At 42.7% G+C, this 72,089-nt stretch overlaps 3 protein-coding genes and 1 long non-coding RNA gene across 7 annotated transcripts in view; 2 read left to right on the top strand and 2 right to left on the bottom strand.

Moving 5' to 3' along the window:
- The window catches only part of LOC143100476 (metallophosphoesterase MPPED2-like), a 20,942-nt gene extending 10,239 nt beyond the window's left edge, over positions 1–10,703 (top strand). For both annotated transcript variants that reach the window (XM_076263702.1, XM_076263695.1), the window contains exons 5-7: positions 6,867–6,982; positions 8,124–8,237; positions 9,575–10,703. In XM_076263702.1, the coding sequence (XP_076119817.1) occupies positions 6,867–6,982; positions 8,124–8,237; positions 9,575–9,693 (349 nt within the window). In that variant the 3' untranslated portion in view covers positions 9,694–10,703. The remainder of the gene's footprint in view (positions 1–6,866; positions 6,983–8,123; positions 8,238–9,574) is intronic.
- A 6,411-nt stretch (positions 10,704–17,114) lies between these two features.
- On the top strand, positions 17,115–35,944 carry LOC143100461 (metallophosphoesterase MPPED2-like). 3 transcript variants are annotated; one of them, XM_076263683.1, is made up of 7 exons: positions 17,115–17,365; positions 17,982–18,183; positions 21,600–21,781; positions 32,625–32,841; positions 33,436–33,551; positions 34,190–34,303; positions 34,729–35,944. In XM_076263683.1, the coding sequence occupies exons 2-7, from the start codon at positions 18,065–18,067 to the stop codon at positions 34,827–34,829; spliced, it is 849 nt and encodes a 282-aa protein (XP_076119798.1). In that variant the 5' UTR covers positions 17,115–17,365; positions 17,982–18,064; the 3' UTR covers positions 34,830–35,944. The 3 variants fall into 3 exon arrangements, with proteins under 3 accessions (XP_076119798.1, XP_076119780.1, XP_076119788.1); XM_076263665.1 differs by having other exon boundaries at positions 34,626–34,835; XM_076263673.1 differs by having other exon boundaries at positions 17,115–17,387; positions 34,626–34,835.
- Positions 35,945–36,328: 384 nt separating this feature from the next.
- On the bottom strand, positions 36,329–67,529 carry ptprbl (protein tyrosine phosphatase receptor type B, like). The gene is made up of 35 exons (XM_076263652.1): positions 67,408–67,529; positions 66,616–67,020; positions 64,701–65,908; positions 61,400–61,673; positions 59,164–59,439; positions 57,845–58,105; positions 57,405–57,665; positions 55,975–56,241; positions 55,395–55,658; positions 54,884–55,144; positions 54,312–54,578; positions 53,218–53,481; positions 52,740–53,003; positions 51,908–52,171; positions 50,611–50,874; positions 50,085–50,354; positions 49,434–49,697; positions 46,883–47,149; positions 46,250–46,534; positions 44,561–44,839; positions 44,216–44,365; positions 43,831–44,077; positions 42,125–42,219; positions 41,857–41,962; positions 41,059–41,136; positions 40,859–40,876; positions 40,017–40,098; positions 39,782–39,872; positions 39,502–39,578; positions 39,274–39,408; positions 39,053–39,175; positions 38,336–38,499; positions 38,087–38,222; positions 37,510–37,630; positions 36,329–37,252 (listed from the first exon to the last, which is right to left on the bottom strand). The coding sequence occupies exons 1-35, from the start codon at positions 67,457–67,459 to the stop codon at positions 37,224–37,226; spliced, it is 7,869 nt and encodes a 2,622-aa protein (XP_076119767.1). The 5' UTR covers positions 67,460–67,529; the 3' UTR covers positions 36,329–37,223.
- Positions 67,530–70,178: 2,649 nt separating this feature from the next.
- Positions 70,179–71,151, bottom strand: LOC143139605 (uncharacterized). The gene is made up of 2 exons (XR_012990441.1): positions 70,737–71,151; positions 70,179–70,571 (listed from the first exon to the last, which is right to left on the bottom strand). It is a non-coding gene; the product is annotated as an uncharacterized LOC143139605 (long non-coding RNA).
- Positions 71,152–72,089: the final 938 nt, after the last annotated feature.

The raw sequence follows: 72,089 nt of genomic DNA, 5'->3' as shown, positions 1-72,089 counted from the left end.
GTGGGGGGGGTGGGTGCGTGTGGGGAAGGCAGAAGGGCAGTTTGATTTGGCTAGATTTGAGTGAGTATCTCGCACGAAGAGCACTGGAGTTCCTCTTCCACTTGCTTATGCTGAGAGAGGGAGAGATAGACAGAAAGAAAGAGAGAGAGAAAGAAAGAAAGAGAGAGGGAGGAAGAGAGAGAGAGAGGAAGAGGTTCCCTGCGGCTGTACATGAGTTAGGAGGTGACCCACCACTGCCTCTGCAGAGAGGACCTTCAAACAGGAAGCGAAGCTTAAACAAATGTTTTCCCATCTCTCCACGGCCCCTGCTGGTTCCCTCTATTTGCATACACCGGGGGGTTGGGAGGTGAACTTACAACTGCTGCTGTGAGCTGTTCGTACCAGCTCTCCTCTTACTTTGTGTATGTGTGTGTGTGTTTGTGTGTGTGACTGTGTGTGTATCTGTCTTATGTGTGTGTGTGTGTGTGTGTGTCTGTCTGTCTGTGTGTGTGTTTGTTTGTTTCCCACTGCCATTAGCAGCCTTATAGCATAATGACATAAAATAAGTGCTTTATAATGAGCATCGGCCCAGCAACAACGACTCTAATGACCTATGAAGGAGCCAGTCACATGCCCTTTCGTAAACAAGTCGGCTGATTGATTTCACTGAGGGGGCTCCCAGTTAATGTGTGAGTGGGAGAGAAAGAGAGTGTGTGTGTGTGTGTGTGGGGAGGGGGGGTGGAGTGGATAATGTCATGCCCATGATGGAGAAACCAGAGAGGCTGAAGCCAGAAGGATGTAGCTGATTCTAGGCTATTAGAGCTAGGCGGCTAAGGGGATGGATGCTCCTGGACAGCTCAGGCTCCCCTTGCTAAGCGTATGTGACTGGGGGAGCGAGTGTGTTTCACAGGCGCGTGTGGTGTGGTGCTGTCCACAGTCCCAGAGGCGCACTGGAAGTGCTTGTATTGTCACTGTGCGTGCCGCGTCCTGTTCTGCCTCCCCCAGCACTCCTGTGCAGAACCTCTGTCCACTCGCCTGCCCCCACGGCTGTCGAGATATGTCCGTCTCTCTCTCACGTCCCCTGCTCCAAAGCCCTCTCTCTCATACGCACACTACTCACACACTCCACTCACACGTTCAGACACACACAGTCTCTCTTTCTCTCACACACACACATGCATACCATGCACAAAACACACACACACACACATATGCACAAACACACTTTCTCTTCCATTCTCTCTCTCTCATACATACACTTTCTTTCTCTTCTTCCCTCTCTCTCTCTCTCTCTCTCTCCGGCTGGCCCCTGTGTGTCAGGGCAGGATTAATATTTGAATGTTCCTCCGTGGCTGGGCGAGGACGGGAGGGAGGTGCAGGCCCCAGCATTTGCACCACGGGGGCTGCTTCATAAATAACCCTGAGGAGGCAGGCAGACAGGCAGGTCTCTCAGAGCTGGAACAGCTGGCTGCCCAATCCACCACGGCCACTGCCTGCCCCTGTGCAGGGGTTGACACAGACATAACACATGCAAAGGGAGCTCCACAGCTGTGACTCTGGTGGTTGAGAAGATGGAGAGGATTGCACACTGGCATCATATATCATATGGCGGTGCGTTTGTTTGAAAGCTGAGGTCTTGGCATTTGTCCATTTGCTTGGAATCCACTCCCATCTCACATGCTGCTGCTTTCGTCAGAAGATTTTGGTCCTTCGACTGTGTGTAACCGTGTCCAATGGGTGTGTGTATGTGTGTGTGTGTGCATCTGTGCACTGTTCAACCAAGTGCAGTGTTTCCTCTAGGATTTTTTTAAGCAGTGGGGGCAGGCCCCACAACAAACCCCCCCCCCCCCCCCCCCCCCCCCCACGACACATAGCCTACATAAAAAAATATTTTTTTTATAGCCTATAATTTAGTATGAAAAGTATTTCTTTTAAAATATGAATTGCTTAAAAATACTGCTAATTTTATGCTGTTTGACAAATGTATAAATTGTGCACTGTCGCTTTAATTCACGTTTATTTCTCAATGATCTTCTGCCTGCTCCGCTATGGCTAGTGCTGTACCTACGGCTGGGCCCTCTCACAGTTTTTAAATGGTCAGTAGTGGGAACTATACTGTTGCCTTCATGATTTCCTTTTAAAAGTTTCTTATAAGAAGGATATATCAATTATCAACAATGACAAGCAAGCTGGAACCTGCGGCTCTCTCTCCCTCTCGTGAGTGCAGACGCTTTCCCAATTAAATGGATCACATAATGTTCACGTTAGATCTGCTGCAAAGGAGTTAACTTAGTTTAACATGATGTTATCTCGATTTAACATGGTGTTTTGACATTGACATTGCAAACGTTCTCTAAGGAGAGTGAAAAGCAGTTTGCAGTAGTCGTCTCTATCGCAGGAAAAAAATAGCGAGCAGCCGGATAACCAAATGAAATGCTTGGCGGGCCGGATGAAAATGCTCGGCGGGCCGCAGTTTGCCCACCCCTGGCCTAGGCTAAGCATTCTGTAGCCTAATTCGTTAGACATTTTAAAAAATGGTTGCACTTCTTTTTGCTAATTTTCACATTTAGCAACAAGGGTAACAAACGTTTAGGTCGTGCGGCCTTTGTGCGTCTGTGTAGACCAAATTATTAAAAAATAAACTTTTCCGTGTCATACAACACAACTATTTATTTTAACATCATTACATCTATTACTACATCTATAGACTATTTCCCATTTGTATTATATTAGTGACTCACTTATCGTTTTAATGTTTCCAGATGTTTGATATCAGGACGTGAGCTGTCAGAACTGACAAGTTGAACGTTGTCTTATTAAAACGGACCCACCGCGGTGACGTTTTTGGTGGAGGTGTTGTTTAATAGTGACTCAGAAGAAAGCAAACCCACACACTATGTGGAGGTAAACTGGACAGCCCCAAACCTCTGAATAGTTCTGCTTGTTGTTAAATTGCAATGTTAGCGGCTGCCAACGGGGGGTGCATAATGTCGGCAGGATCATTTAAAAGGCAACTGCGACTATTGTGCGTCTGTCCCATTTCTGATACCATGGGGGAAGAAAATTAAACCGTGGCGGGCCGCCACTACCAAATCAACAAAGAGGAAACAATGAAGTGACAGACAGGTGACATTTCAGAGGACGCCCCCCTCTCTCATATTCTATAGCTGCCGGCTTCTGTGGGGTCGTCTGGTGGTGGGATGATAGATTGATAGATAGATAGATAGATAGATACTTTATTGAAATTCAAGGTCTCAGTAGCATACAGACATCACACACACATTCACTAACAGCAGAAAAAAGTAATTAAAAGTATATAATATAAAAAAACACAACTAAGCAATAAGGACGGTAGAAGATAAAAAATATACTAAATATACTAAAATACAAATTCTACTAAATAACACTTAATCTAAATCAATTCTTAAAACAGTATCCACAAAAAACACAAAAAACAAAAAATTGAAGATTGAGATGCGAGGTGGGGTTGGGTGGGGTGGGGCACGGGCGAGAAACAGACAGAGAGAGAGAGAGCAGGAGCGGAGGAGGCTGCCCCCGGCCCACGTGCCGTGCCAGCAGACCGCGTGCCTCTGAGCCTAACGGCCGGTGAAGGATTGGCCCCCTGAGAAAGAGCCGGCGCGCCAGCCTCTAAAGGAGCCACTCAGCTTTATTTACCCGGCCATCAATCACCGGGCCAGCAGCCTGTCCGCCAAGCCCACTCAAAGCCCCAGAGCTAGCCAGCCAGGGCACCCTCTCTCTCTCTTTTTCTCTCTCTCTCTCTGTCTGTCTGTCTGTTTCTGTCCTCAGGCCCATGGTCCTTATCACCCCTCACAGGAACCCTAACAGCCATGGCTCCTGATGGATCAACTAACACAGGATGGCTTTTACAGGGGATACAATGATAGTGGGCAGATATATCATCTCCGGATATTCCCCTGAGCTGATAGGATCTGTTAGGGTTTTTTTTTTTCCTGTCACTCCATTTGTTTTTTAATTGTGGTCATTTGATCCCCATGTTTCTGTTGGTATTCATAGTAAACACATTAACCATTGTGCATAAGCAGGAAGGTATTTTAGAGTGCATCCTCATGACAAGCCAGTGGACGGTTGCATTTCACTTAAACAACATGATGGACAGCCCAGGTCAACCCAAATCATAGTACTGAATGTTGGTTCTGTAGAGGTCCCCTTGGACAGGTTGTATCACTCTGCTGGTAGTCACCTCGCTTCTTATGCTGTCATGTTGCTATATTTACTCTTAAAATGAAAATAAAAGATCAAATGACTTTCCTCAGACTTCAGATACTTCTTGCTATTCAGAAAGACTCAGTGAGCAACTGAAGGTGAATTTGAGTCGTGAACATGCCAACCCAACGCTTGGACCAGGTCATGAATTTAACAACACAACTCAAGTTGAGCAAAGAACAAACCCCCTGTATGTTCCTAAAACTCCTGTCCCTTCAGCGCTGACATGCATCCCAAGTTCCCATTGTGGCTTAAAAGATAATTTTAGAGTATGCCTGCTTCAGACTCTTTTCTCGTCAGTCTTTTGTGTTTGTGGATGCCACCTGGAAGAGCTGGATGTTAAGTGTCCCAGTTTCCCCCGTCTTCATCTGTTCATGGCACCATGCCCAAACCTTTTGCTATGGCCCCATTGTGTGTGTTCTAGATGTCACTGAGCAAATTATGTAAAAAGGATTTTTACAAGGAAGCAGAGAGTTAAGCTGTCACTCAGACACCTTTTTTTGACTGGCATGAGAAGCGCCTCCTTGGTTTGTGGTCTGTTTTTATTTTCCTCAGAATGTTTTGTGTAAAGCATCCTTGTCCCTAGATTGTTTGCTCTCTCCCTTTCTCCCTCTCTCTCTCTCCCCCCCTTCTCCCTCTCTCACCCCCCCCCCCCCCCCCCTGTATCTTGTTGAGTGAGAGGCTGATGGGAGCCCTGAGGTCTGAGAGGGGCTGCTGAGAAAGGCACCCTACTCCCACCCCTCCCAACCTCTACTTCCTGCCTGAGTGAGCCCAGCCACCACCTACAGCCCATCTCTTATCTGTGTCCATGTTCATATCGCCTCGTGCACCAATGGGCTCACATCTGATCTGACAAAGAAAGTTGGTACAGCAACAAATTATGTCCAGTGTGATGTTGGTCACTTCATTAGGTATTGTATGTGATTGATTTTGTGAACTCAGGGATCTCAGACAACAGTGGTTATGCTGTAGAGATGTTTCAACTGTGGAGTGGATCTGAGGTGCGTCCAAATTCAGAAACATAGGCAAATGTTCGTGAACATTTGCAAACAGTTTTTTGTTTGCTTTGGGCTCTCCATAAACATAAACAAATTCCTCCACAAACATACAGGGAAGCTGGATGAAGGGTTATCGTGGAAATGGAATGTTTACATTAAATCGTTCAATCAAATTTAACAGAACATATTTGCCGCCCATATTGGCTTCTGTGCAGCGGCTGTGCGTCTCGAGCCCATCTCCTCCCTGTCGCAGCTCGAGTGCGCAGCTCGTGAGTGACTGTGATCAACACTGACTGCGCGTGTTTGTCTGTTGTCTTCTCCCAGCCACAACAACGTCTGCAGTAGAGATCCAGACACATGGCCACGGAGCTTAACACGCGCTCTCTCAGCCTGTGCCTGTCTGCTAGCCTTCTTCATTTGCTCTCATGCAGGCCCAAGCCTTCTGCCTTTACCTACCTCCACCACAATCAAATAAATGTGTATTACACACATCAGAATTTGAAATGTACTAATTATGCTCTTGTATTGTCTTTTTTTTTTTTTTTTTTTTTTTTTTTAAAGTATATTTTTTTGGGGCTTTTATGCCTTTATTGCAGATAGGACAGTGGAGAATGACAGGAAGTGAGTGGGAGAGAGAGTCTGGGTGGGATCGGGAAAGGACCACGGGGTGGGAATCGAACCCGGGTCGCCGGCGTACAGTGCAGGTGCCCCAGCCAGGCTGGGGCCGACTCTTGTATTGTCTTGTGTATATTTGTACATTTCAAGCTCCACACAAGCACAAGTACGCTCACAGACCTCTTCCCTCAGTGTAAGCTGTCCAGCTGTCCACTGTGCACAAGGCTCTCGTCCCCCCGCGTGCGCTGTAAATACATCAGCGAGTGCTCGGTCATGATTTCGGCCAGCTGCTGGCGAGCGCCTGCATCCCAGAGGGAGGAGTAAAACTCTGATTAACATGCCTGCGCTCATTGCCACCGACAGGCGTGATCAGTCTCCCCGCTCCTCCCTCTCCTCCTCCTCGTCCTCCTCTCGCTTCTGGCTATGCCCTGCCAAAGATGCCCAAAGCCAGTATCTGAAATGTAATACTCTGGCGGCGGTCAAATGTCCAGTGGCCTGTTTGCTACCGGCTCTAACCCCACTCACATTCTTCCATTTGTAATCAGTGTGTGGAGCAAGTAGCCTCAGTGATGTGAAGTTACAGGACTGCACCGTTGGCTGTTGTGTGAGTTAGAGTGTGCCTAACTCACACAACACAACAATGAGTAGCCTCAGTGATGTGAAGTTACAGGACTGCACCGTTGGCTGTTGTGTGAGTTAGAGTGTGTCTAACTCACACAACACAACAATGAGTAGCCTCAGTGATGTGAAGTTACAGGACTGCACTGTTGGCTGTTGTGTGAATCAGGGTGTGCCTGGCTGGAGGAGAAGCAGAGGTGGACATCCTAGCTTCAGAAAGTTCCAAAAATGTGTCCTTCCCAACCACTCCCTAAACCATCGGATCCTAATTAGTTAAACAACTCGATGTACTGTATTTCCTGATATTAGGTCTGTATTACGTGCATAGCCTCTCTGAAGCCAGGATATCCACCCGTGATGAGATGGGAGGTTGTTTTTGGTTTCATGAGTTTTTATCTGTGTTTCCCGCAGGACTCCCTGGTTTAACAACTGGGGCTTTAACCTGTCGCGTGGCCAGGCTCTACTGGACAAGTGGAACCAGATCCCCGAGGGCATCGACATCCTCATGACTCACGGACCCCCCCTTGGTAAGCTACCTCCCCCACCCCCACCCACCCCCGATGACTCACACAGCCGTCTGCGCGCCGAGCCAGTCTGCATCACTTTTCATGACAGAAAAAAAGAAAACTCACAGTCAATTCTGTACTCTGCAGACAAATCCACAGAGGGTTTTTTCAGACAGCCACTCTGTCTGCTGCTAATGCAGGATTATCCATTTGCAAATGCATTAGATTCAAATGGAAACCCTGTAAGAATCTGAACACATTATTCGCGAATTTTTGTGAGATGCTTTGTTTACGCAGTGACTCAAACGCAAATATAGCCTAGAAATCTAGACGCGCCCCTAGCGGCAGCAAATTAAATTTGCTGCCAGGGCTAGTCTAGCAACTCTCCGTTGGCTTGTGAGCTCCAGAAATCGAAACTTAATCAGGCCATTATAATCGTGTATAGAGTCGTTTGGTGGGCTTAACATAATGATTGATGGCAGAGTTGCAACGGTTTGGCTTGAATTCCCTGCTACTTGAAAACAAATATCCTATTGCGTCCTATTGCGTGCAGAGGGAATTTGAAAGACAACTGATTATTCCGCCCCTCGGACTGAGCACTGGGAACGGTGAGTGCCCAGACCCTACATTTTAATGTGGGTCTGGCTCGCTAGGCTAACGCAAATACTGTATAGCCTAAATTTGGTTGGTAAACCAAGCCTTGATAATGTGAGGCTTTAAAACCCCATATATATTACTCAAATGTTTTGCACCATTTTTTTAAAGAAAGTGCTGCATTTTTCGGTCTATATAACTATTTAACCAAATCCTGCCAAAATATTAGCTAGCTATCCTCAAATATCGCCTTTTCAAATTGTAATCACATCTCCTGTTTCCTCTCACCACCCAGGCTATTTGCAGAAGTCACTGGCATCTGGTTCAGCAGTCATTAAACAGCTCCCCAGTATTCATATGTGGCTTGAACACAGTCTATAGACCCTTTCAACAATAAAAACAAAAACAATGCTTGAACGTTCTATTTGGGCCCCAATCTACTTCATCTGCATTAAGATAACATATGGAATGTTAAAAAGGAAGTCTTGTGGGGCCAACTATGATGCTGATAATGGAACTCTCTTGAAAGGGTCCATAGATATATTTTTTGCCATGTTTATGTTCTCAGGTTTCCGGGACTGGGTCCCCAGGGATCTACAGAGGGTAGGCTGTGTAGAACTCCTGAACACGGTACAGAGGAGAGTTCGTCCCAAGCTACATGCGTTTGGCCACATCCACGAGGGTGAGCAACTGATCAAATCACACCACTATCATATCTGATACTAGTGATACCTGAGATACCTCCGTCATTCTGTCTCTGTCTCACTGTTTTTCTGACTTTGTTCTCCTTACCAAAAATAAGTTTATGGAAGTATACTTGGCTTATACTTATACTTATTTATAATTAAGTATACTTGGCTTATACTTATCTCGTCGGTGATTGGCTGGAACAGTTTATGTTTTTATGGTCAAGGCTGGACCAGGGGGGTATTCCAAGTACGTAGTTTAGTGACAAACCTGGGTAAGTTAACTCGGAGTAAATGGTAAACCTCCTACAGTAATAGAAGAGCTGCATGGCTTCATTCTCCAAACAAAACAATGCCGTAGGGCTCTGCCGTAGAGGTTTACCACTTACTCTGAGCTAACTTACCCAGGTTTGTCACTAAACTACGTACTTGGAATACCCCCCAGGTTGTTTTTGTTGCCGTTTTTGGAGCCTGGGATGTCCACAGAGACCGCATTTTTTTACAGTGTATTCAGGGTACAGACAGCTAGCGGATGGTGAGGTGATGTTTGCTGTATGTGACAAAAAATGTTTTAGCTTAGAAACCGTATAACATGGGGGCAGCCGTGGCCTACTGGTTAGCGCTTCGGACTCGTAACCGGAGGGTTGCCGGTTCGAACCCCGACCAGTAGGCACGGCTGAAGTGCCCTTGAGCAAGGCACCTAACCCCTCACTGCTCCCCGAGCGCCGCTGTTGTTTCAGGCAGCCCACTGCGCCGGGATTAATGTGTGCTTCACCTCACTGTGTGCTGAGTGTGTTTCACTAATTCACAAATTGGGATAAATGCAGAGACCAAATTTCCCTCACAGGATCAAAAGAGTATATATACTTATACTTATACTAACATTTCACCTTTAAACTTGTGCAAACAGAGCACCTTTAAACTTTTAGTTTGCTGAGGATATGTTTTAAGTATAATAACATAAACCAAAAAGTGGACTAGAAGTGTATATTGGCAGTATGTGGCAGTGGCTCCGGAGGTAGAGAGGTTGTTCATGAACCGGAATGTTTGCAGGTTCAAGCCCGTAGTTTTCAGTACAGTTGCAGTACAAAATAAAGTATACTTACTAGTGTACTATTATAAACTGAAAAGTGGGCCAATTTAGTCCTAAGACATATTAACATAGTACATTTACAAGTACACCACAAGTACATTTATACTAGTAAACTTACTACATAAAGTAAACTTGGGAATTACACTTCAAGTTTACTTAATAAGATGAACTTTTAGTATATTTTTTTTGGTAAGGGTCATTTTTAACTCCATCTCTGTTTCGCTCTTTCCCTCCCACCAGGATATGGTATCATGACAGATGGCTACACAACATTCATCAACTCCTCCACCTGCACAGCCAGCTACCAGCCGACCAACCCCCCAATCGTCTTCGACTTAGCCAACCCTCAGAGCTCCTGAGAGAGCACTGCTTAGTACCTGACTTTACCATATTGTTGGTCTACTTCTCACACAAGGAACACCTAGGAGGGGCAAAAGGACTGACTGCATCTTGAACAGGTCTGAGACCTGTTGCCAGTCACCCATTGGAGCTCCTTTCAAGAATGAACTCTTGGACCCAGCCATATTGATACCATGTTGTATGAACCTCCGTTTAGAGAACTTTTGGGACTACCAGTGGCATTTGCTTGTGTACCAGAACACATAAGCTTCTAATTTGAAAGACGCGTCTGAAAAGTGCATTTAATGATACTGCAATTTGTCAGCAATACTGTATTTGACCTACGTTTCTAATTTAAGAGTGGCTCTGTTGATGTATATTTGCTTATTTATTTAAGGCCTTTGCATTAACGAGGTGCGATTTTAGTGTGGAATCCCCTTGTGCAAACTCCACCATGCCGGCTTCTGCTCGCCATCACCATAAAACTCACCATGCACAGGTCATTTGTTACGATTTAGCAGGTATATGTGCTCGAGAACAGCTTCAATCTGGTTACCCCCTCTGTAAAATGAAACTGAAATTAAATTTCAAATGGATGGTGACTTGGCAGTTTAGAATTGTATTGACTGTAAATGTTAAGGATGCGTGTCTGTATGTGTGTGTGTTGTACATTACATATATAGTATGAACTCAACAATTTCATTTGATCGTTTTTTTCTTTTCTTTTTATTATTTAATGGAATCCAGGACATTTGATACAATGTGAAGATGAAACAAAAGCTTGTAAACTTTCTGTAACCAAACCACCACTGTTGGTGAGCTTCGCTGTCCTTTGTGGTGTATTGTTTTCTTTGCACTGTGTTGAAATGCAATCTTGCTCGCACAAATTTTTTTTTTATAGTCTATATTGCTGGTGAGTCACTTCAGTTGCTGTAAATGCTTTGTACCCTATGTTTATGAGACATTTTTTATTCATCATGGTATCTAGCTGACTTTATATGCAAATAAAATTGCAAAATTTTTACCTCAATCCAGTTTTACCCTCATGAACACATAGATAAGCAGTTAGTGACCAAACTGTGTCAAGTGTAATTGTTGGCCTTACTCACATTGCACTAGCACTGCCCTGTGCTCTATACCTGATTGATCAAGTCTATTAATTATCCTGCTACTGTCAACACTGTGAGCAAGCAGACTTTGTTGACAAGCATGACTGTGGTCTTGCGTTGCCCCTGACAGCTGCTATTGATTGTGGATATTTGTCATGGCAGCCTTGGCCCGATCCCTGATGGATGTCAGGGGAGTCTTGGCGGAGGGCACCCCCTATCCCTGACCCCCTCTGTCTGGGGTGACAGCAGAGCGGTGGCTGCCGAGGCTCAATCACTGCCAGGGCAGCGGCCTCAGCCACGCTGTCCGCAGAACCATTTCTTCTCGGCTGCAGCGCAACCAAATGACCAAACATGAAGGCTGTGATAGTGTCACAAATATGTTACATTCAACCCTGCCAAGAACCGGCAGTGTATCAGAAAGGCAGCAAACAGGACCCAGAAGTCAGATGTATGAAGCTTATCTGACAATGTGAAAAGCATCACATTTGATATGCCCTCCTTATCCCTGTCCTCTTTTTCGTTGGTTCTAGGTAATTGTGCAGCAGGAATATTACTGAAAGCTGTTTCTGCCGCAACTTTGTTATCTTTTTATGATGTCCCCTCACATCTCTCGCTTGAAACTTTGGACTCTGTGACTCAAAGATCTGATTCCATGTCACATTGAGCCATTCCTGTACTCCTTCAAGTGGCAAATGGGCAGTACATGTGGATGCCCGCATCATGGGCTTGCAGTGTGACTGGTTATGTTGCTGACTGGATCATAAATGACCACAGCAATGAATAGGAATGACCGGAGAATTTGTCTGCATTTGTTGGCAGAGAACCCATCCTGTGGAGGGGGGTGGGTCTGGGACACTAGATACCACTGCTGAGCCTTCTGGAGGTGTCTTGGTCCTAATTCAGTGAAACACAGGTGAAGGAAGGTACTCGCTTGATAACCCCAGTGAAATGCTATGGAAGGCTGTTCTGTTGGTGATGTTTTTTGCCAAAAAATTATGACTTGTTGGTGATTTTGTCTTTGATGGTAAATAGGCTTGGTTGTAGATTGGCCACTGTATGAAATACACTACCTGTAACACTGGGAATTTAACACCTCACCTGTGTATATTTGAAATTACAAAAGCAGTCTGCACTTCCCATGTTACAACTGGTTACAAATATGTAGTTCCACAGCATTGCAGCATCGCTCTCATGCTTCCACACACTCCTCCTGCTGTTCTCTTCATAGAATCATGTAATCCTCAGCATGACTGTAATGGAATGAGGCCTCGTGTATCTAACACATTTAACACAAATGTAATGTTTTGTCTTTGACAAAAATGATAAACAATAATGTATGTCAGTAAATATGGACACTGTTCATATGAGATCGTTTTTCATGGTGAAACAGTTTTTAATGTTTTCAAGACACTGTATTTGTGTATCCACGTCCCTGTCTGAATAACTACTATAGCCTTTTGTCCTCTGCCTTTATGCCACAATACAATCACCACAGAAGAATCCAGGCTACTTATTTTCACTAGGAGCTGAGGGCATGTTTCTCTCTCTCTGTCTGTCTCTCTCTCAGTCTGTTTTGTATTCCCCATGTATGTTGTTTGACTGCCCTACTCATTTGTCCCTGACACTTTTCTCAGGGCCCCAAGCTGACGCCTGTCATCACTGAGTGTACCACACACACACACACACACACACACACACACACCGGGGAAATTTCTATATTAGTGTGCTCTGTGTGGTATAAACCACAAGGGAAGCTTTACTGGTGTCCTTGGCGATTCTTAGAGGGTTTTGCTCTACTGTAACGCAAATTATGACATCACGAAAATTTACCTAACAAAAATATTTTAGGTAAATCTGCAGTGAGCAAAAATCTACTTGAAATAAGCAGCTCTGCTACTCCAGCTGTTCCTTCATGTTAGTTAGCAAGCAAAGTAGTTCAATGATAATGAAAAATGTCAGTCACATTACTGACCAGTGTCTGCAGACTGGATATCAGCATCATCACCTTGACCCATCATTTAGCCCTGAGTTACAGTCCATGAAACAACTCAAAGTTTTATATTTTTAAGCTTCTATCAATGATAATCTCCTGCATGCACTCTCATATCTTCACCTCAACCTCAGAATGAACCAAAAACTGGCTAAGCCACCATTGGCAATCAGACACGAAGTGCTTTTTTTTTGGCCTGCTTGGGTGAATAATGGGCAATCGTTTATTTACTGAGAGGAAGTGAGTCAGCAAGCGGCTGCCGGGCTGAGCAGTGAAACATGCAGGCCGACTGCAGGCCTCATTTAGCAGCAGCTCTCTGAACTCATCATCATTTTATGTCTGAGACAGAGAGAGAGAGGGAGACAGAGAGAGAGAAGGGAAGAGAAGAGAGGTCGTCTGGAGTCCACCATGCATCAAGGTCTCCTGGCCGCCGGCGACACGTTTTCTGCACCGAGTCTGACAAAGAGCAGACCACGGTCCCCCCCTCATCATCTTGCTCGCAACCTGCTCTTCTCTTACAGCGCGTAGGTCTCTTTGTCTCTTGCTCCTGCTGAATCTGTTCCAGCAAGCCACCCCCCCCCACACACACACACACACACACACACAAACACTATGCAGCAAGCATGAGGTGACTTCTGCTGAAGGTTTTGGGAGAGCATGCATGAGTGATGCCCTTTACATGTGATGTTTGACCCTTCCGATCAATGGCATGGACAGGACCATAAAGACAGTCTGTGAGAGTGTCTCGGATGGATGCGCCGGTGGTTTATCAACTTCCTGAACACAGGTGCAAGGGCATGTGAGATAAGAGACCATAAAAGCTCAGCTTTATGTATTTCCATAAACCTGACTGCACCAATCCTCGGCTCACTCACTCCTGCAGACGTCTCACAGGTAGACAAAGCCTGCCAAGGGTATAAAGAAATGATAATGTGGAATGAGACCGTGGCTCATCTTCACTCCTGCCACAGCAAAGTCGTTGCATTTTATTGCTTTTTCTTCAATGTAGTTGTTCAGTTGAGTAAGGTCTTGAGATTAAACTGTAGTGAAGATGCTCCTTGCGCTGGGCTGTGAACTCATTTTGTGACTGTTTTCAGCAAAAAAAAGAAACAAGCATGGTCATGCTGGCTCCAGCCATCCCAGATGTCCCGAGAGGCTACATTTATGTTGTTAAAACCAGCCTGTGAACTCTTCCCCGATGAGGGGATTTGCAAGAGACAAACAAGGGCACCCCTGGGGACCACTCATGTATCTGATGTGAAAGTGATTCACGAATAAGAGATCCTTGGGCGCGACATGTCACCGTTTTCCCTGTGGTTATGGTTGCCAGGTGAGCGTAAGGACAAGGTCAGGGCAGAGCCTGCCCTGTAGGCTGCCACTGTATACTGCATCTCCTCCTGGAGAACTCCAGTGGAACCATATGAATCATTTATCATTGGTGTTTTCTAACTGGGATGAATGGAATCTTTGTGGAGGGAAACAGCGGAAGCTTTCACAGGCTTATCAAGAGGGCATGGCAGAGCAGCCCACGTGTTCCCCACACACACACCTCCTCACTTCGAAGAATTTCTTACAGGACAATCCAAAGCAGAAAAACTGGGACTTGTGTGCCCCCTTGTGGCCACATCTCAACACAGACAGATATCAGTAATCTATGTTCTGAGTTCCACATCCTTTAGTTATTTCCTGAAATAATATCACAGTGATTTGCATGCTGGTTAATATTATTATTAATATATTTTTATTGTTAATATTCTCACACAATAAAACACAAAACACAATAAAGTTATTTGAGTTATCATTGATCAAGGGTATTCTCATACCCCCTAGCCGTCAATGAAAGACTGGATCAGCTGACACACAGCTCCCACTCTATGAAAAGAGCTCCAGATGTAAAGGCCACTGACTAATGCACAGTCGACCAGAGAGAGGAATCTAATTTATGGTCTCAATCCGACTAGTCATGAGGTCACTACCTAGTTTAAAGCACAATCTGTCACTGGATTAGTTAGTGTGGTGATTACAAACAATGCCATGTAAATGTGGGAATTTCAAGAGCAGGCAACAGTGGAAATCCCAGAATGCTGTGTTTTTCATTTAAAAGATACCTTTGGCTAGCCTGACGAGCCAGACCCACATCAAGATGATGTAGGGTCTGGGAACTCACCATTGGCAGGGCTCAATAGTATACGAGGGGCGGGATAAACAGTTGTCTTTCAAATTCCCTCTGCACGCAATACGATAGCAATAGCTATGACTTAAATGCCGTTCTTTGTTCTAGCTTAACTCAAGTCTTTAGCCTAAAAGTCGCAGCCAAAGATCGCTGTTTGCCAGCAGTGGCAGCCATCTCCTCCTTTGTTTTCAAGTAGCAGGGAATACACGCGAACCCGTAACAATTATGTAGTCATTTATGTTAAGCCCACCCCCGACTCTATACACGATGTGATTGGCCTGACTAGAGTTTGGTTTTTCCAGCTTGCAAGCCAACGGAAAGTTGCTAGACGACCCTGGCTGCAAATTACATTTGCTGCCGCTAGGGTGCGTCAAGATTTCTAGGCTAACATTGGAAATGGGAGCGAACGACCTCTATGCCAGACACCTGCAGATCTCAGCCTAGTAGCCTACATCCAGACATGGGCAGTTTGTAGGCCTATTTAAAATATGTATTTAATTACTTTAGCGTATTTTGTAATTTGTATTTTGCAGGATTGGAAAAACTCAAATGTAGTTTGTAACAAAATACTTTGAGGGATTGTATTGAAATACTTCTTAAATAAGCCAAAATGTCATCACTTAATTAAATATACTACCCGCTATAACCATAACAATAGGCAATGCTTATCATAAAGCCAAAGGCCAGAATCTTGGTGAATTTGGTTTTAAGAATAGGCTGGGTGCCTAGAGATATCCTTTGGGCAATTCCCTGTATTAAACTTTAAAGTTGACCTAAACATTTCATTACCTTTTAGGAAGAAAAGCATGAAATGTTCACCCATTTTCCATTTTTCTTGCTGTGGTATGCCACATTGTGACCAACTTAAAAGTGTTAGATCCAACTTTCCTCTATTACGACCCCCTCATAAAATAAAAGTCAATTGTGGGAGCCAAAATGGTCAACTTTATCACCCTTCTGTAAAAAATGAAAAGAGAAGTAAATTGTGGGAGCCAAAATGGTCAACTTTATAACCCTTCTGTAAGGATAACATGGGGTGTAAACCCAATTTGTTTGTTTATGTCAATTTTTATCACCCTGTAGACAACATAAAGGCCTTTATAACCCCTTAGAACATGTCAGGAAGTTGAAAGAAATGAAAGAAGTAACTAGAGCTTGAATTGTCAGGTGTTAAGTGCTACAAGACTAAAATTTGAAAATAATAAAGATAAGATACTGAGGGAGAATATTAGGACCACGGCCTTTGACCCCATGACCTTGAGTACCTAATAGCTGATGTTCATTCTTACTGCAGGACAGTATTAAAACTTGGATTTGACATGAGGATTTATGTAAGGAGTAACATCAACTGAGGTGTGCTGATATGCAGAAATAATGGAGGAGATGGAGACAGACCTCCCGGAGTGGAATTCTCTTTCAAGTAAATTCATTCCGTATATTGGGACACCTTATAGGTTGTTATTCTGTTTATCCCCCATGTTGCCAGTAGGCATGCATTTATAGCACAACAAGGGAAATGTAGTTCAGTTTAAAAAGAGGCCGACCTGTTCAATTTGTTGTACTACTTTCATTGGTTACGGAAAATTATGGTGGGTAGTTTGCTTTGTTACAGTTGATTCCACTGTTGCAAAGCCTACTTGTCAGTTCAATCATTGTTTACATTGATATGGGATGGTGATAAAAAATGTTACCAGATCTACTTCATAGGTGCCCCAATGTACAGAATTAATAGCCCCCTGCCAGCCAATCAAAAATAGTATTTCTTGTTTCTTGGGGATACATTTTATGCCTTGTTAGTATACCATGATTATTGTGTGGGTATTTTTGTATTTCCAAATTACTAATTACTTGTATTTTTTATTAAATACATTTTTCACATCAGTATTTTGTATTTTATTTTGTTACATTTCATGAGCCAGTATTTGTAATTTGTAACAAAATGTTTTGATGTATTTGTGCCCACCTCTGCCTACATCAAGCAACTTTGTGACCTATGGCACCAAAATGAATCTGAAGGGCACCCTTCAGACAAAACGTAGTTTAAAGATATCTCAAAAGTGGTAAATTCAGAAATACATATTCATATTTAATGCAACGATACAGAATACGCAGGGATGCTCCACCCCAAACCCGACACTCTGGTTCCCTCCCACTTCCTGATGTCCGTAAATCCATGTTCTGTGTCGCGGAGAGACCATACACATTTTAAGGAGGGGATTGATTATTTTTTTCTGTGCTGAAAGTGCCTGTTAAAGTATCGAATCGAATCAATCTAACTATCTTGTTCCCCACGATATATCGGGCAGAGCGCTTTCATCAGAGACTTTGTTTCACGTCATAGGCTAGCCTACAGTAACCTACAGTATATCCGGATCGCAGAAAAGGGTATCCAGCTATCCAGAGGAAAACGCGAGTGCAAGGTATAACATTAGAAAGCGGATGGTAGGTAGGCTATCGTGTCCTCCCGATTAGTTTGAAATAATTTGTCAAGTAGCCTAGCCATGCCAATCTAGCAGGCAGGCAAGAGGCCATGTTTAATGTCCACAGTTGCGTAGCGTAGGCTAAGCCTAATCACTTTATAGGGCTAATCATTTTACAGTGTGAGGTGTCACTCTGGTGTTTACAAAGTGAAAACAGGTAGAATGAAATGTGCGGGTCTAGGATACAGACTCTCACTTGCAAGGAGGTCTGAGCAAAATCCGTTTGAGTAGTGTAGTAAAAAGAAAAATTGTCGTCGGTGAAGTTAAGTCTAAATTGTGAAATCCTGTTGTGGCCATTACTTGGTTGAAATGAGTGACCATTTGAGCTTATCTCGAAAACTGCACGTAGGACCATCATCATTTGGGTCTAGTAAAATTGAGCATGTGATCACGCAAATAATAATAACAAAACACAGAATGATAAGTCTAATGATAGATACATTTATGAATGTTAAGGTTGAGACTAACCTCTTTGTATTGGTCTTGCTTGAAGATAAAGACTTCTCCATTCAAACTCATTTGAGTAAAGTGTTATGACACATGTGTGGTTTTGCAGAGTGATAGCCAAACTGGATGGTATTCTGGCATGAGCTGGAAGCCTGGCCTCTCTGATCAGCTCATTCCCCATTCAACCAAGCTATGGGTCAGAGGGCCTCCTCCCCGGGCAGTGCAGTCTTGGTGGATAAGTACAGCACCAACCCCATGCAAGCTTTCACCCACTACAACAAGAGCCGCTTCCAGCTGCCACATCTCAAGTTGTAAGTTCTTTCACACACAGTGTCAGCGCACTTTCTACCCTGAACAAATTTACAAGTCAAACAAGCAGGGCCAGGTTAAGGTCATCTGGGGCCCGGGGCAGAGGCCTCCCCGAGCCCCCCCCCCCCATTTTATTTTCAATATATATTACTATTATTATTATTATTATTATTATTATCAATATACATAAGACAGAGAGAGAGAGAGAGGCAATTAAATTATGACAGACATAATGTAAAAATGAAATTTGCATTTATATTGTGGAACCGTATAACCAACATACAGTTGTACCAACATACAAAAAACAAGTAGCCTACAAACATGGGGCAATGCACACAAAAAATCAACCATGAAATATTACCATCAATTACTTCAACTTAGGCTTGAAAACTGCCAGTGGTACCCAGGTCAGACTAAAATATGCAACTCCCCAACTCTGAACTCATGAAACATTGTAGCCTAGAGTTTGGCGCGCACGCACACAGCCACATCATGATGCATTGTAACACGCTGTCTGTAATACACTTTAACACGCAGCCCTAGCCAGCCACGACGTCAAATACATTGAAACACTCAGCGCACACACACAGCCCAATCACATAAAATACAAACAAGGGGGGTGTCGCAGCCGATAACGGTAACGTTGTCAGGGACAGGGGTAGTATGCCTAGACGTGGACTTATCCCTATTTTGATCCTCGTTTTGAAAAAAGTGCACAGGGCACCTGCAGGAATGAATGCGATGGTACACACCCACATAACTTTCAACGCTTTGATAATATTTATCCCGGTTAGGTTCCTGCATTGGTCAGTTAAAAAGTAGCCTACATACTGTAGTAGGCTAATAACATCCACATGCAATATCTTTATAACAACAACGCCTAACAACGACCTATTTATTTGGACAACTTTGTATAGCCCTATAAAGGCTAAAGTTACCTAGTTTTGTTCTAGCGAAGGCTACGTTCACGTATGGCTTTAAACAGTGGTAATGCTAGCCTAACGTTTTGACAAGCAATAATCTTGCCTACCTTGTGCTTGCGGCTTGCCCATTTGAAATAACTCCTCTCGCTTTGCTGTCTCCATCCTTTCTGTTTTCGTTGTTTTAAAAAACGTGGTATATCCATAAGTCTCGAGTGCTGATAACCAGCATAGATAGTAATAGAAAACAACAAGCTAGCCTACACCTGTAGCATGCCTGTGTATCTCCTGCTCAAACAAAAGGTGCGCGCATGCATAGTTCTGCATAAAGTTAATTTTGATAACGTTACAAACTTTACTTTACAGAGAATTGTAAATAGCCTACTGGCATGCAGTTAATGGAATAGGCAACTGTGCAGAGTTGAGAAGTTATGGTAGCCTAGGCCAATTTGGTGTGAATACACGCACACAGGGGAAATTCTCTCTCGTTGTTGAGTAGCCTGGCTGATACGCACAGTGCGTACGGCCATGGCTTTGGCTCGCCTTACTGAGAACGTCTGGCTGAAGCTCTCTCTTTTTTCGAGATCCGCTTTCATATTTCGTAATTGTCTCATGCGAAGCCATTGTTGTCTGTGATAGCATGCATTGATACGGGCAAAGACAGGTGACGATAAGACACTTGTTTTCTGTCCCGCGCCGGGGCCCCCTAGTGGCCGGGGCCCGGGGCAGCAGCCCCTTTGCCCAATGCTCAAACGCGGCCCTGCAAACAAGGCATAAGTCACTGGTTTCATTGAAGATCTGCTCAAAATGAAAAAAAAAGTATATATATTAAACAAAAACACGCTCACAATTATTGGCACCCCTGCTTGTAATACCTTCTTAAGTCTCATTTGCCAATAAAACAACTTGTAATATTCTCCTATGACAGCCCATAAAGTTGGAGAATACAAAGCAAAGGATTTAAGACCATTTATCTTTACACAACGTCCCTAGATCGTCCAGATTTCTATGTCCACACTTGTGTATTCTCCTCTTTGACTCACCCCACAGTTTTTGAGATGGCAATGGCCAAAGCCTGATTTTGTGTTCAGTAAACCATTTTTGTTTTGGTCTGGATGTTTGTTTTGGTTCATTGAGCTGATAAATGATCCAATCATGACCCACTTTTAGAGTCTTGGCAGAGATTGACAGAGATCCTTTGAAATTGTTCAGGTCTTGGGGTTCATGATAGCATGCACCTTAATACGTTTCCCAAGGCCTTTAGGAATAAAAACAGCCCCTCCACCATAATTCAATATGGTCATTCTTCTTGCCAAAAAGCGCAATTTTCATTTAATCTACCAATAGACCACACTTCCAGACAAAGCCACTGTTCCATTCAGTAACTCCTGCCATTTACTTTTGTAATTAAATGACTGGAAAGGCTTTTACCTGACATGCCCTCTAAATAATCTATAGCAGTGAGGTCTCTTTTGAAGATGTTTTGGGGGACATAGTGACACCAAGATGATCCTTTTCCTATAACTCTCCAACAGTGGTTCTTAAAGATTTTTTTGCCTATCTTATCATCCTCCATACTGTGCGTGGAGGCAAGATAACCATGGGTCTTTGTCCAAGCATGTTTGTCACATTTCCAGTTGATTAGAACCTTACAAATGTCAACACACTTCATTTTTAATTAAATTTAGTGTATCCTCTTGTCTTTCCGATGTTGAAAAATGACTTGGGGATCTAATTAAAATTATTTGGTCACTTTATTGTCATGCCTTAGTGAAATAGAAAGTCATGAACTACTTCTGAAAGTTCACAGACATTCTAATTAACTTAAAGAAAAGATTTTCCAATAATTGTGGGCAACTTGTTTTTGTTAAACATATTTATTTCTTTATGAGATTTTCCTTTTTCTCTGAATACATTTGCTTCCCTTCAAGGCTATTGTTTTTTTGTTTTTTTTATATACCTGTTTTCAGTCAACTTTACCAAAGCTGCCAATAATTCTGGAGGGTATTGTACATACTGCATGTGTGTGTGTGTGTGTGTGTGTGTGTGTACAGTATCTGTAGTCTTTGTCTGACATCAGATGACTCTTTAGTATGTGGACCTCAAAACTGAAAACTGTACCAGAGCTGACAACTCTCCTTATTGGTGTACTAATTGAGGTCAGTTATGACTGCTGTTGATTATTCTGTTAACAGTGTCTCTTTCACCTGTGGGGTTGGTCACACTAATCATAGGTTTCAAATACACTCTGCTGCTCTTACCTAGAAATGAAACGAAATGTATTCACAGTTGGCCAGCAGGTGTAAACAGCTAATTGTTAGAAAACATTACAAGGCTAGACAACTATTAGCTTGAGAGGGTGAAAAATCCTCCCGACCTGAACTAGCCAAAAGTGACCTGTAGGCTACCACATGGGTCTAATGCTGACGAAGATGAAAGCCATGTAGAAGTAGGTCAGGACGTTAAGTTGTTGGTCTTTTTTATTTGATTAAAACTAGGGTGGAGCCCACCCCCTACGATGCCCCCAAGCCTGCAGGTCACACTCGTTTCGTTTGCATCTCGGACACACACTCAAGGACAGATGACATCCAGATGCCGTACGGTGACGTCTTGCTCCACACGGGTGACTTCACAGAGCTGGGCCTGCCATCCGAGGTGAAAAAGTTTAATGACTGGCTAGGTAAGGACTTACATCTTCTCTGCTTCCTGAGCCATCATTTCACAGACAACTAAAAGGTTTTGCATGATAATGTCATCTTTACTGTTATGAAGTAGGCCTAATATGGCTAGTCTGGTGTTCTGCCACTGGAATGTGAGGAATGTGGTCAAGTAGACCTATTTCTTCTATAAACGACTCAACAGACATGTCATACCTGTACTTTTCCATTCCCATGTCTCACACAGGAGAAGTGTAGCTCTACTGTAATTCTCTACTTCTAAGAAGTTCCCTACTAATAATTACCAGAATGGAACGAAACTTCTACAGTACATAGGAAGTATATAGTAGTTTTAATTGGGAACGAGAGGGAGAGAGGCTGGAAGTTTCCAGCTGGCTTGTCATTGTTGGTAATTGACTTCACCTTTTTAATACAAGACACTTTTAAAAAGAAATCATGAGAACAACAAAAACAACGCGAGGAGATTGCAGAGTTATCCGGTTCACACTAGGCTATACTGACCATTTATAAAATGTGAGGGCACTTTGTCATAGGCTGCAGGCACTGTGATTTGGACTGTGATCGAATATGAAGAGTGGTCTTTGCCTTTGTGTAATGGAATTGAATTGGTGAGTCTTGCAGTCTTCAATAATCCGTTTCCTTTAAACTAAGCATTTACATGAATAGGCTATGCCAATTGAAGCACTTTCCACTCAGATAGCTAGGTGGCTATCGGTTCATAATTCACTTTTAATTGCAAACAGAAAATATCAAGCTAGCATCATTACATGCTTCTATTTCCACAGGAATGAAGATTGTTTATACCAACTTAATATACTTATCATTGTTAATATTGTGCTATAGGCCTAAATGTGGCACAAACAATGTTAGAGTTTGTGGATATAGACTATATTTGAATGGAGCTGGCAAAATATAAATACCGTGTAGACAATGCTCTTAAAGTGACAGTGCACCATCAGCATCAAATCGCAAAATTACTTTATCATTATTGCCATCTGAATTATATATATAACTAGATGTACCGCATAGCGGTACAAAATATGACCGCCGCTGAGTCCTGTACATCTGTTCCGCAAAAATATAAATCACACTTCAATTTCTCTCCATATTTTACTCCATCCCCCACTCTTGAAACTTTTGTGTATGCTTGTTTGGCATGCCTCAGTGTGTGTGTGCGGCTACACAGAAAGTAGCCTACTGGTGCTGAAAAGGTGAATAGATTGTAGAATAGCCAAAGAAGATGTAGCATTGTTATAAAACCTTTAAAATCTCTAAACAATCACAAGTAGGGCAGTTCATCACAGTTCATCCATTGCAACTGGATTGATGAAAGGTCACTTACACCTGTAGGCTACATTGTATTTGGGAAAAGCAAAAGGTATCAGCATAATGTTATTTATTTATTTATTTATTTATTTATAAACAAAAACATCTCTGTCAGTTCCATGCCGTTTTCAACAGCTATCAAAAACAAAGGTCATTTTTGGATGGATGGATTTTTTGTGAATGTTTCTACTTCTACATAAGATTTTAGTCATCTTTAGTTCATGTAATACTTTATTGTCAATGCACAAATTAAGTAACAGTAGTCTGAAACGTTATTGTTAATGCACAAATTAAGTAACAGTAGTCTGAAACGAAATGCTGTTTTACGAATCAAAGCACATCGATTCCACTCTCACACCCTGCACACACTTAAAACAAAATAAACAGGCGTCTCAGTCTCACGCATATAGGCAAAACTGTATCAGACCGGTGTAACGTTGGTAAATCTTCCATTGCACAGAATGATTTTTGTAGCACGTGCAACAAATGACAGTCGAAAGATACAATTACAGTGCTGCTATCAATTTGCTTGGTATAACCGCATTTATAGTTTTCTACAAATGCAATCAATCAAATTGGCCTCATTCACTCAACCAACGCTAACGGTAACATTACCTAGGTCCTTATTGATATTATAAGATTAACGTACCTGCAGTAAAAACCAAGCATGTCCGATAAACATCCTCAGATTTATTTCGGCTTCAAGAAGAAATGGGAATTACATTTCATGTGAACATTGTCCTATCCTTATTAGACGTTCTCTGCGGTAAACTACAGTCCTGTAGGAAGCGTCCATTGTTTTTCCAACCCACTTTTAACTTCCAACAAAATTACGTCTCACTGCAACGATGCGCCATCCAGTGGGCAAACGACTACTTATCGCCAATACTGGAAATGCAGCCATGATGATGATGATGAATATTTGGCTTTCTTTTAATCCTACTGAATTTGTAATTATGTATCGGCCGTTCTAATACCGATAGTATGTGGGTGCCTGTGTGTGTGTGCATGTGTATATGTGTGCACCGCTATCTACAGGCCAATGAGTGTACAGTCACTAAATGTACACATAACCTAATTTTTTTTAGACCCCCCCATGGATGAAATTCTACGAAACTTGGCATACCCCCAGAGAATGCCAGGTCAATCATACACATAAAATTTGGTGCAGTTCTGAACATCTTAACTGAAGATAGGGGCGATTAAAGCAGAATAATATTGCATTTTCATTTTTTACTGGGAGGGGGGTGTAAAATCACAAATGAGTGATTATGGGCCAGGTTGATGTGGACCCTTGAGACCAACATACCATAAAAGATTCTTCATCCTCAGTGCCACGGTTCAGGTAGTTATTTAGGAAAAACTGCTTTTTTTGCAGTTCGGGGGGCCCAGCACGGGGGGGGAGTGGCCCCTGGGGACGAAACAAAATTTTTCCGTAAAAGTCTAGTGGGGCTACATACCAACCAAATTTAATGTGCCCCGGTGGTTCGGTGTCCTGGGTATCGTTGACCAAAAATTCAGGAAGTAGATGACGGGGGAAAAAAAAAAAAAAACTTTGACAATCCCTATATCACCGCTTCGCTAGCGGCGGTCATAATTATATCTTTTTTGGAGGGGGGGGGGGGGGGGTCCCCGCATTGGAAGTGAAGTGTCCCTCATTTGGGGTTGAGGAAGTTGGCAACCCTAGGCATGGGGTCGCTTGTGAACAGACCCACGCACCACTGACAGACACAGCTTTTTTCCTCTCTGCCCACACACACACCCCTCATCATACTCTGATTGTCATTGATGATAATTATGGTTTTTCATCAGCCAACTGTAGTCTGCTTGAGTTTTTTTTTAACACTGGGTTATTATCTTGGCTGCTTGGCCCATTGCAGGTTTCAGCAAGATGGTTGGTGATCCTGCTACTTTAGGGTGGATTGGTCTGGTCATTGCAGTGTTTTTGAAAGAGTGTTGCTTGTCATGACCAGCAAAGAGCAGTTAGACAACAGCATTACTCATTAGTTTCTTAGTCACCATGAAGCAACATAAGAGTTGTGCTGTGTCATTCATTTGCATTGGTCAATAATATTATACTATGCCACTTGTAGCCTATCTGATAGCCTCCGTTTGGATGTGCCATTTATAAGCCCATAAGATCATAAAGATCTCTTCATGTAATGAATACTCAGACATCAAATGTGTAATGTGAAGCAGTAATAATACAGTTTTTAACAATTGCTAGAACACATTCTCTGAACCGAATTCTCAGTTGCCTGAACACATTTCTTGAATCGATCACCCTTTTGGCAAAACCTTAAACAGTTTTCATATAATTATAAAACACATGTTTAAAAACACAATTTGTCAATCTCATAGACTCTTTTTGCACAACTCTAAATACATTCTCATGCAGTAAAACACATTTTGCATTGTGATGCATAATGGTAACCACAAGTGGCAAAAGGTAAACACAAAGAAAGCACAAATGCCATACATTAAACATGACTCAAAATTGATCACACTTGTGACAGGTTGCTGAACAGTCTCAGCATGGTGGATAGCGATCACTGCATTTTCAAATTTAAGTCTGTCTGCAGGTCCATCCTTCACCTCATTTAGAGACATTACCACAGTCTCCACACTCTGCAGCTTGGAGATGTCCATCTCAAGGTCCTCCTTTCTCCTCCTGTCTGCCATCTCCTTCTTGAGGCGCTTAGCCTCCTTCCTTTGCTTCGTCTTGCTGGTGTCAACCCTCTCATTCTTATGCTTCTTCTTTCAGACCGGTAGACAACAGCTGAAAAGTTTGCAAAGCTTCATTTTTCTCACTTGTTCGCTTTGAAGTGATTCTGTCAAGAGGAATGATCTCAGATCCCCAGCACTGTATTCTCCAACTTTAGGAGATACAGTGCCTATAAAAAGTATTCACCCCCTTTGGATATTTTCACTATTATTGCTATAATAAATGGAATCTTTATCAATTATTTTGCATTAAATATTTTTCATTTATTAACATTACTTTGTATAAATCTGCTTTCACTTTGACATTAAAGAGGGGATTTTTGTAAATTACTGTCAAAAAGGGCAATTTAAATTGATCAAGATTCCATTTATAAAAGCAGAAAATTGGAAATAGCCAAGCACTGTATTATAGGAGAGGACTGGGGCTGTTTTATTTGCAAAACATGGCTTTACAAAGTATTACATGGATGGATGCCAATAATTGTGGAAAATATTTATGGTGAGGTAGATGAGGTAGTTTCCATGTAGATTTGGGCTTTTTCTCATTGTTTCCATTGTAAGCCTAAGATAAACTACTAGAAGATTGTTTTTTTTTTGTGAAAATAATTGTGGTGGAGAGCACTGTATATGATAGCTTGGTACAGTCTCTTAACTCAAATGTAATATCAGATAAGACAAGAACAACAGGATGCCTTAAATGAAAGTAATTTATTCTTAGTTAATACAAATGTTATGTTATGTAGGCTATCTATCCATTTAATTATTTATTGTTTGTTATTGATATTACATGTCGGTTTGTCCTTTACAACATTAGGAAGATCAGACCTTATCTGACACAAGATCCACACAACTTCTTGTACAGGCCATGGTTATCTCTAAACTAGACTATTATAATTCACAGTTAGCTGGCCTGCCTGCTTGATCATTACAACTGATTCAGAATTCTGCAGCACGCCTGATGTTCAATCAGCCAAAGAGAACACATGTCCTCTTATGAGTTATGGTTTGTATATTATATTGTAGTATATTATAGTATTTCTTTATTTCCATCGTTTATTTTCATTAGGCTATTGATTGCATTGACATTATTGTTTATTATTGCTATTCTCCTTAATGTAGTTTTACCAACTTTTTTAAAGGTGTTGACTGTTAATTTAACTATTGTTTTATTCAGGGGTTAAAGTGGGGCACGTGCTGTTACCCGATTTCCACTGGTTTGACAGACTGTATGACATTAACATTACCAACGTGTTTGAATTAAAATAGCAGAGAGCAGATCCTGTGTGGACTCTTGTTGGAAATAAGGTCTGATCTTCCTAATGTTGTAAAGGACAAACCGACATGATTTTGCAGTTGAGGCTACATGTACAGTACATACTCAGAAAAGTTAAGTCTGTCATCAATTATGATGCCCAAGTCACATGCTGATCTAGTTGGGGTCAGTGAAGATGAGTCAAGCTGGATGTTAATCTGTTGCGGTATAGCTGTTTTAGCTGGATACACCAAAAGCTCTGTTTTTGAAAGATTAAGGTGAAGGTGCCGATCTTTCATCCAGACTGAAATATCCTTAAGGCATAATGACTGAGCAGAGGACTTAACTACTCTCAATGCTTCAGTCACAGACAGAAGAGCAGTTTCAGTAGAATGACCACTCTTGAAACCAGACTGCATAGAGTGGCACTCTCAATCTTGCTCTATAGTATGCATTTTTTGCAAGTGTAACAGTGGATGAAAAAGATGATAGCAAAGACTCATTTGCATCTACGGATTTGCGCCATTTCTTCTCAGCAGCTCTAAGTTCCTTTCATACTGAGCGTGTATTGTTTGTCAGCCATGGGTGATGGGGATTAGAACGAGTAGGTCTTGTGGAGGACATGGATGCATTCCATGCATTCAGACAGGATGATAGTGTATTGTAAAGAGTTTCTGTAGCATCATTAACCTCAAGTGACAAGAATGAGCTCGGAGAAGGTAAAGCTGTTATTAATGTTGTAAAATAGTCGCTTGAGAGGCTTCTGAGGTTATGCTGGAACAAAACTGTAGGAGGAAGAGCTGCTAGGTTATCCAGGAGATGCACAGAAAATCTAATAAAGTAATGATCCAATACATGTAATGGATTAACCATAACATTGTATGTAGTACAGTTACATAGCAGAATTATATCAAGATCCTTACCAGCCTTGTGAGTAGGAGGACTGTGGACGTGTGTGATATTAAATGAGGCAAGTAGGGACACAAAGTCAACTGAAGATAAGTTATCCAAATGAATATTAAAATCGCCAAGGATTAATAATGAACATGTATCCATTGGAACAGCAGACAGTATAATGTCCAACTAATTTACAAAGCTGCCAAGTTGTGCAGTATGGTTATATGGTTATGATTCTTGGCAGACACTTTTGTCCAAAGTGGTGTACAATAATAAGAAGGTTATGGACCCTATGGATGCAAAATGTGTCCAAAATCAAACCCATTTTTCTCTGTTGAATTGTTCATGTAGTTCACATCACACATGACTAGAACTTGTTGCTGTGATAAATGGCTCGCGTCACGATAAATGGCTTACATCAAATTTAATCAAATTTACAGTCTGCCCACAGCTCTGCGTCCTTCTCCACACCTACTGTATCTTTGCCAGTGGGAAGGGCTCTACACTAACATAGTGGCAAACCAGTTTCCTGTTGACATGGCTGCAGACTTTTCATTCATCACATGACGAACTGTATATCAAAACAAGATGTACAGCATAGCGGTACAAAATATGAAAGCCGCTCAATCCTGCACATTCTCACCGAAAAAATTAATCACGCTTGTCAATTTGTCTCAATCTTCTACTCCATCCCCTAATCTTGCAACTTTTGTGAATGTAATTGAGTGTGTGCATGCCTGTGTGTGCGTGTGAGTGTGTGCATGCGTGTGTGTGTGTGTGTGTGTGCATGTGCCTGTGCATTTGTTTGTGTCTGATGTGTGTGCGTGTGAGTGCGTTTATGTGTGTGATTGTGCATGCTTGCGTGCCTGTGTGTGTGTGTGCATGCATGCTGGTCCTGATGGTATCCCCGGAAGCGTACTCAGGGCCTGTGCAGTGCAGCTGACTGAGGTTTTAATCTGTCACTAGCCCAGGCAGCTGTTCCCGCGTGCTTTAAAACCACCTCCATCGTGCCGGTGCCAAAACACTCCACTGCAACAAGCCTTAATTACTTCCGTCTAGTTGCACTCACCCTCATCATCATGAAGTGCTTTGAGAGGCTGGTCCTGGCCCACCTCAAGACCTGCTTACCACCCTCACTGGACCCCTTCCAATTCGCCTACCGTCAGAACAGGAGCACAGAGGATGCCATCTCTACGGCACTTCACTCTGCCCTGTCCCACCTTGACCTACGTGAGAATGTTGTTCATTGACTTTAGTTCAGCATTCAACACCATCATCCCCTCCAAACTGGTCACCAAACTCAGTGAACTGGGCATCAATACCTCTCTCTGTAACTGGATTCTGGACTTTATACCCAACAGACCTCAGTCTGTTAGGTTAGATAATCACACATCCTCAACCATCACCCTGAACACTGGCGTACCAAAGGGATGTGTGCTGAGCCCTCTTCTTTACTCCCTCTTCACCCACGACTGCACACCTGTACATGGCTCTAACACCATTGTCAAGTTTGCAGATGACACTACGGTGATTGGTCTCATCAGCAACAACCATGAGACGGACTACAGGGAGGAAGTCCAGCACCTAACATGGTGGTGCACTGATAACAACCTGGCTCTCAACACCAAGAAGACCAAAGAGCTTATTGTGGACTTCAGGAAGTCTAAAGCTAGCACACACACACCCATTCTTATCAACGGGACTGAGGTGGAGCGTGTCACCAGCTTCAAGTTTCTGGGTGTCCACATCTCTGAGGACTTCTCTTGGACCCTCAACACCTCTACCCAGATCAAAAAGGCTCACCATCGTCTCTTCTTTCTGAGGAGACTAAAGAAGGTCCATCCTCAGATCCTGGTGAACTTCTACCGCTGCACCATCAAGAGCATCCTCACCAACTGTGTCACAGTCTGGTATGGCAACTGCTGTGCCCATGACCGGAAAGCACTGCAGAGGGTGGAGTAAACCCAACGCATCACCGGTTCCTCACTCCCCTCCATCGAGGCCATCCAGGGCAAGCATTGCTTGCATAAGGCACGCAGCATCATCAAAGACTGTTCTCACTCCAACCACAGACTGTTCACCCCAATTCCCCTTTGGGAGGCGTTACAGGTCTCTCCGCACCCGAACTAGCAGGTTCAGAGGAAGCTTCTTTCCTGCGGCTGTCACCCTACTGAACTCTAGCTCTGCATCCCGGTGACATCCAACGAACTAGCCCCCATCAATATTTAATTTATACTACTCTAAACCACCTCCTGCAAAACAACTGTATACTTCTGTCTACACTGCACTATATTTCTTATTCTGTTTATGCACCACCTGTCTATACTTTGTATATCACATTGCACTTTTCTGCTTTTTGCACTTCTGGTTAGACACAAACTGCATTTCGTTGTCTCTGTACTTGTACTCTGCACAATGACAATAAAGTTGAATCTAATGCATGCGTGCATGCGTTTATGTGCGTGTGTGCGTGCGTGTGCGTGCTTGCATGTGTGTCTTTATGTATGTATGTGCTTGTGTCTGAGTGTGTACGTGCCTGTGTGGTGAGTGTGTGCATGCCTGCATATGTGTGCGTGTGTCTTTATGTGCGTGCGTGTGTTTGTGTGTGTGTGTGTGTGCGTGCGTGTGTAAGTGTGTGTGTTTATGAGTGTTTGTGTGTGGGTGCGTGTGTGTGTGTGTGTGTGCATGCGTGCCTGTGTGTGTGTATACAGTATGTGTGTGTGCTTATAGAAATGTAGTAAGTACATTTCAGTTGTCATCTAAAGCAGATTGGTATACAGTCACTAAATGTATGCACATTATGAACACATTATGTAAACATCAATTAATTTATTGTATGGCCCCACATGAACGAAATTCCACAAAACTTGGCATGCATTCAGAGGGTGTCATAATGATCCCACACTCATACGCTCCACGTTCGACACTTTTCTAAATCTCCAAAGGTACATGCAATTACAATGCTCACTTTTTTTTTTTTTTAACTTGGTGACACTACCACAATGAGTGGTTATGGGATGAGTTGAGATGGCCCCTGGAGATCAACATCCAAAAATAATTTGGTCATCCTAGGCCAGAGGTGGGCAAACTACGGCCTGCCACGGACCTTAATCCGGCCCGCCGAGCATTTATTTATGTTATCATAGGCTACTCGCTATTTTTTTCCTGAGATAGACCAATTGTGGTTAGCTTTCTGCAAACTACTTTTCACTCTTTTTAGGGAACGTATACAATGTCAATATCAAAACAGCATGTCATGATACTTTTTAGGTCCCTTCTCAATCTTCATTGCAACAGATCTAACTTGAACGTTATGCTACTCCATTTATTGGGAACGCATCTGAGTGTGCTCGAGAGGGAGAGAGAGCGGCAGGTTCCAGCTGGCTTGCAATTGTTGTGGAGCTGACTTAAAGTAACAGTGCATCATTTCTAAATGAGTGAAACAGCATCAAATTAAATATCATATTTATATTCATATATGTTAATATTCATATTAAAACAAAATTCACGGTTTGGATATTCAGAAAAAAACTCGGTGGGTGGACTACGGAGAAAAAAACGAATATCAATGGTTCCGTGTCATCCTTGTGGGGCTACATGCCCACCAAATTTTGTGCAGCCCAGTCTTTCAGTGTCCCTGGAATCATTAAGAAAAATACTGAATAAAATAATAATTATAATAATAATCAGAGTCTATTTTTTTTATGTCTTTATTTTGTTTTATTATTATTAACTCTTACTGTTTCTCTGTACAAGCCAATAAGGTAAAATTGTGTACCTGACAAGTTTCAGCTACCTTGCCTCTGCAGCCTTCATCAGAGGTGTCACGTGATGTTGGTGTGACGTCGTCTGAGCTGTGTTATATGGAGTTTTCCATCCCACCTGATGTGGTGGGATGGCCTTGTCCCCTGGGGTGCTCCGGCGTCACACTTTTTCTCAGGGGGAATCTGATCCTTAGGGTGTACTAGGATTTGGCGAAGCTTGATGTGTGGCTTCACTGGTGTGATGATGTGGTGTTTCCTCATCGCTCGCTGTACGCGTTCTGTGACACCCCTGACGTATGGGAGGGTGACCATGCCTAGGTTCTCAGGCCTAGAACCTTTTTTCTTTTTCTCCTCCTTGTTATTTCTCTGGACCTCTCTCTTGCCTTTGTTGATGGCCCAGTTTGGGTAGTTGCAAGCTTTGAGTGCCTGTTTTATGTGGTTCTCCTCCTCCTCTCTGTCATGGTTGTCAGTGATGACCTTGGTACGGTCATATAGGGTGCGGACCACTGATAGCTTGTGTGCTGTGGGGTGCTCTGATGCCCATAGTAGATATTGGTCTGTGGTTATTATTATTATTCAGTAATTTTGTGTCAACGATTCCCAGACTTGCATTTGCAAAGTTGCTTTGAAATGTTTTAACCTGCAGCCTAGGTTATTCTGCTGTTTAGGTTATTTAACCAACCATTAATGTTGTGTAAACAGTGTTCACATTACACGTAGGAGTACTCCAGATGAGGCTATTTTGAAAGTCTCTTAAAGACGACATCATGTCAATCATCATTGCTTTCGTTTATGAACACCCCATACTGTTTAGGAGCAATTCACGACACATTCAAAATCAATTTGAAATACTCTTCCATTTTTATTCCAAATGGCCTGCAGGTAGTTTACCTTATGAGACCAAGGTCGTCATCGCTGGGAACCATGAGCTGACCTTTGATAAGGACTTTATGATGAAGATGACCATGCAGAATGATGTACGCTTAACAAAGTTGAAGCTTGAGGACTGTGAAAATGTGGAGTCCCTGCTCACAAACTGTATTTACCTCCAAGACTCAGAAATCACTGTCAAGGGATTCAGGATATATGGTACACCTTGGTGAGTAGCTCAAACTCTGGCTTTGCCAGAAGGTAAAAGCACACAAGTAATCATATTTCAACTTTAGCTGAACCAGTTAACGTATAGCAACACATGTGCAATGCTTTTTAAACAGGATCATTCTGCAGTTGTGCAACTGGTTCTCCAGCAACTCCACTAATAAGTACATGCCCATCTGTAGGCTTGTTCAAAAGTTGTTACGGCAGCCGTGACCTACTGGTTAGGGCTTCGGGCTTGTAACCGAAGGGCTGCCGGTTCCATCCCTGACCAGTAGGAAAAATGTGGGCAGGGGAAGTGGTTGAGCACCGCTTTCCCATGCCCACATCCACGGCTGAAGTGCCCTTGAGCAAGGCACCTAACCCCTCACTGCTCCCCGAGCATCGCTGTAGCAGGCAGCTCACTGCTCCGGGTTAGTGTGTGCTTCACCTCACTGTATGCTGTGTGTGTTTCACTAATTCACGGATTGGAATAAATGCAGAGACCAGATTTCCCTCAGGGGATTAAAAGAGTATATATACTTATACAACAGTCTGTGGAGTAGCTGTAGTAATTACACTATATAGCTATACCTCTCCTCCATTGTTTTTCTCGTAGGACCCCCTGGTTTTGCAACTGGGGCTTTAACTTACCTCGTGGTCAGGCTCTGCTGGACAAGTGGAACCAGATCCCCAAAGACATCGACATCCTCATGACACATGGCCCACCCCTGGGTAATTTTCTCAATATTGCTTAATACTACCCTCCTAAAGAAACCTGACCTTGATCCTTCCATTCTAAAAAACGTTCATCTTATGTCTAAATTGCCTTTTTATCTCCAAAATTCTGGAAAAGGTGGTCTTGTAATTATATTGTAACGTCTCACCACATGCCAGAGTTCAGTTAACTTGTTTATTAGCAAAACACAATGAACAGGCATGAACACACAGTTACCCGTGTCTGGTGTTCCGCCCCCCTCTCGCCAGGCTGCCAACCATCAGCGTGCCCAGAGCTATACATAACGCGGGCACTCTATGATTGACAGCCAGTCTAGACCACTCAGATCCTCCAACCTGGGCCTTTTTGCTGTCCCAGAATGGAGACTATCAACTAGTAGTGACTGATCTGTTGCAGTCAGAGCACCCAAGCTCTGGAACAGCCTCCCTTCCAAAGCTTGGCTCCATCAGTGGCTAGATTTAAGGCTAGATTTCTAAATCAAGCCTTAAGACACATTTGTATAAAAATTGGCATCCTTCTTTTTTTTGTCCGACTGTCCTAAAGGATTTTCCATGCTTTTTATGTTATGTCAATTTTAGACCAAAATTATATGTTGAATACAGTGCTAATTTCTATGACCTGATTATGTCCTAAGGCTTTGGGGACTCTATCCACATGGCTAAGGAGAGGGTAGGCTGCGTGGACCTTCTCAACACAGTGCAGAAGAGAGTTCGTCCCAAGCTGCATGCTTTCGGCCACATCCATGAGGGTGAGCAGCTGGTGCCCCTCTGCATGAAGATAGCACTGATTAGATTAGATTAGATTAGATTAGATTAGATTAAACTTTATTGTCATTGTGCAGAGTACAAGTACAGATATTGGAAAGTTACCCTATTTTCACCCTTTTACACGTGTCACTTGATATTAATTTCTATACAAACCAAGACAGCGGACTCCTAAAGAAATGCAAGCACCCACCGCATAAGGGTATTTAAATTATCTCTGTACCAAAAATGACATTGTACAGTGACTCAATCGTTGTATCTATGTCTTTATCTCCTTCTCCTTTACTCTTCACCCCAGCATACCAGCATATGGTATCATGACAGATGGCTACACAACCTTTATCAACTCCTCCACCTGCACGCTCATGTATAAGCCCACCAACCCCCCTGTTGTGTTTGACCTTCCCAGCCCACAAAACACCTGAGATGCCACTGCCTGGTCTTTGCCCAAACTCATCCGAAAATAATTCACACAGAACCTTGTTCTGGCAGTTGACCAATAAAACTTAAAAATGGAAACCATCGTTAAATTTGCTGATGATACAGTAGTCCTGGCCTGGGCCTCATCTCTAACAACAATGAGACTGCCTTTTTGGAGGAGGTGAAGAAGCTGACTGCCTGGTGTCAGGCAAACTGTCTCCAGCTGAATGTCAACAAAACCAAAGAGCTAATTGTGGACCACAGAATGAGGCAACAACAGCAGTTTGTTTCTTAGTCACCATGAAGTAACCTTTTTCACAAGAACCGTTGAAATGTCAATGAGTAGCTACTACTTTGCAGATCACCATCAAGAATCTGTTTTCTGGAGATAAAAGCGCCGCGTTGTGCCACCATATCATACTATGCCACTTGCCTCTGGTTGGATGTGGCATTTATAAGACATCCCATCATGTAAGGCATGAGGACCTAAAGACCTCAATTGTATTGGCAAGTAGGCACTGACACACAAAGGATCTGGAAAGTATCTAGTGTGGTGCCAAGCCAGTTCAAACAAACCAACAAATAAATGATTGAATGAGTGAGTGGAAACATTAAATTGCCCCAAAAAACAGTATTACAAAATACTAATGTGCATACTTACATAAAGCAACACTATTTATTGCAGAGCCACTCCACACTACTAACTGGTGGCAGGTGGGGCCGGGTGTTGGAGATAAAAAGTGCAATTATGAGATGTGGTATCTTAAGTATCTAATTTAAGTATCTTAAAACACACACTATACTTTTAATTCATTCTATAACACACTATACTTTTAATTCATTCTATAACATTTGGTTTTCATGTTTCAACTTTATATACTGTTGTCTTAGGACAAGTCTAGGTGTACATTGGCTTGTTCTTTTTCTTCCAATTATGTTTTATTTTGTTTATGCACATTATGATTAATTTAATTAGGCCTATTTGTAGTTGTGTTGGATGGTTAAAGGAGAATTCCGGTGTGATATTGACCTAAAGTGTGTTGAAACATGATACCGAGTGTGAACGTATGTCTCATAGCCCATCTCGGCTTGTCCCCTGCACTCCAAAATCTGGTGCTAGTTAGCCGATGCTACCAACAGCTTGTTCAATGGTGGTGCTTCGGCATCGGGCTAGCCATGCAAATAAATCACTGTTTTACACCATTTACGAGGCTCAATGTATCTCCACACTTCATTGGTATACTACCGAAGGCCCTGACATTTAAAACGAGACATTGAGAACTTTGAAAAAGCACTGGTAGTTTACTTACAAGACGATTTATACAGACAGTATCTTCATGAAGTTTAGCGTTTGCAGCCATCTTGAATTTAGTCACGATAAGTCGAGCGACGAGTAAGAATGAACAGGTATGATAAGGGATCAGATTCCAAAAAGAATTCAGTGGAAATGCATGGATTCTAGTTGCTGCTACTGGAAGAAACTGGAATCCATGCATTTCCACTGAATTCTTAAAATGACAAAAGAATTAATTGCTGTCGTGTCCTGTCCATGGACATGATGGTTTCCTATAAATTCTCATTAAGATGTGTTCTTTTAAAGAATACACAGAGTGTTTATTTATAATAAAAATACATTCTCAGTAACAACCTTACACTGTTGGTATTACACTTTGATACAAAACATCTGTTGTGTCATATACAATATTTACATAGCCTGTAATGAAAAATAAATGGACTTTTAATGAATAAGCATCAGTCTAGCCAGGTTATGTAACATGATGACATAAATATACATACATATGTAAATAGAATATATAAAAAGATTTAATGAAGAGTTAAATAATTCAATAATTAGTTGGTAAACAACAATAGTATAACGTGCAATCATGGCTCCAATCTTTCATTCACTAAAGCATACCAAAGTCATCAGTTGGTAGAAAATTTATGCTGTCAGAGATTGACTTCCTCCATCAAAATTGCCAAATAGATCCCTGAATAAACCCTGAATAAGATGACAGATGATAAATTACATGGAGAATTTCAACTTTTTAGCACCCTTGTCACTGTCATCAAGATAACATAACAGACATTAGTATTGACAAATTTGTCATTTTAAAGTAGACGACAAAATCCTTTTCATGGCAGTCTATCATTATTAGATCATTCAGATGTAGTCACCTTCAAATTTATATCAGTATAAAAGTCTCTACAATGTGTAATTTCTCCCATAGTATCACAAATATTTGTGCAATAGAAACTGATACATGTCTATATACATTTTAGGAAAGCAAGTATATACAAAGATTTGTTACACTTAAATATTCATAAATTGCCTTCATAATTAATGCTGCTTACAACAATCATATATAGTATAAAAATAGAATTGCAATATAGCCTTTTAGTGCTTTCCATAAATGTCCATGTGATTTGCCTACTCTTCATCTTCCACTTCCTCTTCTTCCTTGTCAGTAGTGTATACAATCATTAGCGTCTGGCGTACACCTTATCTGTTCCTAATGAAATAAAGGCAACACAGAAGAAAAGGGACTATTACAAACTGGAATCAGCCTTTCTAAGCATAATAGACTTGAATGACTGTAGATGCACGATTAAGCACAATATTGTATCTATTTGTGATTCTGTATCATCCAGGTTTCAAAATGAATTGGTTCAGTTAAACTCCCTCTTGTGTTGACAGAGTATAATAGTACTGAGGACTTCGTAATGCTGCTGTACACACAAATTTGCCTGAGTTAAACAACATGCTCACCACAGTGGTAGTCTGGATTCACGTTCTCATAAATGGGGTACAAAGCGTTCTCCTGTTCGTTCCTCAGCTTACGAGCCCGAAGCACATCCCGCAAACACTGGTGGAGGTATGCATACTGACACTAAAAGGCAGAAACACCACATGTAAATACAAATGCAAAAATTTGAAATTCCAAAATATATCCCCAAATCAAGAAAAGTTGGGACGTTGTGTAAGTCTCGTAAACCCATATTTAGCAGCAAAAAAGGACATAGACAACATATAAAATGCTGAAAATGAACATTTTGACTATTTCATGGAAAATACAGTATGTTCATTCTGAATTTGATGCCAGCAACATGTTTCAAAGAAAGTTGGGACAGAGAATGTTTACCACTGTGCTGCTTCAACTCTTCATTTAACAAAATTACGAGAATATTATCACATTCTGTTTTTATTCACATTTTACACAACTTAAGTTTACATAACTTTTTTCTGATTTGGGGTTGTAGTTCAGCCATGTTAGTTTGCTATACATCCCAGGTACTGCACTGTGTTGTGCTGTACTGCGCTGTGCTGCACACAAGCATGACCTCACCTCTGTCTGCACCATGTGAGAGCGGTGTACCCTCAGGTCAAACACCGCTCCATAGAGGTCCACAGAGTCTTTGGAGTCCAGCTGCTGCAGAAGCCTGTCCAGAGCAATGAAGGTTCCAGTGCGGCCCACCCCAGCACTGCAATGAGGCGGCAACATCAAAACCAAGTCATTATCTCAAGCAATTATCACTGTGTACAGGGATGCGATTGTTCTCCTCAGACACAGTATGCTCCAGTGCTCTGAACCCACCTGCAGTGGACCACTGTGGCTCCGGAGCCTGGGGTCCTGTTGATGTAATCTCGGACCGTTCTCACAAACTGAATGAGGGACTGTGTGGTTTCCGGGACGCCGTGGTCTGGCCAAACGGTGTAATGAAACTGTCGGACCACCCTGGTGAAGTTCAGCTGATCCTCCTAGTCAGACACAGTCACCTTTTAGTATTACGTAACAGGATTAATTAAATGGTGATACAGTGTTTATCAATTTATGAGATTATGAGAGTTTATATCAATGTATATCAATGACAGATTATTAATTTCAGTGACACAATGCATGAGATGATCTTGCAGGAAATAATTATGAAGTATGTGGCATGAAGTACAGTTGTAAGTCATGGGACATTCAGGGTTCCCACTCTAAGTCAAATGTAAAATTCCATGACTTTTCCCTAACTTTCCCTGACAAAAAAATGAATTTCCGTGACTTACTATACTATTTACTAACGTATAGCGTTCAAGAAAAGCAAGTAAAACAGTAAAGAAAATGACCAGTTCTGCATGGAAATATTTATATTAATGTATTTTGGCAAGTAATTTTTAAACTGCTACAACAAAATTCCCTGATATTCCATGATTTTGCCCCAACAATGATGAAATTCCCTGACTTTCCATGTCTGGAATAGACTTTCCAAAATTCCATGATATTCCAGAAATTCCATGACCCGTGGGAACCCTGGACATTACTTACGCTGCATATCTTAAACTCTCGGATTGTCCATTCAGGAAGTACTGATTCTGACAGCATCTGAATGATAAGATCTCCATAATAGAGAGCATCCTGGTCAAAGGGCCAGTAATGGTCACACTTTACCTGTCAAGAACAGAACATTTATGTCAGAATGGTGCCATGAAAAACAAAATGAATAGATAAAGTGAAAAAGATCATCTTGAAGCGGAATCTCTCCTCACCCTTCCTTTCTCAACACATTGTGTCACCATGACAACATTGTGCACATTATGTTCCCACACCATCTTCCAGAAGTCATCCTTGGTGCCAGGCAATGGTCCCTGGGTGGCAATATACTCACGTCTGAAGTTATTGCCCTAAAACAAAAACCATGACATGACAGACAGATGAGTCCCAGCACACCTCATACATACACAGACAAACCCACTAAAATGTCAATTTCATCTTACAGGAATGTAGCTGGCATTGATGTAATCAGAACAGGGGTCATCATCCACATAGGAGAGCTTCACCCTTGTTGAGTCATCTGTTTAAGATAAGAGATTTAAGATAGTAAAGTTAACATGACATGCAACCTCTGATATAACCCTAACAATATAAAAAGTAAAAAAAACAGAATGCCCTGGTAATTCATTTCACATTTGATCTTAATTTTGATTTCATAGTGTACCTAAACATTAGCTCTCTCTTCCCCATCGCCATGTACAATAAGAGTGCGTATGGACTTACAGGGCAGAATGTTATTGTATCTGTTTTTCCCTCTGTTTTCAGGCAGTAATGCTGTGTCCATTGGCTGGTTACGGCCAACGTCTTTCAGATCCTGAATAAGAGAAAGCATGAGAGATGAGTTTTCATCTGGATGTATTAAACGTGCCATTGGTTCCCAGCATCATTAGCATAACGTGATGTTGAGGACATGGATGTGTACTGTAGCAAAATGTTTGAGTTTTAAGTGGGCTCCTACCTCAAATTCTTCGGAGAGCAGGTAATTGGAGTCCGCTTGTAACTTGACAAGATGGGACTCAAAGTGCAAGATTTTGATTGGGCTGTGGAAGGGAGGAACAGTGATATCACGTTATGAAGTGACAATAGTAGGCTATTGATTATATGGAAATGATCAAATTGAAATTATAAATCAAATAGAATCAGATGGACAAAATGAATGGAATTAATTCTTTATTTATCTATCTTGGAAAAGTCCATTGCCCTGCCTAGACAGAGAGATTAAAGGCTCAGGAAACCATTTTCGGTGTTTTAAATTAATTAACTAATTAGAGCTCATCTCATGAGTATAATACCATTTTTATTCCATTTGACCATTTTGAGATTCTAGATTTTTTGATTTCCATTAGCTATAAACCAGAATCAACAAGATTAGCATACCGGTAAAGCTAAAAAAAGGCTTGAAGTATTTCACTTTATGTGTATTGAATCTAAATTATATGAAAGTTTCAGTTAATTCCCAATTACGTTCATATTACTTTCATAATATATTTCCAAGACCCTTGTGATGGTACATCGACTTACAATAGGTTGAATGACACGTATGGCATAGCCTGACGGGGTCTGTATCGCTTTTACTGGCACTACGGAACTTCAGGGTGCGGGTAGTAACCCGTGCAAAGGACCCTAGGGTGAAATTACTCCGAACCATCGCTTTAAGGGTACCCCAGTAGTGTAACTATATCAGATTTTACGACAGTAGTAGAAGACGATACTGTTTCCCAAAAAGGGGGACCCCGAGAGGAAAACTTACATGGTGTTGCTTTAATGTATAATTAATCAATTAGGTAATTAATACATTACCTTGAAATGCGTCGATTCCTGAAACAGAGAAGGGAATACATTATTAAATGCATTACATGTCTTACACCCACATTTTGACTGCAGGCAAAAACAGCCCTGTGCCCACACTGACTAAACCATCCAACCATCCACATTGAACACCAATAACTTCCCATAATCTGGGACTAGCCCTCTAGGGAGATTAGAGTCCATGATCTTACCCTCGGTTGGCTACGTGTATTCCTGAGGCTGGGCGCTCTCTCCTCATGCTCATCCTCACCACTGGCTCCTGTACACTCCTGTCCCAACACACAGAGCCGCCATTCAGTACACATAACAAGCACTTACACAGAACATTGTTTACAGTGAAAACTTAATTTCCTACAAACCATAGGTCTTTTTGTGTCAATTTTCCCCATGTAAAGAATTTGCGTCTCGGCTGGTCGTTACTGAAATGCTTTCTGAGAGCAGTGGTGGAAGTAGGCATGAGGCTGAGCATATAACAAAGCAAGTCCTGGTAACAGGCTAACACACCTGCTAATATGGAGGCATGATTAAATAAGGGAAGGGCCTTTATACAGTTCTGTTCCCACCCCTTGTTCTGCCAGCCACTCAAGGAGTGCCTAGTGGGAATGTGGTTGCTCCTGTTTGCCTCCAGACATTTGGCCCTAACTTTAGATGTAACCACCCTGTGCCCTATTGTGGCTGCATATTACATAACAGCCTGTACAGTTCTACTGTTTTACTCATGGCATGCCAAGACCTCACCTCACCCACCCCACCTGGTACATGTAATTGGGCAAACCCTAGATCCTCAGAACAACCCACCCGCATAAAGCACAAGATGGGCTGGGCAAATTAAATGATCGATGTTGCTGTGAGGAAATGTTTCTGAACACGGTATTAGTGATTTACTGAGAAAATGACTAGCACATTTGCTCATGTCTGTACATGTCTGGTCAAGAGTATGAACTGATTTTCTCCCACCCCAGAGCAGATTACCAGTACAGGGCACTCACACTTTGCGGGCCTTCTGCCTGCATATGAGCAGAGCTGCCACACCGATCATGGTGGCAATGAGGAACAACCCAGCGCTCACACCCTCAATGACTCCACTGAGAGGCTCTGTGGGCAGAGAGAGTCAGGAATGTTAACTATTGAACAAGTACACAATCATAATATCATGTTAGACATATTAACATACATACAGTAACTCATACCTAATGCTCCATGCTAAGTATCAATAACGACTGAAAACAGATAGACTAGAGAGTTCTTATAGTTCACCTGCTTCTGTTACAACTGGCAGTGAGAGATAGGTGTCTGTGTAGAGTGGAGGGGAAGACTCATCGAAGAGCTGAGTGAAAGCTCGCACACTGAGTCTGAGAACCACAAAGAAACAAACAAGTGGGCTCAGATAACTTCATTTATATGTACATTTACATTAATTTAGCAGACCTTTATCCAATGTGACTTACACAATGAGGAATAACATTCAAGCCACATTACAAAGGAGAACTTGGGTAACAATAAATACAACTTATAATAAATACTACTCCTACAATTACAATAAAAACTCACCAAAAAATGAGAGTGTAGAAATGTAAGTATTAGTTAGTGTTTAGTATTAGTTAGTAAGTGTAGTTAAAGGAGATAGTGGTAGAAGGAGAAGGAAATAGAAGGAAGGAAGTGCATGGGAAGTATGTTAGGTGTATTGGGTTGTTAAATGTGTTAGGAAAGGAGGTACTCTCAGAGGAGAACTGGGTCTTTAAAAGCTTCTTGAAGATAGAGAGGGACATCCCTGCCTTGGAAGAACTTAATAGGACGTTCCACCAATGGGGAACAACAAATGAAAATGGTTGATTGAGAACCAGATGTGCCACCAAGCTCTGGACCATCTGTAGCTGTTTCAAAGCGCAAGCTGGGAAGCCGGTTAGGAGAGTGTTACAGAAGTTGAGGAGAGACCATGGTCTGTACTAGAGGTCTGCACTCCCGTGGTAGACCCGCGGTTCCCGACGCAAAAGAGTGCGGCGCGGGACAACTTTTGAAAGCTCTTTGCGGGAGTGGGCGGGATGAGAGAGGAGCGTTCGCGAGTGCGGGACAAACCGATGATTCACTGCACTCCCGCAAATTAAATATGTGCGTAAAATTAAATATGGAAATGATTAAAGTAGTGTTCATAACTATAGTTCAGCTGGATGTTCTGTTAGGCAGCATTAAAAAACGGGGTTTAAGCATAACTGATGGATAGCAGGCCTATAGCCTATATTGTCGTTTACGTGGGTTCAATTTGTTCCTGCTGCTCATTGATCAACTCGAAATCGAAAGCATGACAGAGGAAGAGGGCACCAGACTAGGCCTACTTCAGTTGTTAGCCTACATTCAGAACCAAGAAACTGACATCTGGAGTCTTTCTCAGGTGTGAGTGCTCCTTTCGTGAGACAAAAGGAAAACTGAATAGGCTACCCCTCCTGCATGCGGGCTTTAGCGGGCGGGAGCGGGACATCATGTTACAGATGCGGGCGGGAGCGGGACTAAAAATTACACATTAATGCGGGAGTGGGACAGAATATTGCGGGAGCGGGCGGGCCTCTAGCCTGTACCGTGAGCGAGATTTTTCTAACATTACTTTAAAAACGCTAAAAAAGCAAAAATACTTCAGTGATCCATGTCACATCCCTGATAGACATTTGAGTCTTTTAAATACCCATGCACCACTATTCAGCATTCAGTCACGCCCCACTGCACCCCCTTATCAGTTGTTTAGTTGTATCAGTATCAACTGTTTTATTTGTGTCTATACTGTGTATATTTTATGTATTGTCTATTTTATTGGTGAGACCGAAGACAATTTTCATGCCTGACATGACAGTAGTCTATTCATCCATTCATTCATTCATCCATTCATTCATTCATTCATTCATCAGTATCAGTGCAACTGAGCCCTCTTTACAGGCTCAAGTAAACTGTTCAGCGTTCAGGGTCTGCGCTACCTGTATGCAGTCTTTGGTTTGAGTGGTCCATCACAGAAGGCATTTATATCCTGCTCAGGGGAGCAGCTCCCTCCAAGGCTCTTCATCCCTGAGCCCAGTTTCATCTCAAAGTCCTGGGGACTGTCCGGGCCCTCGGAGCAGTTGCTGGTGAAGTATGTGGTCTGGTAGGTCTTTACAGAGCTGTTGAACCTGTACTCCTTGTAAGAGGGCAGCGGGTGTTGCTGCCAAGGCTGCACAGATTCATTGTCTGAAAGCGAGATTGTGCAGAGGAAATCAGGAAGCCATGCTACAATAATCACATTCTATTTGAGAGTACTGCATTATTTGGTATTTGGTATCTAATTTAATACCTTGATGACGTATTGGTCACTTTGCCAGTGCTTACCATCAGACTCAGTCACAACGATAGTGAAGAACTTCACAGCTCCATTGACGTCACTGAACCAGCTGCAGTTGAACTTGAAGAAGATGGTGGACTTTGTGACGTGGGTCGCCCTCTCACTGACTCGGGTGGTGCGTGGGGGAACGGGAGGCCCTGAGGAACATTGAGAGTGAGGTACTCACTGGACTGAAGTTGCTGGAGTCAATCCACAGTGCCCCTACATCCCACCACCTTCTCATCCCACTATAAACTGCTTTCAACAATATGCAGCAGACAAATCATTTAAGAAATATATATAAGCTTATATATAGAAATAGAACAGTTATGTGCTATTAAGGGAATTCTTACGGTCAATCATGGTGATCACACTCTCCTCTGCCGCCTCACTGGTCATGCTGTCGGAGATGGCCTTGATGGAGACAATGTAGCGCTTGTGCGGCTCCAGCTGAGTGATGTGGTAGACGGTGCTGTCGCGGCTGGTGCGGCGTGAGTAGACCAGTCGGCGCGAGTCCTGCCGCAGGCACTCGATGGTGTAGGAATCGAAGTCGGCCTCCGGAGGGCTCCAGGAGCAGGAGATGGCCATGGAGTTCTGGGGACGGCAGTGCAGGCTCTGAATCCGCTGGGGCTCTGGAGAGACAGGAGGGGGCAGAACCTCAGGAACAGATATTTCTCTCCATATTCAACACCTGTGCTCCCACAGAGGGTCCATCCTACCAGATAGTTTTTTCTTGGGGATGGAGAAGAACTGTATATAAGCTTTATTACACGGCTCTTCAGAGTGCTGCAGAAAGTTCCATTCACATGAATGGGCCTTCCCAACGTTTGGGCCTATGTTAAATCTATATTAATCACCGCTGTCAATGGCAACGGGTTGATTAACGTCTTTCATATCCCTCCGCAAGAATTCCGTTCGCTTATTGCAATGGAATTTCATTGAAAGGGAAAGTAAGCTAGTAAGACGTTGCCACGCAACATCTGAAACTGTCAGGTTCTATCTGTGTGGCGAACTATTTATTTTGTCAGCGGAAGACACGAAATGGTAGCAAAATAATTTTTAAAGATTCATTGTGTTTCTTTTCTCGTTTTGGCAAGTAGCCGTGTAATAAGCGGGATAATGTATTGTCCGCCGGTAATTATCAGAAAATAAGTCCCTTCAGGTCGAAGCAAAACCTGTTCTGTTCTCCCTGTCGGGACTTATTTTCTGATAATTACCGGTGGACAATACATTATCCCTTACTTATTTCCTTAAAATGCAATTGACATTGACAATTGGCAGCTTGAAATGTCAAGCAGTGATAGCGTTGCTACAGTATCTGACGATCTGGTGAGTCTGTCCAAGGTTAGGGTCACATGGTAGGGATAGCACTGACTTACAGGCGGGGCTTCAGTGATGCCACTACCCGTGGCTAATTGGTAAACTGAACATCTGTCCTGACTTTCGAAAAGCAGGTTTTTGGCAGCAATTAGTTTCCGAGGCCTTGCAGGAGCTGCGGCTTGTTTGTCCCCCCATGTTGCCACCAGTTATGGACTACGTCTATTTTGGATCTTGCACCGCCTTAAATAAATAAACCTTGAAAGTTTACAAGAGCCACGGCCTAGGGTGGCCATAGAGCAAAAGGAATCGGAGTACCAGGCAGGGAGCACGAGGATGCCATAGGTATGTGACCGCTCTCTGATTCTCCTGACAAGCTGACACACACACATCACATTCACACACGGTTAGGACCTACTTCCAAGTCTGTGCACCACACGCAGGGCTAGCGTGTAGGGTAGCCGTTAGGTCTTTCTGTGTTTGTTTTCTGTTTGTGTTGCGAGTTGCCGTTGAGGCTTTGAGATTGATTTAACAGCACCCCTAGACAATGAAGAGCTTGGGCCTGCGCCGTGTCGTAACAGGTATTAGTCACCTTTACCCTTCAGTTACTTAAAAAAAATTGGGGATTGGGGAAAACGTTATGATAGAGCAGAAACTGCATGTTGTCTAATTTAAAAATTCCATCTTTGACTGCCCCCTTCCTCCGTCACGTCATGACCACCTACTGGTTCTGATGCTCTTGTAGATGGGCGCGCTGTATGTGGTCTGCCCCGTCCCAGACCCGCTGACCGTGCGTAGGCTAAAGGTGTAGAGGCGACCAGGATACAGGCCCTTCAAGATGCGGCTGCCGGACGTGCGCATGTGGTAGGGGTTGAACACTGACAGGTGGTCCTTGGGAGTCCACTGCAGGTCAAAGTCATCATAGTCCGTGTTGACTGGTCCGCTCCAGGTGATCTCCAGGGAGGTGTTGGTGATGCCTCCAAAGGTGAATGAGGTTGGAGACATGGGTGCTGTGGGAAGGGGAGCAGGGGTAAATTCAAGGGGCTGTGACTTTTCCTGACCCTACACAGTATTTATCACCATATATCACTGATGCTGCAGTCGGATTAGATTTTGAAGAATTCAAAGAAAAAGAAATTACAATATACAGTACAGTATGTATCACATCAATGGAGTGACATAAGTGGTGAAATTCAGGTTACATCAAAATCCCTTGTGTTTTCACTATCACTGCCCTGTATCATTCAATATCAAGAGTTTTGTGAAGCATAATCAACCATTACTGGCTGTCGTGTTCATGCATCATCAGAAAAGCTGCACACTGATTGCTCTCACTGACAGACCCTGTCTCCTCTCACCTGTCCTGCCCTCCGTGGATGCCCGGTTTGTGAGCTCTCCGCTGCGGGTGAGCATGACCACGACGTACAGGCGCCCGGGCACCAGTGCCGGGAAGGTGTGCTCGCGGCTCTCGGGCGGCAGCTGCTGCTCGGCATGCTGGGAGCCGTCGGGGTTGTAAATAGACAGCACGTAGCCGCTGAACTCCCCAGCTGCCCGTTCCCAGACCAGCCAAAGGCTCTGCGTCTGGTTCCCACTGCCCGCCTGCAGGGACGTCACGGCAGCAGGGACTGAACACACACACACACACACACACACACACACATATATATATATACACACACATTCACATACAAACAGAAAATTAAAAACAAATAAAAACATGTTTACAATGAGTATAGTGCAACTGACAAATAAGGAGATGGCCAATTCCATGCAAAGGTCATCCTTACCATGGAAAAAAAAAGTTGTGCATACGCAAATAGAACTGTTGTTAAAATCTTCATTTAGGTCTATATTTTATTGTTTGTAACTGATCTGATTGAATTTGATGGAGAATGACACTCTTTTTACATCATAAATATGGTGTGCAACCATACAGAAACAACATATTTCACATGGTAATATTATACATATTTCAAAAGTGGATAAATGGACCCAATGTTCAAACAAATTGTGTCATTTGACAAATTCCAGATTGACAAGGGAATGGTAGAGTAATGTCTATGCTCAGCTTGCCTTTAAGAGCACAACTCCTTACATTTGTAAGGCTTTTGTTTTTAAGTCAGCAAGTTCCATGGCCATGTCACATCCATAACGTTTTATAGGAAAAGTTTATGCTACACATACAGTGTTGATGCGACAATGTCCATAGTGTCTGTGCAAAGCTGATATCAATGTAAAGTGTGATGACCCAATAGTGCCCCTTTCTTACTTTTAAAACCTTTAATGGTGCGTTATGGATGTGACGTTATGGATGTTACAAAATGTGAATTTACAAGACTGGGGACTTTATTATACCTCAAAGCCGATAAAACGTCTGTTCTGGTGGCATGTCAGTTTCAACGCATTTCAACTTAGTGTTTACAATTGACATTTCAAAGATTATTAGGTTGATCAAAACCACAGGGAGGCCTTGCCTAACCATTAGCAAAACAAACATAATATTAAAATACCTCCAGTGATTAGCCTAGCCATAGCCTATTTTCAAATGGCCTAATAACGAAAATCTGAGCGATTATCTTCCTGTAACTGTCATACTAATGTTGTACAGTAACTGGATTATCGTGTTAGCTGGTGAAGATGGCTGACTTTGCAGCTGGAGTTAACATAGCAACCTCCTTCTGTTGCAGATCTGTTCAGCCTGCCGTTCACGTCTGCTTAACACAGTTTAATTTTAAATGTGACGCGATATGACAGCATTTGAAGTGGCAGGTCCTCTGTAGCTAATACCCACAGAGTAACATAAGTAAGGGCAGCAATACTAGATGATACTAGCTAGATGTACCGCATAGCGGTACAAAATATGACCGCCTCTCAGTCCTGCATATTCTCTTCGCAAAAATAAATCACGCTTGTCAATTTGTCTCCATCTCCTACTCCTGCAACTCATGTGCATGTAAATGTGTGCATATGTGAGTTTGCTTTTGTTTATAAGAGTGTGTGTGTGTATGTGTGTGTGTGTGTGTCTGTGCATGTGCGTATGCGTGCCTGTGTTTGTGTGTTTATGTGTGTGTGTGCACGTGCGCGTGCATGTACTTTATGTGTGCAAATCACAAATGAGTGGGTATGGGTTAGGTTCATGCGGGCTCTTGAGACTAACATACCATAAATATTTTGTCATCTTGGGTGCAACGGTTCAGGTAGGGCTAGTTATTTAGGGGAGTGGCCACCAAGTTTCATGTTCCCTGGTGTTTCAGTAACCCGGGAATCACTGACCAAAATTGATGACGGTAAAAGAAAAAAAAAAATTATTTTTTATATTTTAAATGACTTATGTCCTGATTCTTCCTGTGGATCTTAGTGGGCACTGAGGAAGCAATAATTTCATCGCTAGTTTTTTATGATTACTATTTCAATTGTTTCATATCAAAATTCACTACTTAATTATGTGTTTTATGTAGTTTGTCGAGGACTGGTTCAGACACGTCACATCCATAACGTGAAACCGTCACATCCATAACGCCAGTTTTTCCTACATAATGCATTACGAAAATGACGCATAGTTTCAAAAACACACTTTTTGTGTTCATTCAAGTCTCCTTCATGCTACATATATCATAGTTTCGGCAGTTTACTTCAAAATTCACAGAGTTTGTAGAAAACCTGTAATCTCTCACAAAAGTGTGTCCATTTCATGTCACATCCATAATGCTGATAAAATGCCTTGTATTCTTAAGATGAAATTGATTATATGAAATTTGAGGATTTCTCAGTATTCAGAGGACAGAGGTTGCATTAAAAGTTATGCAAATGAATTCACTGATACTAATTTTGCCCCCACTCTAAGGCATTTTGTTTACCAATATGAGTCCAATTGTCACATCCATAACGCTGGAACTGCCCAGATCTCACCTGTCCTGGCCCAGATAGAGGAGTCATTTTTCTGGTCTCCACTCTTGGTCAGGACCACCATCTTGTACAGTGCCCCTGGCCTGAGGTTCTGGAAGGAGCACTCCAGCGTCTTGGCCTCGCCATTCTTGCGGTCATGCAGCACCTCATCACTGCTATACAGGTAGATGTCATAGCCATCAAAGTCACCCTCCGGTGGAGACCAGTGGAACGACAGGCTACTGGTACTGTTGGCCTTGATGAACAGGTCGTTGACCGCTGCAGGACCTGGAATCACACAAACGGACACTCTGAAGGCTACGCCCGGTCTTCTCATGTACAGCATAGAACACATGATCTACTTTCATTCATACGTGTTCATTTACCAGATCATTTTATCAAAGCAACTTGTTCAATAATAATGTAAATGAAAGTGATAAGCAAGACAGCTCCGTACCCATCAATAGCTGAAATACATGTTTGTAGTTTATACAATATTAATTAATCTACCTATAATATACAATTCATACATATTTTACATCCTGCCTCCAGCTAGAGACCAGAGTAAAAATAACAGCTTGTGTAACAGAAATAGGAACCCTTAGACTTCTGCTTCAGCAGTTCTCAGCTGAACTCATGGAAACATAGGGAGATATTTAGCAGGCGGCCACGTACGGGTTCTTCCCTCGGCTGACACCCCCTTGCTGGGGATGCTGCCGCTGAGCGTCTGCACCAGCACGCGGTACTTCTTCCCCGGGGTGAGGCGGTCGAAGCGGTGCTGCGTGGAGCCGGCGCCCTCCGAGCTGACTGTGACCAGCGAGCCCCTCTCGTCCAGCAGCTGCAGGCTGTAGCCGTCAAACACGCCCCATCCGGCCTGCCACGACACCAGCAAGCTGCCCGTGGTGTGCTTGTTATCCACCTGCAGGGCTGTAACAGAGGGTGGGACTGGAGAGAGAGAGAGAGGAAAAGAAAGATTGTGAGAGAGAAAGTGAAAATGTTTCTTTGTAACAAGAATATTACACCTGAAAATATACAAGAATAGTACACCTGAATCTGCCCTTTCCATGACATGAATACAAATACATCAGAAATACTCAATGCATCTCAAATCTCTGTATCTTCTTGTCTTGTCAAGCACTTAGACTACATGGAACATGAGGAACAGCAAAAGTTGACATGCTACAGACTACAAAGCACTCACTGGTCCGCCCGGTGGCTGTGCTGTTGTTGAGCAAAGAGCCGCTGATGGACTGGACGGTGATGGAGTACTTCTGGCCCGGCTGCAGGTCATGGAAGTTGAGCTGATTGACATGCTTGGGCAGGGCCCTGGTGTCCGGCTGCCGGCCAGGGCCCCACAGAGACACATTATAGCTGTCCACATCACCCTGCCCCGGCGTCCAGTTTATCTTCAGGCTCGTGCCCTGGCCCTCGTTACTGATGTGGATGCTCTTAACTTTACTGGGCACTGATGAAGATAATCACAGTCAGGGCTCAAACTAGCTAGCAATGGGCTAAGCAACTCTTTTAATATTTCTTAAATTTGCAAAAACTAATACTTAAATAGAGGCACTTTTTATCTATTTATGAGAAAATAAGTTCTATCGTTTAGCATCTCAGTGCTCAGTGTCAGTTCTCTAGCTACTGTAGCTGCCATATAACACAGGCACTCACAATGATGTTTCTTAAAGCTACACTGTGTAGTTTTTTGGGTTGATTCTTAGCAAAACCCCATTTTTTCTTTCAAAAATATGTGCTCATTCATGTGTAATTACTTCCACCAACAAATCAAAGTATTCTCATAAGCGTAGAATCTGCCATTCAAAATACATATGAGCGAATCGCCTGTATGGCTTCCATGGCATTCCAGTTTCGGCTTCCATCTTTAGAATACATTAGCCAAGCAGGGACATACCTGAAATTCTAGCTCTGCCTTTCGCGTTTGTTGGTCAGTTACCGAACGACAGAGATGTGCTTGCGGCTACCTGATGATCTCTGAGTCTTCGTACGGAGATAGAAGACCACATTAGCGTTATCTTGAACTACATATCTTATCAGTATTGTTGAATAATGTTAGCACTGATAAGTTGCTCGCTGAATATAAGCCAAAATAACAAATCCATAACGACATTATTCATCTTGCGTGAAGTATATGAGCTATAGTTTCACTAAATTACTAAATGCAATTTACAAATATTTTTTCTAAAATAACCTCATTACGAGAAGGAAAACTCGATAAAGTAGTGTATGACAACTTGTAACGTCAGCTAGGACATTTATGGTGCGGCTTCCGTAGCTAGTAAATCGCGCTAGCAGTGTGGGGAAGCTGTAGTCTGTTGCAATATACCATCTCAACGCTAGATTGAATTAACCCATGAAATTACACAATGTAGCTTTAACATGTCTATGTACAAAATAGGCAAAGAGTCAAGCACTGAGTCATACAGTGCATTCTCTGTTTAGTATTTAGTGCTTTAGTGGACAGGTTCTGACTGCCTCACCTGTCCTGCCTTCAATGAACTTGGCTTTCTGGTTGGGACCACTGAAGGTGGACACCACGATCTTATATAAGCGACCAGGTGTGAGGGAGGAGAGGAGACACTCGGCCGTGGTGCTGCTGAGCGTGGTGGGGGGGAACACCCTGATGTCATTGAAGAGCAGCTGGACCTCATAGTGGTCCACGTCGCCAGGTGCCGGAGCCCAGGTCACACGCAGCTCCTCGGTGCCCTGGCCGGCTAATGTCAGAGACCTCACCACCGCAGGGACTGAAGAAGGAGAGAGAGAGAGAGAGAGAGAGAGAGAGAGAAAAGAGAGATAGAGAGAGAGGGAGGGACGAGGTCAGTAGGGTGAGTGCTAGAAAACATATCAACTTCATCAATATCTGAAATATCTATAACTTTGAGAGAATACCTCAGATGCTAGCGTACGCCATTACATGTGGAAGTCATGTGAAAATGTGAGATGATGTATTTACTTATCTAATTGTATTTTCTTTCCCACAATTTGTCTTTGGGATATGTTTTTCCATTTGAATGTTGAACAATGTAAAAACTCTGTAGAAGTGTGGGCAATAAAACCAAGGATGTCTGAATGTCTAAATGTGCGTGCGTGCGTGTGTATGTGTGTACGTGCGTGCATGTGTGTGTGTATGTGTATACATCTGTGCATGTGTACGTGTGTGTGTGTGTGTGTGTGTGTGTGTGTGTGTGTGTGTGGAGGCACACACTGTGTGCTTATGTGTGTGTATGTAAATAAGAGGGAAAGCAATGGTGGCAGGCAGCTCAAAGTATAGTAAAACAGATCTGGCCTATATAAAACATATAGAACACTCACATGTTCTCCCATCCGTGGCCGCACTGGACACATATTTCCCACTCCAGGTGCTGACGATCACGGTGTAGAGGCGTCCAGGATCAAGCCCAGTGAACACGCACTCGTTCTGGCCCTTGGCCACCGTCTGGTTCTGGATGAGGTTGTTGTTGTGCTTGATGCCCACCTGGTAGAAGTCAAAGTCCCCTGCAGCGTGGCCCCAGTACACTTTCAGGTAGTCGTCACGGGCATCGTGGATGGCGGATGGCATCTGCACAACGGAGGGTTCTGAGGTGGACACCATGGAAGCAACAGGACAACGAGTTATTGAAGCGGTGGCTAGTGACAGAAAGATGATTGATAACTAGTGATAATTCCACATGGCAGTGTCTGTTAAACACAAGCGATTTGTGCTTTTGAAAAAATAAAATGCAAAAATGTTTTATTTCTTGTCAATAGAATAAGCCAAAAGCCAAATTGCTATCCTAATAATGTGACGTACGTGTGCGTTCCTGCACTATGGTGTGATTCTCGTATTTGCCACTGCGTGACGTGATGGAGATGTTGTAGAGGCGCCCGGGCACCAGCGACTTGAAGACACACTCGGGACTCGACTTGGACACCACAGCCGAGTGGATCGTTCGGTCTCGGTCCTTCAAGGTGACGAGGTAGCTGTCAACGTCCCCTTGCGATGGAGACCAGGACACGCTGAGGAAGTCGGTTCGGCCATTGTTGCTGACCGTTACCTTCTGGACAGCAGCAGGTACTGAGAAGGAGACAGAAGGTGAAAGACAGGAGTGAAAGAGAGAGAAAGAGAAAGAGAGAGATACATGAGAATGAGACAAATACCAAACAAATAAATAAATACACAGACCTAAGAAAGATGAGGTCTTCTAACAAACTTTCAACAGTCTCTGGCATACAATGACTCAAAATAATATCACATCCTTCCTCAGTGCAAAAAAACAATAGACACAACAGGAAGCCTCGATAAAAAGACCTTGGCATTTTGTGCTGCATACTCTGTGCTTCCTGAAAATTCCGGCAGCATTCCAGCGACATTATCCGAACTCCTTTTAACCCCAGAGAAAACATGACTGCTGTCAACTCCACAGTCTGACCGTTGTCTACTCTAAGGCATTTAAGTTGCCCCTGTAGTTTCCTCCTATTTCTCTCTCTACTCCAGTTCTGTTTGTCAGAAATATGCTTACACATTCCTGAACTGTGGACCCCTCCTCCCCTTTCCCAAATTTTCCAAAACACACAGCCAAAGAGCCTTCATATCTCTGTATTCTGTTCTGTTCTGTTCTCAAGGAAGACATCAATCAAAAATTGGCCAGTTAAAGAGATATCTCAGCCTTGGATAAAGAAAGACTTAACATTTTCCAATCAGGTATGCATCCATGACAGATAAACATGTTACATAACATACAAAGTGTTATAAGGACCCACCAAAAGGTTTATAAATGAATAAACAAACATTCATCTGGGAATAATTTGCATCATTTCTAAATCGTAAACAAAAACAAGGAGAAAACGAAGTAGAATTGGCCATGTCTTCAACCACAGGCAGAACAGACCCAGTATTGCTCATACCTGTGCGTCCTTCTGCAATAGTTTGTCTGGAGGACTGGCCATTCCTGACAGTGGTCACAACCACCCTGTAGAGGGCGCCCGGCTTGAGAACCTGGAAGTGGTAGGATGAGGTGTCCGCGGGCACGCTCTCGTTCTTGATAACGATGCTGTCGTGGATGAGCAGCATGCGGTACGAGTCGATCTCTCCTGCCGCACGCTCCCAGCTGGTCAGAAGGCTGTCAGTGCGGCCCTCGTTGTTCACCTGCAGGCTGGTGACCTCAGCAGGCACTGGACATAAACAAGTACGCACACACACACACACACACGCACGCACGCACACACACACACACACGCACGCACATACACACACAGTGAAGAAACAGAATTGTAATTATTTCTTTGTACGAACACTATTAAATCAGCCCATCACCTGAATGATACAAATCCATGAGATGCAATGCCTATTAATTCAGTAAGTAATCTGTGGTAATAGGCAGAAGTAGAAATAACTGTTATTTAATAAAGATTTAAAAATTAAATAAATCTTTATTTTTAACAAAATCTACTAACAGCATTTGAATATCATGACTCACTTGTTTGTCCAGTCACAGATGCAGTGTTGCTAAGGTCTCCACTCCTTGTTATCACCACAATGCTGTACCGCCGCCCAGAGGTCAACCCACTGAAGGTGCACTCTGTCAGGGAGGCATGGAGCATCCTCCTAGCCACCTCGGAGTCCTGGAACTTCAGCAGTATAGTGTAGTTCTGCCATTCTCCCACAGGAGGGCTCCACCGAGCCCCTAGGGACGTCTCGTCACTGTGGTGGATAGTCAGCTTCTGAACAGGCCTTGGTGCTGAAATAGATTGAGGAGAGTGTAACTAATTTTGATTAATACAAGGAAGCAGGTGATGGAAAACTTTCAGGTCATCTACAAGAAGGGAAAATATGCAAAGATATCACTCTCAAAGACCAAAACAACATATTAAGTATCACTCAGATTTCTAATTTGGCATGTTTACTCATTCAGTCTGATCAGATGTCGATATTGACTTGATATTAACAGTCTAACGGTTATTGAGTTAATGCATGCTCATATTATGTACCTAGTCTGGCTTCCGTGAACGCAGTCGAGGACAGCTGGCCACTCTCCACTGCGACAGCAGCTTTATAGAGCCTGCCTGGGACAAGGTTGGGGAACACACACTGCCGTGCAGGCTTCCCTTCAGTCCTGTTCACCAGCACAGACGAGCTGTTGAGCAGCAGGATACGGTAGCGCTCCCACTCCCCTTTAGGGGGAGCCCACGAGAGCCTCAGACTCCTCTGGTCATTGAGCCTCTCCATCACCAATTGAGTAGCCTTCCCTGGTACTGGTGAGGGGTAAGAATGTATTTATTTCATTAACTTCTAAAACTGACAGTTCAAGCAAATGAACATTGAAATTAACATTAAAATGGAAACAAACTACCATGACATCATGTCATGAAATAGTCAACCTATAATCATACTACTTGTCATACTAAACCATGTACCAATATGTAAGTACATAACATTACATTATATTTGGCTAACACTTTCTAACCAAAGCGACTCCTAACAATAGAAACAACTCAACAACAAGGGAAACAGCAGTATCATCTGAGTCATTTAGAATGTTCTGGGAGAGCAACTGAAGAGTGGACTCACCTGTTTGGCCACTGGCTTTGACCTCTTTGGTCAACCTGGACTTGCCCTGTGTCTGAACTGACACGTAATAGGTTTTCCCAGGGATCAATCCAGTGAAGATCCAATCTGTACTAGTAAAATTGATGATGTGTCTCTGTTTTGTCAGGCCAGGGCTGGACAGGATGACCATGTATGACTTCCCACTGCCTGGTGCCGAGTCCCAGGACGCTCTCAAGCTGTCCTGGCTGCCATTGTTCAGGAGCCGCAGATTTGACACAGTGGCAGGCGCTGAGAGGGAAACCAGTCAAATTCAGCATCATGGGATGGTTTTTAGTGTCTAGTGTTACTCATAGGCTTGTATAGGCCATGTTATGAATAGAGGTCTGCATAGAGGTCAACCACTTGGTCACAGTTTGAAATGTAAACTTCATAAAGAAACCCAAACCCCATGTCTGTTACAAATACACTGTCAATATATCTTTTATCAAATTGCTGCTATTATTATTACCAGACTAAATCTTTCACATGCACAATATAACATGATGGCTTATGACCTTTTAAATACTAACACATGTGAAAGCTTCATCAAAGCTATACTGACTCTCAGATGTGCACCAGCTCACGTACACATGGAATTATTAAAGAGTTCCTACAAAGAATAGACGATGGAAAAACTGGATACAGGTGGGGGCTGATGATATCAGAGATAGGGAGGGGGGGGACATGATTCCCTGGGATGTTGCTTGTTCATTGTCAGTCACTGCAGCGAGGGAAGGGAGGAGTTTCACAGCTAAAAATATCCTGGAAAGAATGATAAAAATGGCTGCGTTGGGGGGTGGGGGGTTGTTGCTCGATGGGGGGAGGGGGGGTTGGAAAGTCAAACAAAAGAGCAGAGTGGTTTTGGCGAGACACGCTCCCTTTGTGCCCGGCGTGGTCTGACACCTGCACCCGACCCCCTGAGCGAGGCGAGGGTGGGCGGGCAAGGGTGGGCAAGGGCTGCCCACTTCCCCTCGCATGTCACAACACAGGATGTCGGACATTAAAAGGGAGACAATACACATTACTTCTTCTCCTTTCTACACTTTCATGGCCAGTTTTAATAGAGGTCAGTGAGAACAAAGGCCCTTTTGGAGTAGGAGAAGACTAGTCCCTTCTGCAGGCTGCAGTGATTTTTTTGCAAGCATTACACTATTCACCATTTACAGTGTTCAGTTCTCTCTTAACACTTTGTAACCATCAAGCACCCCTTTAAGTGCAGTAAGTTCAGTGTGGTGCAGTACATCCCAAAAATCAGTTCTGATGATGTTTGTCTGTGTGCATTTATCTTGGCTGTGGTTTATTTTTTTTAGCTGTGATATCCAACGGCATAAATATTAACTCCAAAGGCAAACGGTTCACTCATTTATGATCAAGAACAACTCTGGCCCAGGTTGCTTTTGTATGTGTCTCACCTGTGTAGTCATCCTTGAACACTGAACTGCTTTGCATCCCCATCGATTCAGCCACCATCTCTACTCTGTACAGAGTTCCTGGGGTCAAACCAGTGAAGGTATGGGAGGTCACCTGACTTCCCAGGGTGACATTCTGGACCAGAGACTCCTTTTGGATCAGCAGGACCCAGAAGTGTTCTGTTCGACCAGGACCAGGCTGCCAAGACACACTGATGTTGCTGGAGGACGCGGAGAGCTTCAGGACACTAATGGCAGATGGAGCTGAGAAAAAGAACAGAGGTCAGTCAAAGGTCACAAGACTGTGTGGACTAATGTATATCTATATATGACACTATGTACAATGTAATCTATTGTAATGTATGTCTGTCAGTGAGTAGTTTAGACTACAGCTGGTCAGGTCATTTAACTGACTCGAGAAAGATGTGTGATTTTACTCTTACCTGTGAGCACCTCTTTAGAGACTTGATCACTTTGTATCCCCATGGACTCGGCTATGACTGCAACTTTGAACAAAGTTCCTGGAGTCACACCATTGAAGGTATGGGAGTTCACGCCGCTGGCCAGAGTAACATTCTGGACCAAACTCTCTTGTTCGGTCAGCAGTACCCGGAAATGTTCTGTCCGACCAGGACCAGGCTGCCAAGACACATCCAAGTTTCTAGAGGACGCAATGAGCTTCAGTCCCGTAATGGCCGACGGAGCTGGAAAAGAGAACAACGAGATGCGTATGAAATCTAGTCTGGAAGCCAGCACAAAATGGGAGGTTGGGAAATTGGACCTGGACTTGTTCCATTGAGAAGCAACTATGCCCGAACCAGAGCAGTTCACACCAATCAATTGTCTGAGCGGGCTTTATTCAATGATGGACAGATGAGTAACAGTGCCTAGTCTATCACGTCACCTGAGTGTGCTTCGTTTGATTTTGTAAACACAAAAGGTTGTTGTCGTTAGAGAAGCTATAGCCTAGGCTACATTTAGATTTCTCTATCGCGTCAGTTGTACAACATACTGTAGCCTATTGACAGTGCAATAACTTTAAAAAACGATCAACAGCAGTATCAGACTCAAATTCTGACTAGAATTGAGTATGACTACGTCAGGCTATGTTAAGTCAGGAGTAGGAACAAAATCAAACCAGGGCACAGGAATACAACATGAAAGAGAAGTTCTTCCCGCTATGTCTAATCTTAAATAGAGAACATAATTTATTTAATCTAAATGAGATTTTCTATGAGAGCGTGCAATGGAACAATGAAAGTGTGTTGGCTTGGAAGAGATTCTGTACTTCTGTAGTTCTGTAGATTCTGCAGTGTACTGACACACCCGTCTGGCTTCTCCAGCCACTGAGTAGACAGTGTGAGTGCTCATGTCTAGAATAGCATCCTGTTGCTGACAACAATAAAGAGACAAAACAGACTTGTGGGGCAGGCTTTACACTACTTATGCGCAAAGACTTTTTTAACTGATTTTACAATGTGATTAATGAAAATTATCTCCCAAAATACACAGAAATGTTGTCACAAATAAAGGGCACAAAGAATTTAAACAGAAGTATAAAACTTCATATTCCCAGTAAAGTTTTTCTTGATTAAGGGCATCCACATTTTAGCTACTACATATGTACACAATCACATTCATTGAAAACTATGTTTTACATTAAGGTCTATTATGAAAGTACAGTACATATGACTAAGTAACTAATGACAGGCTTCATTCTATGTTTTTCAAACCTGCAGGCTAGAGTTCAAGGTTGCTGTACCTGTGGCAGCATTGCGGAGGACCGGGTCAGAGAGTCTGTCCCCAGCAAGAGCTTGCAAGCGCAGGGTGTAGAGAGTTCCAGGGGTGAGGGCAGTGAAGCCGGACTGGGGCGCCGCTGTGCCCATCACCCTGGTGGCCCGGCGGACAGCCGAGCCTGTGTCCACCAGGCTGAGCTCATACCAGTCCACCCTGCCGCGCGGGTGGGACCAGTGCACGCGCAGCCCGGACGTGGCATCTCCGTCAGGCTCGACCACCACGTGTGAGGGCAGATCTGGACCTGAGGGGAACAGGGGAGAGGTCACTGTCTGAGACGACTCTTTCTTCACTCTACTCATTTCATCAGATGAGTCAAACCTGTAGAGTTGTTAAAGGGAGAAATCAAAGCAATGAATAGGTAGGTAGGTAGGTTGTGAATTTCAGGCACAGTTGTGGGAAAGTCCAACAAATATCCACAAAAATGGACTAGAACTCAAATTGCAAACTGTTATAAATGTGAAAGTCAATGTTGATGACCACCAATTGTAAGCACTATGGAGTTATGTAAATCCTTGTGAGTACACTTCATAACGTTACACAACAACTTGGGTTTAAAAAATATCCTGGAGTGGCCTGAGCTTCCTTTCTTTGTGCTTGGCTGTGGACTGGAGCTGCACAGGCTGATTGCTCTGCCAGATAAGATTGTTTGGCCACTATAGAGAATGGACAGTGCTTCTGTGGGGAGGCATAGCGTAACGTATGTGTGTGTGTGTGGGGGGGGGGGACAGCGAGCCCTGACCCTGGGATAGAGATTGGATGGAGGGGGGAAAATGGCGTCCCTCACCCCTCGACGGCTTGACCCTACCTTTCTCTGACCGCTTCCTCTCCTGGGGCTTGGGAGAGCAAAGCAGTCCTACCAATGCTATCATCAAGCAGAAGGAACAATACTGAGTTGTTGTTTTTTTTGGGGTTTTTTTTGCTCAGAAGTTTGCCTGTGATTGAATAGTTTAATGAGCTGGCCTGTTATAAGACACATATGTTCACCTATGCACAGTGTGTTTGCTTTCATCATACATAGTATTTGTTATTAGAGACTATTCAATGGTTCATCTTTTTTTCATGAATAGTCACAAAGGAGTCTCACCCTGCTGTTGCTGGCTAGATTAGAGGTGTGCAGAAGGAGGTGCAAAAAGGAGAAAGAAGTGACCTGGCAGGAGTGCACACTTCACGCTCGCTCTCTTTATCTAATCTATCTGCCTCACCAAACAAAACATTGCATCCGTTGGAACGAGGTAACAATGAGAGGGGGGAAATGACTGGGGAAAGGGAGATCTTTCTGGAAACAAACACTTCAGATTAGAAGCCCAGTTGCTGACCTCTGCTCTACCAACTCTAAAAGCCCATCACTAGATTCCAAGGCACCTCTCTCTCTCTCTGCCCCTCTCTCTTTCTCTTTGGGTCTCCCTTTTCCCTTTTTTTTAAAGTGAAATAACATCTATTTTTTAATAAATGCAGTGGACAATGCATGTTAATTTAATTTATAGAATTTGAATATGATAATTTTGTTGGTGCTGGCGCAGTAATTCAATGTGCAATTAAACATAAATAGAACCAATGATTCACAGAAGCTATGCATGCATAGAGTTTTGGGTAGCTTGGCAGCAGACACTTGCATAATCCTACACATAATAATCCTACCCTCCAACTCTAACCCAGATAACCTTAGTTTTATGTGGTTGCATGCAGTGTGCAACTTGTTTGTGACAGGCTATACTCCAATCATTAAGTTACTCTAACAAAACAATACAACATGTGGTAAAATATTCTCCATTCATGGACAGATGACAGACATGCCATTGCTAATGCATTTATATCAATCTTAGCTACAGCATTCATTGACAATATTTATGCTCATTTTCAAAATAAGTATTGCCAGTTTGAAAGCTTATCTCTGTGGCTTTCCATGACTGGTGTAATATCAGTTATAGTAATTTGTTATATTTTCAACTTAGATGAAATGACAAATGAAAACATTAGGCGATGATAAGTCACAGTGAATAGGAAACCTATATTTTAACAAAAAACACTTTTTCGTGTTCTAGGCTACATCACAACGATATCCAGTTATTCGTGGTAAGTAGGCTATCCTCTATGACACTAAATACATGTTTAACATTTCGTCGTCAGTGAATGTCCTTAGAACAACCTTAACTGATATTATTAGATATTATCAATATATTTAATTATTTTGCCATGCTTACCTGTTTGCGCTGAAACATTTTTTCGCTCTCCGTCAGTCTTTGAAATTATTTCCAGTTGGTAAAGGGTGCCAGGATTAAGATCATTAAGTAGACACTGAAAATGTTTATTGTCATCTCCCGTCGAATGGCAGTCCGTTTTAGGAGACACGCTGCTATAAAATACGCTGAAGTTGCAACCTTCTCGGATGGTGGTTAGTTTTAACTCAATTCCATCAGTGCTGGCACTGACTTCGGTGCTATTTATCCAACATCTGATTGCCTCTGTCGTTTCGGGCTGCAAGTAAAACACAAATAGACATTACGATTCGCGATGATAATGCAAACTATAGCTCCTAGTAAAGCTTTAAAAATATTCTGACAAACCTTGACTTGACTCCACACCATAAAAATCATAAAATATAATACGTTCCATGTCAACATTTCGGTGTTTTTTTCGCGTTCGCAGCATAGCATAAGTGATAGTCAGTAGCTCAAAACTGGGTCATATTTTTTATTTATTCCCATTAATTTTCGGTGTAAATCCAAATAAATGACAGCGTATCTGAGATGAGATTGCAGCCTTCCATCCCCTGATTCCCACATCGTCATTTAGCTCGTCCTCCACTTTGAACACAGCCCTAATTTCACACTTCCTGGACAATGACAAAGTCTTGAATAGTATCCAAATTTTCAATCTCGATATCTAAAATGTCTTCAATTATGCTGCGATTAGAATAATTCGTGGTGGAAAACATCCTTCATGCGTGCAAAACATCCTTTCTCAGTGTTTGTCATGACTTCGTCAAGGGTTAATTACAAAGAGATAAATCGAATGTTTCCCAAAGGTTCATGGTCCCAAACTTTCACTTGACTCTATGACACCAGCACCTTGAGCAGTCCCTCTCATTCCCGTCACCCCACCCTTCTTTCCTTCCTGATGGGGGCTTTTTCTGATACACAATGTCTTGGGCTTGGCTGCCAGCCGGACAGCAAGGTTATGTGAAAACTAAATTCATGTTCAAACGACGAACTTTATCAACACTGGCCACATTCTCAAATGCTTTGTCTAATATTTCATTTACTTCTAATCTGGAAGTCAGACTATTTATTGTCTGTGATATGTCTATTAATGAATAAAAACATTTGCATAAAAAAATCTGGTGGTGGTGGACCCTGAAGCTATTATTTTTGTCACATCGACAATGAAACGGGAAATCCGTAAATTAATTATGGTGTATATAATTTTAAGAGAGCGCAATGCACTCAATAGTAACTGATGCGTTAAGCAAAGTGACTGGCAAGCTCTTGACAATGCTAACTTGCAGCCTCTCTGAAAACTGAGATCACCTGGGATTTAAAATCAGATTCTACCTAACAACTTGGAGGTTTTCTATTTCAAATAAACGTTCAGTATTATGATATCATAAGATTAATGATGTTATGTACTGGGATAATTTAAGTAGCCTCCTTTACAATTGAAACAGAAAAATACAGAAAACATGAAAATAATGTTTTTATGAAGAACTGCCTGAATTCACATGTTGAAATCAACCAAAGGAAATATTTAGGATAACCTTTTTCTTTACACCAATACCTGAGGCACTAATTTTATGGGTAAAGTGCAAAATCTTACGTCTGACTAAACCTAAAAAAAAAATAAGTTCAATCAATTTGCTTATTATACACCATGGCTAGACCTTAAATGCAAACACTGATGAGTCAGCAATGCTCCCACATGCCACACACCATAGCTACAGTTCTTGCATGAGAACTTTGCTTGCTGATAGACTTTATACTTTCCCACCATTTAAAATAGAGTCCATGGGGTAATTCTGTGTTTTAGCATGAGTGATCATAATATTGATCTAAAATGGCATAATGGTTGCTATCACTACACCCCACCTTTGTTGTGAGGATCATGTGAAATACATGTAAGCCTGTCATGGTGTTCCTAATTTATTGGGTCAGATATAACAATTCCCTCCCAGCTTTCCACCACTATCTCACAAAAACACAATTCACATTTGGCAGTTTAACACAGCCAATTTTGGGGACACTGTAGTTCATCCTCATATCATTGTTGAAGACATAGAATGGATGAACTGGGTATTTTACCTTGTTCAGTGATGTTAGCATAGAAGGAATAGAATATTGGTCTGTCAAAAGCATGCTCAGATGCTGTTTTATAATCCCATTTACAACGCTATTAGGCTGGGGATCCAAGCAGATCCCATTTCAGCAGATATCTAACACCACCTCATGGTTATCTGGCACCCACATGAATAATTAAGTTAGCTTCATGCTGATTGGCTGCCTTGCAGCTGAAAACCATTCACAATAGGCTCCAGCAACTTCTTCCTGAATCTCCAACAAGTATGTGGTGTGGGACAGTAATGGTTTGCGTTACAGTCTGCATTTACGTCACAGTTAGGGTTGCCAACCGTTCCATAAAATACGGAATCGTTGAAAGGAAAAAGATGTGTTCCATATTTAACTGATACAGAACGCATTTTCTTCTGTATTATTGGGAATCCATCAGTGCAAATCCATGACAGATCAGTATAGTAAGTTAGACTATGAACGAAGAATGCACGATTTGTATGAGATAAATAAGGGAAACCTTGCTGCTGTCATTTATTCCTCTTGGTTTGTCTGTCATCACTATCTTAGCAGATAATGCACCTTTGGTTTGAGCCACTGTGAGTCACATAGGCCTGAGTGTTTTTTGCATCAAAATTATTCTTGTTTTGCACTGGATAGAAAATGAGTAGGCTAGTAGGCTACATTTATTCAATATGGAGCCCTGGAAGCGTCATTGCAAGATTGTTTTATTTTTTTTGTATATCATGAGAATGTGTGCTCATTTGACCAAATTGTACACTCGTTTTACTTAATTATGATCTCATTTTACTAGATTGTGCATAGAATGTAGTATATTATGCACTCATTTTAGTAAGTGCACTCATTTTAGTGCACTCATTTGACACAATTTAGTAAACGGGCCGACAATTTTGTAAAATTATGCACTATTTTACGTATTTTGATATCCATCTTGCAACACACACACACACAGCCTATATCATTACCACCACCCCCCCCCCCACACACACACACACACACACACACACACACACACATCAGATATTTGGCAACCCTAGTCACAGTCTGTATTTGTTCAAATTCCCCCTTTTCTAAGTGGTCATTTAAGTCTGAGATTTACATGTGAAATAATCATGTTACTCTTCACCGTAGCTCAAGTCAAGGTAAAACGGTTTGACCTCAGGAAACTATTATCAGTGAGCTAAGCATTTGATGTACTCACCGGCTGTGTTGTGGCTATGGTTGTGGTTGTTGGAAATGTTGTGGTCGTCAGAGTTGTTGAAGCAGTAGTTGTAGTTGATGGTGTAGTAGTTGTGGCCTGAGTCGTAGTGGGTGTAGTTAAGTCTGGGGTGGTGTGATCCATGGTGGTGGTCATCGTTGTGGATGTGGTTATCAAAACAGTGGATGGGTGTGGCTTAACGGTAGTTGTAAATGACTCAGTAGCTGCGATGGTTGTCTGAATCGTGGTTGTGATGTGGTCAGTAGTGCTCATTGGGATCTCAGTAGCTTGATTTGGGAAATGAGTAGCCCTGGATGCAGGTGGACTGCTGGTGCTGGGATCTGAAGCAGTGGTCAGAGTAGCAGTGCTTGTATACAGTCTCGCTGTGGCTGTAGTGCCTGGAGTTCCTACTAGAGGCACTCTTCTAGTGGTCAGAGGGGGTCTGGGTGTCATGGTTGACTCAGCTGGTGTGGTGAAGAGTCCTGTAGTAATCTCTGAAACTGTGGTAGAGGTAGTCGCTAATGACTCAGTTTCAGTTTGTGCTCCGCCCCCAGCTGGTGGGCTGCTTTCAGGTGGCATGGTTGTCAGAGCCTTAGTGGTTACTGAGTCTGTCGCCAAGCTATGACTGAAGGAAACAGGTTCAGACTTGGAGTATGTGAGGGGAGACATTTTGGTGGCATCCATGTGGGAATGTGTGGTTGGGACACCTGTGGTGAGGGTGCTGGATGCAGCTGACATCTCCGGAACACCGTCAGATTCAGTCTGGGAGGCAAGGGCCACGGATGAGGCTGTTTCATCCCCCCCAAAGCCGTGGTGGAACACAGTGGAGGAGCTTGTAGATAAGTCTGTTCCATCCCCTGTGCGTCCGGCTTCAGTAAATGAAGGGTCCGATCCTATAACAGTGTTGTCACTTCTATTTAAAGCTGCATTCGGGGTTACTGGTCCGGACACAGGTTTGAGATCAGTTGCCAACATCCTCCTGGTCCGAGGCCTCGCCCTATCACTGGAGTGTGTCACCTCTCTGATCTGAACAGTCACAGGGACTCTTAATGTTGTAATTTGCTGTGTGGCTGTGTGAGTCCTCTCAGCATGTTTTGTATTTGTAATAAATATTGGATTGGAGGATGTCTCAGTGCCTTCTGAAGATGTGCTAGTATAAGCAGTAGAATTATATGCTGTTGAGAATGTGGATGTTGAGATTGTTGTGAGACCTGTAAAGAGAAAGGTGTTATGGACTCAATGGTCTAGTGGAAGCATTGCAAATAATGCTATTTTCTTTCACATTTCCTATACAATTTTATAATTGTTGGTTTATTGGATCATTTTTAAAGAATAGGCGGTATAGTATGGATGGTAGTATTAAGGGTGTCACTACTATTTTGAATTTGAATGGAACATATGCCATTGCCAGAGTTTTAAATTGTAGGAAATATCTGTGTGGAATAGTCCGTTAAATGCAACTGCTGTATTTGTGTTGCCAAAGGCCCTATGGTGCCTCGTCAACATCATAGGCAGACATCATGGCATAAAGACAAAATGTGCAAGAAGAACTGTTTTCAATGTCTATGCACGTCTGATGATAATGCGGCCAATCGCCGTGTGCTAGAGTTTACAGGAAAGACCAGTGCTTACGATATTCCTGTGACGGCTGACGGAGGCCTTGAACACAATGTGCAAGGAAACTGACACCAGGAGTGTCATCCTCTGCTTTCCTATGCAGAGATTTAGGTATTTTCAGTTCCCCTTGTAGGCTAGTACTCGTTTAAACGTTTGGAAATTAAATAGGCCTAGCCTGTTTAACACAAACGTGTATTCCCAATGTGTTCTGATATAACAGTGTCAGTGTCTGTAACAGAGGCCTACGTATAACCGAGAAGTGGTGAAATTGTCTGAATGAGTAAACGTTGGCTTCACTCACCTTTTATTTGGCAAAGGGGTGTCATTATACTTTTCCCCGATTGATCGACGTCAAGGCTGGTCCAGTTGGAATACTGAGGGTTCATTTGGATCACAATTCGTATGCCTTGTTTCTTTAGATACAACGGTTTGTCCACCAACCCAAAGATCCCCCATTCATCATAGCATTTCCATGCAGGTGCTCTACCACAGTCGTTGAGACTGACCAGGCGAGCCCCAAAGTGCGCCCCGCTTGCGTCTGCCCATAGACACTTGGATGAATTTATGTGGTAAAGCTTCATGTCGTCTGTCCAAGTCCATTGCTGAGCGGGGCTGGTACTGTCACACACGCCGAGGTAGACAATTTCGCCTGTGTTTAGTCGGGACAGGCACAATCCTTTCGGTGTGTGCGCAATAAGAAAACTCACTGCGTGCAAAAACAAAAACAAACGCTGCCGTTAAGCTACCAACAAATAAGACTTTCACAGTACTACTGTATCAGTGGATAACGCTGGCCAACACGCCTCTTGAAAACTATATGTCAGGCAAGTTCTACTACATGGTTTGGACGGTTTCTTGTGTGTTGTGCCATGGTTTAATATGTTTGCCAGCTCGTGTACATGTTGACTACCCTTGAGAATAATAGCCTAGTTCTCTACTTGATGGACTTTACTGACCTTAAAAGCATATAGCTGACTGCTGAACTAAGTATGAGTAAAATAATGTTATTTTTGTGATGTAACCTTATCAATAAACATACAGACAACAAGAAAATCACTCAACAAACAAGCACCGACATATAAATATAACTCACGTGTGTCAGAAAAACGCAGTATTAGCAGTAGAACATAAAGCAGAGTATCCATTTTGGGTTGAAACTGACTCTGACGCTCACTGGTTCAGATGAGCAAAGTTGAGGCGACAAAAGGAAATGCGCCTTCACAGGAGGAAAAAGTCAGGGAACAGCGCTTCCTCCCATTCAGTTGTTTTGCGGCTTCATAGCGAAGCCCCCGGTAAGCTGGGTGCATCTGACTGGACTCACTCCCCACTCGGAAATTCCAAAGTCCATCGCAGATGTTCAAGTGTGCAAGTGTACAAGCAGATGCATTGTTATATGTTGATTAGGATCAAATCATTGTTATAACATGATTATAACCTGATGCGCCAAGACCTGGTCACGCTTGGTGTTTTCTTCTCTCCTGTTATTGCATTTTTACTGTTGTGATGAAGTTGAAAAATGGGTAATGATAATAGCACACACAGGTAATGGGGCATAATAATTTATTCAAGATTTTCACTCATGGCAACAAACAACAAATGATGATAATTTTCATACCAAATCAAGAATATGGGGTACCATCATATCACACACAAATAAAGGGTTCACACATTTTGCTATACTGTCACAAAAAAGACCTTTTGTAAAAAAGCATCTTGATACCCTGATGGCACGTGGTGGCTCATTCATGCTACTAGAGTGCAGTACACTGATTGATACTTCACACAGGGTTGTGTTGGACCATTATACCAATCTGGACATGTTCTGTTGGTGACAAGTGTACATCAGCATACTTTAAGGAAAGTAAGGTTTGGTTTACAAGCATGACATGGCAGAAATATTAACTTTTCATCCTGGTTTGTGAAGCCTTTAAGTGCTCAACCAAATAGCTGTGAGTGGTGTCACATACTTGTATGGGCTTCATGCCAGGGCTTTGAGGATGCACCAGACAACACTATAATTTACTTTATACCGGCAGAAAACTCTATTCTTTGCTAACCAATGGGTGAGCATTATTAGCATTTATTATATGATAAGAAGGAGAGAGATTGAGAGAGAGAGAGCATGAGAGAAAGTGAGGTAGAGAGAAAGAAAGATTGAGAGAGAGAGAGAATTTGTTTGGGGAGTTCTTCAGAATCTTTTTGTGTCACCAGAGCCCTGAGCTCTTTCCTGTCTTTATCTTCAGGACAGCTCACCCCCCCCCCCCCCCCCACACACACACACACCCCACCCCACACACACACACTCACTCTAGAAGCAGAAGCTGTAAATCTCTCTCTATTTCTCTCTCTCCCATCGGCCCCAAGTGCCTTTCCCCTACGGAACCCCCACCCTGACATCCTGCCCTGTATCTGTGCTGAGAAGGCCAGGACGCCCACTCTCTGAAAGCAGGACATCGTCCCCACCCCGCCTATATCCTCATGCTGACACCTCGGCCACCTCCACTCCACACAGGGCAATTGCAGCACCAAACTGTACCTGTCGCTGTAAATCTATCACAGGGTTATGCTGTGCTGAGTCCGAGACACATTTTCCCAGGGGGACATTAAATGTATATTATATTATATTATATTATATTATATTATATTATATTATATTATATTATATTATATTATTCTATTCACACTGGGCAGCCGTGGCCCACTGGTTAGCACTCTGGACTTGTAACTGGAAGGTTGCCGGTTTGAGCCCCGACCAGTAGGCACGGCTGAAGTGCCCTTGAGCAAGGCACCTAACCCCTCACTACTACCCGAGCGCTGCCGTTGTAGCAGGCAGCTCACTGCGCCGGGATTAGTGTGTGCTTCACCTCACTGTGTGCTGTTTGTGTTTCACTAATTCACCGATTGGGTTAAATGCAGAGACCAAATTTCCCTTATGGGATCAAAATAGTATATATACTTAATACTATACTTATATATACATTGCACCAGTGAGCAACAACGTATTCTCACTCCAAAAACATGAATGTAATCCAAACTGCCAATCCAGACTGTTACAATGCTTTGCCCTGTTGTCAGTGGTATTGTGGAGAGGCAACAACTGCATTCAAGACTGATAAAGGGTTTTAATCATAATGGAACAGGGTACAGACAATGTCTTGCATAAATTGTGAATTGCCTATGGGATTAAAATGGTATGGATTGGAAATCTGGAGATTTGTAATGTGTTCATTCTTTCCCAAATAGATATTCACATAAACAACCACTGCATACAACACAACACTGGGAGCTGAAAGTCTAGAAACAGCACAACTTGATGATTATCATCATCCACAGTGGCTTTATCACATCCATATACTATATACAAGACCTAGTTGATTAATGTGAAATCAAACTGCAATATTGAGATACTCCATATACAGTCATTAAATTCTGTCATATTTATTCAGCTGACAGGGTCATGCTGCCACTCAGTGTTCACACTTAGTCGAGTAAGAGGTTATCTGGACCTGTTTGACTTTCCAGCAATCTGTCTTGCGTTTCATTCGTTATTTTTTTGATCCCTTCCTTCCCTCTCTCGGGCCTCTGGCTTACTGGGTAAAGGCTCCCCACCACAATCTTGCCAAGGTTTTACGCACGACTCTGCCTGCAGGTCATGTTCTTCGCCTGTTCCCCGCAGAGTACCCCGTCTCAATCAGGAGGAAGGAAACAGGCAGCTACCAGAGACAAAGCACTCTAGTGCGCTTGAGGAAACAAACCTATTCGAGTAGACAAGAACCATGCTAGCTTTGACACACATGCACCCCCATAAACACAGCAGAGGCTTTTTTTAAAGATAAGAGTACATGCCAAAAGAAAACAATTAAATTGTCTGTAATTCACTGTCCTCCTTCAATAACTTTATTTTGATTTACAGTATATTTATATAGGAAGATATCAAGTATTCAGTGAACAGTAAGCTGACTTTGCCATAAATGGTCACAAAAATGTGTTTTCACATTACAGGATATGACTGAATGGTTCCTAAAGTCACAGTTGAAACAATACAAAATGCTATGACATGATTGACTGATTTACAAGTCAAAATAGAAAACAATACAACAGATGGCTAGTTTAATAACTGACTCATACAGTCGGCTCACACAGAGAGTATGCATGTATTCAACTCTATATCAGACCTCTTTCAGACATTGAAAGCTGATGTTTGTGGACCTTCCACCGGGCCCTTTTGTCGAACTCCAGAAGCAAGAGCCCTCTCCTCTGTGCAGAAAAAAGTAAACCAGTCACAACAATTCTTGTGTCCCTCTCTCAATACCTTTGCTTGCCCTATTCAAATTCCCCAGGGTGATTATTGATGCCATGTGTTGTGTGACTCGACTCACAGATCAATAATTAAGAAATAAGATTAAGTTGTAGAATACTTACATCACAAAGTCTGAGGCTGAATCAGAGTCCAGAGTTATAATCCAGATCCTTCCATGGCTGGGATCTGTATGTGGGAGCAAGTGCACCTCAGACGCCAGTTTGCTGATGTTCTCCCTTGTGGTCCCATTTACACAATGCCTTCCTCCCCAGCACTTTACCTATTGTTCTCCATCTTCAACACGGTGAAGGAGAGACTACTTGTACTGCCAGTCCCTCGAGGGTAGATAAATTGAAAGGGGGGACTTGATTGTTGATACTTGCTAGGGCGTTCACACACATACACACACAGAGACACACACACACACACACACACACACACATAGACAAGAACACATACACACACACTAAGACCACCCCCTTTAAACACACACACACACACACACACACACACACACACACACAAACACACACACACACACACACACACACACACACACACACACACACACACACACACACACACACACATTCTCTCTTTCTTTTCTTCTCTCCCACCCTCCTCTTATCTTATCAACCTATCAGTTTTTGAGTGCCAGCTATTGTTGAGACCCTCAAGGCATAACAGTTGGTCATGTGTTATACACTTAACCCACCACTGAGCTCGGGTACATACTTATGGACCTCTCTCAAAGAGTTAGTGAAATATGGAAGTGGTTTGATGTTTGAGGGAAGTGTGCAATCCTCATTCCCTGCCCAAAGGGAAGCGAAACATGATGAGAAAGTTAAAGAGTACAACAGTTAGTTCCAGTCAAACTACTTATTGATTTCTGACTGGACAAGAGTCATCACGAGTGGTGATATTTTAGGATAGTTGGCTTGATTAAGCAACTTTTGGTTCTGCAAAAAAAAAAGCGGTTTTAGTTGTACTTTTCCCAATGCAATAGAAAGCCAATTTAAGCCCATATGATCTTTCCTCCTTCAATGTGAGGGAGAAATGGATGACTAATATCAAGAGTTTTTATACCCCAAATTCTCTTTTGCTATTCCTATTTGCAGCCAGTAGATGTAGTTCTTAAAAGATATTATTGGGATTCAGCTGTAAAAGAAGGGCATGGTGTTCCAGAGGTCAGTATCTATGGAATATAGTGGTGCACACTACACTGAAGGCACCTCCCAGTGTCATACAGACCACTCAAATGACTACTGGTGGACCCCTATCAGAAGTAGCTAGCTACATTATGCAAGTCCACATTAGCTTGAAATCTATATTTCCATGTCTCAATTTACAATCACATGTCCACTCATGCTTCTGAAAGCATAATCAATACATGACCAAACTGAATTATCCCTTTGCAATATGAATCAATCAAGAGATCAAATCAAAATGTAATAGTTACTCATCTAATCATGTAT

The sequence above is a fragment of the Alosa pseudoharengus genome, unplaced genomic scaffold, assembly GCF_046254945.1.
Source record: "Alosa pseudoharengus isolate Yale_2024_CS ecotype anadromous, Long Island Sound unplaced genomic scaffold, YU_APseudo_1.1 YU_APseudo_1.1_scf_10, whole genome shotgun sequence".
In the NCBI taxonomy this organism is placed as follows: domain Eukaryota; kingdom Metazoa; phylum Chordata; class Actinopteri; order Clupeiformes; family Clupeidae; genus Alosa; species Alosa pseudoharengus.
The sequence above is the reverse complement of the archived record's forward strand: the minus strand, read 5'-3'. Positions and strand labels throughout refer to the sequence as shown.

Coding starts and splice junctions, on each gene's coding strand:
- LOC143100461 (XM_076263665.1), top strand. CDS start 18,065: ATGGGTCAGAGGGCCTCCTCCCCGGGCAGTGCAGTCTTGGTGGATAAG. Junction 18,184..21,599: donor CAGCTGCCACATCTCAAGTT/GTAAGTTCTTTC, acceptor GATTAAAACTAG/GGTGGAGCCCACCCCCTACG. Junction 33,552..34,189: donor GACACATGGCCCACCCCTGG/GTAATTTTCTCA, acceptor TTATGTCCTAAG/GCTTTGGGGACTCTATCCAC.
- ptprbl (XM_076263652.1), bottom strand. CDS start 67,459: ATGGATACTCTGCTTTATGTTCTACTGCTAATACTGCGTTTTTCTGAC. Junction 50,875..51,907: donor GTTCATTGAAGGCAGGACAG/GTGAGGCAGTCA, acceptor TATCTTCATCAG/TGCCCAGTAAAGTTAAGAGC. Junction 46,535..46,882: donor ATCCACGGAGGGCAGGACAG/GTGAGAGGAGAC, acceptor CCCTTCCCACAG/CACCCATGTCTCCAACCTCA.